The sequence below is a fragment of the Salmo salar genome, chromosome 28, assembly GCF_965601325.2.
Source record: "Salmo salar chromosome 28, fSalSal1, whole genome shotgun sequence".
NCBI lineage: Eukaryota > Metazoa > Chordata > Actinopteri > Salmoniformes > Salmonidae > Salmo > Salmo salar.
In genome coordinates, this window is record NC_138318.1 from 43,168,780 (window position 1) to 43,240,868 (window position 72,089).

The 72,089-nt window shown below is 46.6% G+C and overlaps 1 protein-coding gene across 5 annotated transcripts; it reads left to right on the forward strand.

Annotated features, from left to right (window-relative positions):
* Positions 1-12,612: 12,612 nt before the first annotated feature.
* Positions 12,613-59,823, forward strand: tsnax (translin-associated factor X). Of its 5 annotated transcripts, none has more exons than XM_082970345.1 (8): positions 12,613-12,636; positions 23,943-24,038; positions 28,850-28,964; positions 35,937-36,067; positions 50,453-50,562; positions 58,237-58,395; positions 58,763-58,828; positions 59,168-59,823. In XM_082970345.1, the coding sequence occupies exons 2-8, from the start codon at positions 23,963-23,965 to the stop codon at positions 59,324-59,326; spliced, it is 816 nt and encodes a 271-aa protein (XP_082826471.1). In that variant the 5' UTR covers positions 12,613-12,636; positions 23,943-23,962; the 3' UTR covers positions 59,327-59,823.
* The last annotated feature ends 12,266 nt before the right edge of the window (positions 59,824-72,089 follow it).

The window sequence follows — 72,089 nt, forward strand, 5'->3', positions numbered from 1 at the left end:
GACCGAGGCGTGGACCGGGTGGTGGGCCGAGGCGTGGACCGGGTGGTGGACCGAGGCGTGGACCGGGTGGTGGATCGTGGCGTGGACCGGGTGGTGGGCCGAGGCGTGGACCGGGTGGTGGACCGAGGCGTGGACCGGGTGGTAGACCGAGGCGTGGACCGGGTGGTGGACCGGGTGGTGGACCGAGGCGTGGACCGGGTGGTGGAGCGAGGTGTGGACCGGGTGGTGGATCGAGGCGTGGACCGGGTGGTGGATCGAGGCGTGGACCGGGTGGTGGACCGAGGCGTGGACCGGGCGGTGGACCGAGCCGTGGACCGGGTGGTGGACCGAGGCGTGGACCGGGTGGTAGACCGAGGCGTGGACCGGGTGGTGGATCGAGGCGTGGACCGGGTGGTGGATCGAGGCGTGGACCGGGTGGTGGACCGAGGCGTGGACCGGGTGGTAGACCGAGGCTTGGACTGGGTGGTGGACCGGGTGGTGGACCGAGGCGTGGACCGGTGGTGGAGCGAGGTGTGGACCGGGTTGTGGACCGAGGTGTGGACCGGGTTGTGGACCGAGGCGTGGACGGGGTGGTGGACCGAGGCGTGGACCGAGGCGTGGACTGAGGCGTGGACCGGGTGGTGGACCGAGGCGGTGGACCGAGGCGTGGACCGGGTGGTGGACCGGGTGGTGGACCGAGGCGTGGACCGGGTGGTGGACCGAGGCGTGGACCGAGGCGGTGGACCGAGGCGTGGACCGGGTGGTGAACCGGGTGGTGGACCGAGGCGTGGACCGAGGCGTGGACCGGGTGGTGGACCGAGGCGTGGACCGAGGCGGTGGACCGAGGCGTGGACCGGGTGGTGGACCGAGGCGTGGACCGAGGCGGTGGACCGAGGCGTGGACCGGGTGGTGGACCGAGGCGTGGACCGAGGCGGTGGACCGAGGCGTGGACCGGGTGGTGGACCGGGTGGTGGACCGAGGCGTGGACCGGGTGGTGGACCGAGGCGTGGACCGAGGCGTGGACCGAGGCGTGGACCGAGGCGTGGACCGGGCGGTGGACCGGGCGGTGGACCGGGCGGTGGACCGAGGCGTGGACCGGGTGGTGTACCGAGGCGTGGACCGAGGCGTGGACCGAGGCGTGGACCGGGTGGTGCACCGGGTGGTGGACCGGGTGGTGCACCGAGGCGTGGACCGGGTGGTGGACCTGGTGGTGGACCGAGGCGTGGACCGGGTGGTGGAGCGAGGTGTGGACCGGGTGGTGTACCGAGGCGTGGACCGGGTGGTGTACCGAGGCGTGGACCGAGGCGTGGACCGAGGCGTGGACTGAGGCGTGGACCGAGGCGGTGGACCGAGGCGTGGACCGGGTGGTGGACCGGGTGGTGGACCGAGGCGTGGACCGGGTGGTGGACCGAGGCGTGGACCGAGGCGGTGGACCGAGGCGTGGACCGGGTGGTGAACCGGGTGGTGGACCGAGGCGTGGACCGAGGCGTGGACCGGGTGGTGGACCGAGGCGTGGACCGAGGCGGTGGACCGAGGCGTGGACCGGGTGGTGGACCGAGGGGTGGACCGAGGCGTGGACCGAGGCGTGGACCGAGGCGTGGACCGGGTGGTGCACCGGGTGGTGGACCGGGTGGTGGACCGAGGCGTGGACCGGGTGGTGGACCTGGTGGTGGACCGAGGCGTGGACCGGGTGGTGGAGCGAGGTGTGGACCGGGTTGTGGACCGAGGCGTGGACGGGGTGGTGGAACGAGGCGTGGACCGGATGGTAAACCGAGGCGTGGACCGGGTGGTGGACCAGGTGGTGGATCGAGGCGTGGACCGGGTGGTGGACCGGGTGGTGGACCGAGGCGTGGATCGAGGCATGGACCAGGTGGTGGACCGGGCGGTGGACCGGGTGGTGGACCGAGGCGTGGACCGAGGCGTGGACCGGGTGGTGGACCGAGGCGTGGACCGCGTGGTGGACCGGGTGGTGCACCGAGGCATGGACCGGGTGGTGGACCGAGGCGTGGACCGGGTGGTGGACCGAGGCGTGGACCGGGTGGTAGACCGAGGCGTGGACCGGGTGGTGGACTGGGTGGTGGACCGAGGCGTGGACGGGGTGGTGGACCGGGTGGTAGACCGAGGCGTGGACCGGGTGGTAGACCGAGGCGTGGACCGGGTGGTAGACCGAGGCGTGGACCGGGTGGTAAACCGAGGCGTGGACCGGGTGGTAGACCGAGTCGTGGACCGAGGCGTGGACCGGGTGGTAGACCGAGGCGTGGACCGGGTGGTGGGCCGAGGCGTGGACCGGGTGGTGGACCGAGGCGTGGACCGGGTGGTGGATCGTGGCGTGGACCGGGTGGTAGACCGAGGCGTGGACCGGGTGGTGGATCAAGGCGTGGACCGGATGGTGGACCGAGGCGTGGACCGGGTGGTAGACCGAGGCGTGGACCGGGTGGTGGACCAGGTGGTGGACCGAGGCGTGGACCGGGTGGTAGACCGAGGCATGGACCGGGTGGTAAACCGAGGCGTGGACCGGGTGGTAGACCGAGGCGTGGACCGAGGCGTGGACCGGGTGGTAGACCGAGGCGTGGACCGGGTGGTGGACCGAGGCGTGGACCGGGTGGTAGACCGAGGCGTGGACCGGGTGGTGGGCCGAGGCGTGGACCGGGTGGTGGACCGAGGCGTGGACCGGGTGGTGGATCGTGGCGTGGACCGGGTGGTGGGCCGAGGCGTGGACCGGGTGGTGGATCGAGGCGTGGACCGGGTGGTAGACCGAGGCGTGGACCGGGTGGTGGACCGGGTGGTGGACCGAGGCGTGGACCGGGTGGTGGAGCGAGGTGTGGACCGGGTGGTGGATCGAGGCGTGGACCGGGTGGTGGATCGAGGCGTGGACCGGGTGGTGGACCGAGGCGTGGACCGGGCGGTGGACCGAGCCGTGGACCGGGTGGTGGACCGAGGCGTGGACCGGGTGGTAGACCGAGGCGTGGACCGGGTGGTGGATCGAGGCGTGGACCGGGTGGTGGATCGAGGCGTGGACCGGGTGGTGGACCGAGGCGTGGACCGGGTGGTAGACCGAGGCTTGGACTGGGTGGTGGACCGGGTGGTGGACCGAGGCGTGGACCGGTGGTGGAGCGAGGTGTGGACCGGGTTGTGGACCGAGGTGTGGACCGGGTTGTGGACCGAGGCGTGGACGGGGTGGTGGACCGAGGCATGGACCGGGTGGTAAACCGAGGCGTGGACCGGGTGGTGGACCGGGTGGTGGATCGAGGCGTGGACTGGGTGGTGGACCGGGTGGTGGACCGAGGCGTGGATCGAGGCATGGACCGGGTGGTGGACCGGGCGGTGGACCGGGTGGTGGACCGAGGCGTGGACCGAGGCGTGGACCGGGTGGTGGACCGAGGCGTGGACCGGGTGGTGGACCGGGTAGTAGACCGAGGCATGGACCGGGTGGTAGACTGAGGCATGGACCGGGTGGTGGACCGAGGCGTGGACCGGGTGGTGGACCGAGGCGTGGACCGGGTGGTGGACTGGGTGGTGGACCGAGGCGTGGACGGGGTGGTGGACCGGGTGGTAGGCCGAGGCGTGGACCGGTTGGTAGACCGAGGCGTGGACCGGGTGGTAGACCGAGGCGTGGACCGGGTGGTAAACCGAGGCGTGGACCGGGTGGTAGACCGAGGCGTGGACCGAGGCGTGGACCGGGTGGTAGACCGAGGCGTGGACCGGGTGGTGGACCGAGGCGTGGACCGGGTGGTGGACCGAGGCGTGGACCGGGTGGTGGATCGAGGCGTGGACCGGGTGGTCGACCGAGGCGTGGACCGGGTGGTGGACCGAGGCGTGGACCCGGTGGTGGACCGAGGTGTGGACCGGGTGGTAGACCGAAGCGTGGACCGGGTGGTGGACCGAGGCGTGGACCGGATGGTGGATCGAGGCGTGGACCGGGTGGTGGATCGAGGCGTGGACCGGGTGGTGGACCGAGGCGTGGACCGGGTGGTAGACCGAGGCGTGGACCGGGTGGTGGACCGAGGCGTGGACCGGGTGGTAGACCGAGGCGTGGACCGGGTGGTAGACCGAGGCGTGGACCGGGTGGTGGACCGAGGCGTGGACCGAGGCGTGGACCGGGTGGTGGACCGAGGCGTGGACCGGGTGGTGGACCGAGGCGTGGACCGGGTGGTGGACCGAGGCGTGGACCGGGTGGTAGACCGAGGCGTGGACCGGGTGGTGGACCGAGGCGTGGACCGGGTGGTGGACCGAGGCGTGGACCGGGTGGTAGACCGAGGCGTGGACCGGGTGGTGGACCGAGGCGTGGACCGGGTGGTAGACCGAGGCGTGGACCGGGTGGTGGACCGAGGCGTGGACCGGGTGGTAGACCGAGGCATGGACCGGGTGGTGGACCGGGCGGTGGACCGGGTGGTGGACCGAGGCGTGGACCGAGGCGTGGACCGGGTGGTGAACCGAGGCGTGGACCGGGTGGTGGACCGAGGCGTGGACCGGGTGGTGGACCGAGGCGTGGACCGGGTGGTGGACCGAGGCGTGGACCGGGTGGTAGACCGAGGCGTGGACCGGGTGGTAAACCGAGGCGTTGACCGGGTGGTGGACCGAGGCGTGGACCGGGTGGTGGATCGAGGCGTGGACCGGGTGGTATATCGAGGCGTGGACCGGGTGGTGGACCGAGGCGTGGACCGGGTGGTTGGCCGAGGCGTTGACCGGGTGGTGGACCGAGGCGTGGACCGGGTGGTGGATCGAGGCGTGGACCGGGTGGTGGACCGAGGCGTGGACCGGGTGGTGGATCGAAGCGTGGACCGGGTGGTGGATCGAGGCGTGGACCGGGTGGTGGTCTGTCCGCTGGGTTTGGTATGGTTATTCGACCAGCCTGGCTTATCGACTGAGGACACCGCTCACTCTGCCTTTGTTATGAACCCTTTCATTATAGCCTCTCCACTCCGAGATGCAGCGCTGGTCTTTCGTTGCTGTGTCTGTCCTTTCACCCCCAGACGGTTCCTGAAGTTCAGCAGGCTTCTGTTTGGAAACCTTCACCTCAGATTCTTTACAAATGAGTTTGTGCTGCTTCTGGTGCTCCTTGCTGCAGTAAAACGAGTTTCGACACCGGCCGCACTTGAGGAGATTCTCCATTTTCCCACAAAGTTCACAATACTCTCTTTCTCTTTCTAAGTCCTGAGCAGTCTGGGCTGCAGTCTTATGTTTAGTCTCCATGTGTGCAGTTGGCTAATGTTAACATGTTACGGTCTTAAAGTCCAATCCTTTACACGCGTCCTTCTACTGATCCATTTTGGATGTGATGCTCCAGCCCAGCCTACAACGACATAAGACCCGATCATTTCATCACAGGTATCCGGTTGTTTACTTCATATGACACTTTAATAGGAAAAGTCGAGCCCAACATATCGGTAAATCCAGTGTTTGGGGCGCTAGCCATCTGTTTCTCATGGACCCTTCCCGGCGCCGTCTGTGTTCTCCGCCAATGACTGTATATTCAGTTCTACTCCGTCCCTCTCTCTGGGGCTTATCCATGACGCCAATTCCGTAGCGAAATGTTTCTTCAACGGAAGACAGCGGGGCGAGACCTTCCTGAATGTGTCCAGTAGAAACTCTCGTTTTAGTCGCAAAACGTTGGGCTTTTCAAATATTCTGGATATACTGAGAAGATACCGGTCCCTCCAAAGCGACAGGGAGTCTGTCCTTTCTGTGAATTGGTGGATACATCTCATTATTGTAATCTATATTTGATTCGGGTTGTTGACGTTAACCGCCTGTATTCAATGTAGAGAGATATTATGCTACTAGTCTCATGTCATGAATATGCATAGCAATCTCGAGACAACATATATATATATTTTAAACCTTTATTTAACTAGGCGAGTCAGTTAAGAACAAATTCTTATTTACAATGACGGCCAAACCCGGTCAAACCCGGACGACGCTGGGCCAATTGTGCGCCGCCCTATGGGACTCCCGGTCACGGCTGGGATAACCCTAACCCTAATAACCCTAACCCTAATAACCCTAACCCTAATAACCCTAACCCTATGGGACTCCCGGTCACGGCTGGGATAACCCTAACCCTAATAACCCTAACCCTAATAACCCTAACCCTAATAACCCTAACCCTATGGGACTCCCGGCCGGTTGGGATAACCCTAACCCTAATAACCCTAACCCTAATAACCCTAACCCTAATAACCCTAACCCTATGGGACTCCCGGTCACGGCTGGGATAACCCTAACCCTAATAACCCTAACCCTAATAACCCTAACCCTAATAACCCTAACCCTATGGGACTCCCGGTCACGGCTGGGATAACCCTAACCCTAATAACCCTAACCCTAATAACCCTAACCCTAATAACCCTAACCCTAATAACCCTAACCCTAATAACCCTAACCCTATGGGACTCCCGGCCGGTTGTGAAACAGGAACTAAGTGGGTTTTTGCCGTGATGTCACGTGTCCTACTTATAGCAGTAACAACTGAAGCAATAAGAAACCTCTAATCGATAAAATAAACCTCACGTAGCAAATAAGCTATTCGTTTCTTTGTTGACGAAATTCGAAACTCTCATTGACATCCATTTAAAATCTCCTTGCTTGGTGGGTGAAACAACAACAAAACGCCACCTGCTGGAGGGAGGACACATTTTCTCCTGGAGTTGGGTCTCCCTCTTCCTCTCTGGACTAAGCCCGAGAATACAAAGTTGTCATGTATGTACATGTACTTCCCTGGAGTGCCTGAGGGTGTTGCTACATGTGATCATCTGTACTTGCACTTGACCCATGACCTCTGATAAATGTGGTTCTTCTCCCCGCATCCCTGCCTCAGTGTGCTAATATATTACAAAAACAACCTTATTATGTCCTCAAAATCTCCTCCATGTTTTTATAGGCATATGCCTACATTCGCTATTAAAATGTGTATAACATAATTTGACGTTTTGAAAGCTTACTGTGTATAGACAAAATAAAGCCTCCTGTGCACCATGTTAAATTAAAGTTAATGCATTTAATGCATTGCTATAACGGCTCAGTGCAACTTAGCTGGCATCTACTCTGCATCCATATTCACTGTTCAGTGCAGCCCACAAGGAGGCAGCAGGCGGGTGGCACGTACACAGTTGGCCGGGTTTCCTCGGGACAAAACTGCACTTCCTAACCTGCCAAATGTATAACCATATTAGAGACACACATTTCCCTCACATTACACAGACCCACAAAGAATTAGAAAACAACAAATGCTGCAGGTTTAATCTGGGGTTTTTATAGATTCATTTTAGATTACAGTATGATAAACTTTACAGAACTATGAAATTAAATACCAAATGATTGAATGAAATTATCAACATTGGTGTAAGCACACAGCAATGAAATAAGCAGGGTCAACTAACAGAGACGTTAAAACTAAGTGGTATTTCCAGATAAGGCTAGTTAGTGTGAAGGTCTGTGCTCCCACTCCTCCTGTCCTGTAGGGGGCAACACAAAGACTCTGCAGCAGTGGAGGAATGGGAGGACCATCCTCCTCAGTGAATTTCATACAACTAAAAAAAGTAAAACACTTAAAAAGTTATCCTTTTTACATAAAACTATACTAAATATATTCACATGACCAAATAATTTATTAAAATACATTTTCACAGTGAAGGTCTACAGTAGCCTGAACAGCCCTGTTTAGGGTAGCACCATGGTGTAGCCGGAGGACAGCTAGCTTCCGTCCTCCTCTGGGTACATTGACTTCAATACAAAACCTAGGAGGCTCATGGTTCTCACCCCCCTTCCATAGTAATTGGAAGGTCTATGTGACAGGCTATGTGCACATTGCCCACAAAATGAGGTGGAAACTGAGCTGAACTTTTAACCTACTGCCAAATGTATGACCATATTAGAGACACATATTTCCCTCAGATTACACAGACCCACAAAGAATTAGAAAACAAATCCAGTTTTGATAAACTCCCATATCTACTGGGTGAAATACCACAGTGTGTCACGTCCTGGCCAGTATATAAGGTTAATTGTTTTGTAGTTTGGTCAGGGCGTGGCAGGGGGTATTTGTTTTATGTGGTTCGGGGTGTTGTGTTTGTGTAAAGGGTGTTTGATTTAGTATTTCCGGGTTTTGGTTTATGTTTAGTTAATTCTAGGGTTAGTCTAGTGTGTGTGTTTCTATGTTTGGTTGATTGGGGTTGGGACTCTCAGTTGAAGGCAGGTGTTGTCTATCTGCCTTTGATTGAGAGTCCCATATATTAGGGTGTGTTTGTATGTGTTATTTGTGGGTGATTATTCTGTGTATAGCCTTGTGCCTTACCAGACTGTTTTTGTTGATCGTTCGTGTTTTGTTATTTTGTATGTTCGTTTTGAAGATAATTAAAAAGCAAGATGAGCATTCACGTACCTGCTGCGTTTTGGTCCTCATTCACCGACAACAACTGTGACAGAATCACCCACCACCAAAGGACCAAGCAGCAGAGGAAGGAGCAGACGGAGTTCGAGTTGGACTGGCGGGAGAAGTGGACTTGGGAGGAAGTTCTGGACGGGGCCGGACCTTGGCACCAGGCTGGGGATTATCGACGCCCGCAGTGGGAAATTGAGGCAGCCAAGGCAGAGAGGCGGTGGTACGAGGCCAAGTACGCGCTGAAGGAGAAGCACGAGAGGCACCCCCAAGAAAATTTTGGGGGGGGGCACACGGGTAGTTTGGCTAGGCGTAAGAAGAGCCGGAAGCCAGCTACTCGTGGTTATATGGAGGAGCGTATGGGGTGGAGAGCGCTATGTTTCGCTGAGGAGCGCACTATCTCACCCATACGCACGCACAGTCCGGTGCGCGTTATTCCAGCCCCTCGCAGGTGCCGTGCTAGAGCGGGCATCCAGCCTGGTAGGAGGATGCCTGCGCAGCGCATCTGGTCGCCGGTACGCCTCCGAGGACCAGGCTACCCAACTCCCGCTCTACGCACGGCTACCATCAGGGCCCTGCACAGCCCAGTCTGCCCTGTACGAGCACCCCGCTCGTACAGGGCTACTAGTTCCATCCAGCCAAGGCGGGTTGTGCAGGAGGTAAGATCTAGACCGGCTGTGCGCCTCCATAGCCCTGGGTTTCCAGCTCCTGTCTCTCGTGCGGACCCGGAAGTGCGTCAACCCAGTCCGACTCGTCCTGTTCCCGCTCCCCGCACTAGCCTGGAGGTGCGTGTACATAATCTGGTAAGCCCAGTACCAGCACCACGCACCAGGCTACAAGTGCGTCAACCCAGCCTCGCCAGTCAACAGTCTTCATCAGAGCTGCCCGCCAGTCAACAGTCTTCATCAGAGCTGCCCGCCAGTCAACAGTCATCATCAGAGCTGCCCGCCAGTCAACAGTCATCATCAGAGCTGCCCGCCAGTCAACAGTCATCATCAGAGCTGCCCGCCAGTCAACAGTCATCATCAGAGCTGTCCGCCAGTCAACAGTCATCGTCAGAGCTGCCCGCCAGTCAGTCATCGTCAGAGCTGCCCGCCAGTCAACAGTCATCGTCAGAGCTGCCCGCCAGTCAACAGTCATCGTCAGAGCTGCCCGCCAGTCAACAGTCATCGTCAGAGCTGCCCGCCAGTCAACAGTCATCGTCAGAGCTGCCCGCCAGTCAACAGTCATCGTCAGAGCTGCCCGCCAGTCAACAGTCATCGTCAGAGCTGCCCGCCAGTCAACAGTCATCGTCAGAGCTGCCCGCCAGTCAACAGTCATCGTCAGAGCTGCCCGCCAGTCAACAGTCATCGTCAGAGCTGCCCGCCAGTCAACAGTCGTCAGAGCTGCCCGCCTGTCAACAGTCGCCAGAGAGGTCAGACTGCGCTGAACTGCCGGAGTGGTCAGACTGCCCTGAACTGCCGGAGTGGCCAGACTGCGCTGAACTGCCGGAGTGGCCAGACTGCGCTGAACTGCCGGAGTGGCCAGACTGCGCTGAACTGCCGGAGTGGCCAGACTGCGCTGAACTGCCGGAGTGGCCAGACTGCCCTGAATTGCCGGAGTGGCCAGACTGCCCTGAATTGCCGGAGTGGCCAGACTGTCCCGAATTGCCAGACTGCCCAGACTGTCCCGAATTGCCAGACTGCCCAGACTGTCCCGAATTGCCAGACTGCCCAGACTGTCCCGAATTGCCAGACTGCCCAGACTGTCCCGAATTGCCAGACTGTCCCGAATTGCCAGACTGTCCCGAATTGCCAGACTGTCCCGAATTGCCAGACTGTCCCGAATTGCCAGACTGTCCCGAATTGCCAGACTGTCCCGAATTGCCAGACTGTCCCGAATTGCCAGACTGTCCCGAATTGCCAGACTGTCCCGAATTGCCAGACTGCCCAGACTGTCCCGAATTGCCAGACTGCCCAGACTGTCCCGAATTGCCAGACTGCCCAGACTGTCCCGAATTGCCAGACTGCCCAGACTGTCCCGAATTGCCAGACTGCCCAGACTGTCCCGAATTGCCAGACTGCCCAGACTGTCCCGAATTGCCAGACTGCCCAGACTCTCCCGAATTGCCAGACTGGCCCGACTGCCCCCCGGCGATGCCAGACTGGCCCGACTGCCCCCCGGCGATGCCAGAGTGGCCCGACAGCCTGGAACGGCCGGAACCAGAGCCCCCTCCAGAAATAGGTGGGTTGGGGAGGGGGGGTGTAGCACAGTGCCGTCGTTGACGGCAGCCACCCTCCCTTCCCTCCCTTTAGAAAAGGGGACTTTTTGTTGGTGTTGCTTGGGGTTATTTTTTGTTAAGGTGCTTCTGGGGTAGCACCTTTAAGGGGGGGGTACTGTCACGTCCTGGCCAGTATATAAGGTTAATTGTTTTGTAGTTTGGTCAGGGCGTGGCAGGGGGTATTTGTTTTATGTGGTTCGGGGTGTTGTGTTTGTGTAAAGGGTGTTTGATTTAGTATTTCCGGGTTTTGGTTTATGTTTAGTTAATTCTAGGGTTAGTCTAGTGTGTGTGTTTCTATGTTTGGTTGATTGGGGTTGGGACTCTCAGTTGAAGGCAGGTGTTGTCTATCTGCCTTTGATTGAGAGTCCCATATATTAGGGTGTGTTTGTATGTGTTATTTGTGGGTGATTGTTCTGTGTTTCGCCTTGTGCCTTACCAGACTGTTTTTGTTGATCGTTCGTGTTTTGTTATTTTGTATGTTCGTTTTGAAGATAATTAAAAAGCAAGATGAGCATTCACGTACCTGCTGCGTTTTGGTCCTCATTCACCGACAACAACTGTGACACAGTGTGACATCACAGCAGCAAGATGTGTGACCTGTTGCCACAAGAAAAGGTCAACCAGTGAAGAACAAACACCATTGTAAATACAACCCATATTTATGTTTATTTATTTTCCCTTTTGTACTTTAACTATTTGCTCATCGTTCCAACACTGTATAAAGACATAATATGACATTTGACACGTCTTTATTATTTTGGAAATGTTGTGAGTGTAATGTTTACTGTTCATTTTTATTGTTTATTTCACTTTTGTTTATTACCTATTTAACTTGCTTTTTCAATGTAATTATATGTTTCCCATGCCAATAAAGCCCTTAAATTGAATTGAGAGAGAATCTGATCTGTCCAATTATAGAGGTTACAAAGTCCCAGCTTTGTTATGTAACTATACTAACTATTTAACAGACATGTAGACTAAAATAGATCTGTAAATAAAATAAAAACACAAATAAGGGATTATTCTATACTGTTCTATAGTCTGAACCTTTTATTTTATTTAACCTTATTTAACCAGGTATTTATATATTATATATATAACCCTTTATTTAACCAGGTATTTATATATTATATATATAACCCTTTATTTAACCAGGTAGGCTAGTTGAGAACAAGTCCTTTATTTAACCAGGTAGGCTAGTAGAGAACAAGTCCTTTATTTAACCAGGTAGGCTAGTAGAGAACAAGTCCTTTATTTAACCAGGTAGGCCAGTTGAGAACAAGTTTACAACTGCGACCTGGCCAAGATAAAGCAAAGCAGTGAGACACAAACAACAACACAGAGTTACACATGGAATAAACAAGCTTACAGTCAATAATACAATAGAACAAAAAAATAAAGCTTATATACAGTGTGTGCAAATGGCATGAGGATGTATAGCAATAAATAGGCCATAGTAGCGAAGTAATTACAATTTAGCAGATTAACACTGGAGTGATAGATGAGCAGATGATGGTGTGTAAGTAGAAATACTGGTGTGCAAAAGAGCAGCAAAGTAAATAAAAACAATATGGGGATGAGGTAGGTAGATTGGGTGGGCTATTTACAGATGGATTATGTACAGTTGCAGCGATCGGTTAGCTGCTCAGACAGCTGATGTTTAAAGTTGGTGAGGGAAATATAAGTCTCCAGCTTCAGCGATTTTTGCAATTCGTTCCAGTCACTGGCAGCAGAGAACTGGAAGGCAGCCAAAGGAGGTGTTGGCTTTGTAACCTAAGTATTACAAAGCCGGGGAATCTTGTTAGTATAGGCTGATTTATTACATAGGCTACATAAGCATCATTGCCATTTGCCTATAGCCCATCTATTTTGAACAAAAGTTGACAAATACATTTTTATTAAAAAACCTGATCATAACGGACACCACGTCTCTTCACCCAGAAACTACATTTCCCAAAATGCATCGCTCCAAAAGAATGGGGTGCCCCTAAGAATGCCGGAAAATTGGAATACACCAAAGGTTTGTGTTTACTATTCTACATTATATAAAATAATGCAAACATTGTATAAGGTTTTTCAGTATTCTTCTCGTATCCTTCTGTTTTTCTGAAAATATATTTTATGACTCAAAATAACTATAATGGTTAAGGCGATTTACATGTGTATCATGCTTCTTCAACTTGCACACAATCACAAATAAACAGGCAGTTCAGGTTGTAATCAAATGCTGCTAGCTAGGTAACTGTAAAACAAGAACATTCCTGTACGATAATACGATTATATAGAAGTTATGAGCAAGCGGGAAGGTAATCAAATTCATTATTAACATTATGTATGATGTGTAAAGTCGCTATGCTCTGGATTTGATACGGGGCAGAAACTGCAGACGAGTCCTAATTTCTCATCAATGCAGCTCCACATAGCTAGCTAGCTAATCACGTTTGTTCTATAAAGCCTACACTCGCTATATTTATGCACTCAGCCCCAATGGGGTTTGGTAGATGAACAATATACCTCGGCTAATGGCTGTTCTTAGCCCTAACGCAACGCGTAGTGCCTGGATACATCCCTTACCGAGGTGCCTTATTGCTATTATAAACTGGTTACCAATTTAATTAGAGCAGTAAAAATACATGTTTTGTCATACCGTTTATAATGTAAATTATAAACCTAGTGGTTTGAACCCTGAATGCTGATTGGCTAAAAGCTGTGGTGTATTTAAGTAATACGGCCCAAGGAGGTGTGGTATATGGCCAATGTTCCGCGACGCGGAGTGCCTGGATACAGCCCAAGCCCTTAGCTGTGGTATATTGGCCATATACCACAAACCCACAAGGTGCCTTATTGATATCATAAACTGGTTACCAATGTAATTAGAGCAGTAAAAATACATGTTTTGTCATACCTAGGGTCCTTTATTTAACCAGGTAGGCCAGTTGAGAACAAGTCCTTTATTTAACCAGGTAGGCTAGTTGAGAACAAGTCCTTTATTTAACCAGGTAGGCTAGTTGAGAACAAGTACTTTATTTAACCAGGTAGGCCAGTTGAGAACAAGTCCTTTATTTAACCAGGTAGGCTAGTTGAGAACAAGTCCTTTATTTAACCAGGTAGGCTAGTTGAGAACAAGTCCTTTATTTAACCAGGTAGGGAAGTTGAGAACAAGTTCTCATTTACAACTGCGACCTGGCCAAGATTAAGCATGGCAGTGTGACACTAACCACAGCACATAGTTAAACATGGAATGGAATGAACAAAAAATACAGTCAATGACACAATAGAAAAAGTCTATGTACAGTGTGTGCAAATGAGGTAAGATTAGGGAGGTAAGGCAATAAATGGGCCATAGTGGCGAAATAATTACAATTACCGTAATTTCCGGACTATAAGCCGCAACTTTTTTCCCAGGCTTTGAACCTCGCGGCTTAAACAATGACGCGGCTAATATATGGATTTTTCCCGCTTTCAATTTTTTTTGAAAGGAGATGACTTCAGTGGTTTGTTTCAGTGCACAGGAGGAGGAAGATAGTGACCAATGACTTTCTTGGTAGGCTACTGTTTACTGCAAATTTGTAATTTTTTGTTACAAGCCGTGTTTCGTTAAAGCCTGTGTAAAGTTCATTTGTTTCAATGTACCGGTAGGCACCTGCGGCTTATAGACATGCGGCTTATTTATGTTAAAAAAATAAATAAAAAAATATTCAGTGGGTGCGGCTTATATTCAGGTGCGCTTAACAGTCCGGAAATTATGTTATGTCATAATTATGTACAATTCTGGCAAATTAATTACGGTCTTTGTTAGGAATAAATGGACTTCACACAGTTTGCAACGAGCCAGGCGACCCAAACTGCTGCATATACCCTAACTGCTTGCACGGAATGTAAGAGAAGTGACACAATTTCCCTAGTTATAAGAAATTCATGTTAGCAGGCAATATTAACTAAATATGCAGGTTTAAAAATATATACTTGTGTATTGATTTTAAAGAAAGGCATTGATGTTTATGGTTAGGTACATTGGTGCAACGACAGTGCTTTTTTTGCAAATGCGCTTGTTAAATCATCACCCGTTTGTCAAAGTAGGCTGTGATTCGATGAGAAATTAATAGGCATCGATTATATGCAACGCAGGACACGTTAGATAAACTAGTAATATCATCAACCATGTGTAGTTAACTACTGATTATGTTAAGATTGATAGTTTTTTATAAGATAAGTTTAATGCTAGCTAACAACTTACCTTGGCTTCTTGCTGCCCTCGCGTAACAGGTAGTCAGCCTGCCATGCAGGCTCCTCGTGGAGTGCAATGTAAGGCAGGTGGTTAGAGCGTTGGACTAGTAACCGGAAGGTTGCAAAAACGAATCCCCGAGCTGACAAGGTAAAAATCTGTCGTTCTGCCACTGAACAAGGCAGTTAACCCACCGTTCCTAGGCCGTCATTGAAAATAAGAATGTGTTCTTAACTGACTTGCCTAGTTAAATAAAAAAAATAAAAAATAGGCAAATCGGTGTCCAAAAATACCGATTATGAAAACTTGAAATCGACCTCTAGACTAGACAACAGGATAGATAATAGACAGTAGCAGCAGTATACTGTAGGTAGGGGTAAAGGATAGATAATAGACAGTAACAGCAGTATACTGTAGGTAGGGGTAAAGGATAGGTAATAGACAGTAACAGCAGTATACTGTAGGTAGGGGTAAAGGATAGATAATAGACAGTAACAGCAGTATACAGTAGGTAGGGGTAAAGGATAGATAATAGACAGTAACAGCAGTATACAGTAGGTAGGGATAAAGGATAGATAATAGACAGTAACAGCAGTATACTGTAGGTAGGGATAAAGGATAGATAATAGACAGTAACAGCAGTATACTGTAGGTAGGGGTAAAGGATAGGTAATAGACAGTAACAGCAGTATACTGTAGGTAGGGGTAAAGGATAGATAATAGACAGTAGCAGCAGTATACTGTAGGTAGGGGTAAAGGATAGATAATAGACAGTAACAGCAGTATACTGTAGGTAGGGGTAAAGGATAGATAATAGACAGTAACAGCAGTATACTGTAGGTAGGGGTAAAGGATAGATAATAGACAGTAGCAGCAGTATACTGTAGGTAGGGGTAAAGGATAGGTAATAGACAGTAGCAGCAGTATACTGTAGGTAGGGGTAAAGGATAGATAATAGACAGTAACAGCAGTATACTGTAGGTAGGGGTAAAGGATAGATAATAGACTGTAACAGCAGTATACTGTAGGTAGGGGTAAAGGATAGATAATAGACAGTAACAGCAGTATACTGTAGGTAGGGGTAAAGGATAGATAATAGACAGTAACAGCAGTATACTGTAGGTAGGGGTAAAGGATAGATAATAGACAGTAACAGCAGTATACTGTAGGTAGGGGTAAAGGATAGATAATAGACAGTAACAGCAGTATACTGTAGGTAGGGGTAAAGGATAGATAATAGACAGTAACAACTTATATTCAGGTGCGCTCAATAGTCCGGAAATTACGGTAAGCAATTAAGCACTGGAATGATAGAGACTGGAGTGATAGATGTGCAGAAGATGAATGTGCAAGTAGAGATACTGGGGTGCAAAAAACAAAACAGTAGGGGATGAGGTAGTTGGATGGGCTATTTACAGATGGGCTATGTACAGGTGCAGTGACCTGTGAGCTGCTCTGACAGCTGGTGCTTATTAAAGCTAGTGAGGGAGATATGAGTCTCCAGCTTCAGTGATTTTTGCAGTTCGTTCCAGTCATTGGCAGCAGAAGGAAGGAAAGGCAGCCAAACGAGGAATTGGCTTTGGGGGAGACCAGTGAGATATACCTGCTGGAGCGCGTGCTACAGGTGGGTGCTGCTATGGTGACCAGTGAGCTGAGATAAGGCGGGGCTTTACCTAGCAGAGACTTATAGATGACCTGGTGCCAGTGGGTTTGGTGAGGAATATGTAGCGAGGTCCAGCCAACGAGAGCATACAGGTTACAGTGGTGGGTAGTATATATGGGGCTTTGGTGACAAAACGGATGGCACTGTGATAGACTGCATCCAGTTTGCTGAGTAGAGTGTTGGAGGCTATTTTGTAAATGACATTGCCGAAGTCAAGGATCGGTAGGATAGTCAGTTTTACGAGGGTATGTTTGGCAGCATGAGTGAAGTGTGCTTTGTTTGCGAAATAGGGAGCCGATTCTAGATTTAATTTTGGATTGGAGATGTTTAATGTGAGTCTGGAAGGAGAGTTTACAGTCTAACTAGACACCTAGGTATTTGTAGTTGTCCACATGGTTCTGACACAAGTCAGAACCATCCAGAGTAGTGATGCTAGGTATTTGTAGATGTCAGAACTGATAAACTTTGTCCTCTGGTTTTTGCCAGCCATATCAGTTCTGTTATACTCACAGACATTATTTTAACAGTTTTGGAAACCTTAGAGTGTTTTCTATCGAATACTACCAATATATAGCTTCTGGGCCTGAGTAACAGGCAGTTTACTTTGGGCACCTCATTTATCCAAACTTCCGAATACTGCCCCCTAGCCCGAAGAAGTTAACACAGTGTCCAAAGAAGGGCCAGATGTATACAGAATGGTATCGTCTGCGTAGAGGTGGATCAGGGAATCACCAGCAGCAAGAGTGACATCGTTGATATATACAGAGAAAAGAGTTGGCTCGTGAATTGAACCCTGTGGCACCCCCATAGAGACTGCCAGAGATCCAGACAACAGGCCCTCCGATTTGACACACTGAACTCTGTCTGAGAAGTAGTTGGTGAACCAGGCGAGGCAGTTGTTTGAGAAACCAAGGCTGTTGAGTCTGCCGATAAGAATGTGGTGATTGACAGAGTCGAAAGTCTTGGCCAGGTCGATGAATAGAGCTGCACAGTATTGTCTCTTATCGATGGCGGTTATGATATCGTTTAGGACCTTGAGCGTGGCTGAGGTGCACCCATGACCAGCTCTGAAACCAGATTGCATAGCGGAGAAGGTACGGTGGGATTCGAAATGGTCGGTGATCTGTTTGTTTACTTGGCTTTCGAAGACTTTAGAAAGGCAGGGTAGGATAGATATAGGTCTGTAACAGTTTGGGTCTAGAGTGTCTCCCCCTTTGATGAGGGGTATGACCGCGGCAGCTTTCCAATCTTTGGGGATCTCAAACGATACGAAAGAGAGGTTGAACAGGCTAGTAATAGGGGTTGCAACAATTTCGGCTGATCATTTTAGGAAGAGAGGGTCCAGATTGACTGGTCCTTGTTGGACTATTAACCGAAAGGTTGCAAGATCGAATCCCCGAGCTGACAAGGTACAAAATCTGTCGTTGTACCCCTGAACAAGGCAGTTAACTGCAGTTACCTATCGGTTACTAGTCCAACGCTCCAACCACTAGGCTACGCTGCCACCTCCAATAGAAGTAGAGGGACTTTAGTCAGACGTTGCTTGTTGTGAGCGCTGAGGGAACTTTATGCACTTGGCCAGATGATTCTGCATCTATGTTGCATTCTTCACATATGATTTGGCCCAGTATTAGCACATGTACACAGCTTTTCCTTCTATATTAGCTGCAGTGAAATGTCTCCACACATCAGATAGTGCCCATGGCATTTTCCTGTAAAGATTAGGGAAAAATGTGTAAAAATAAATAAATACAATTCAATGTACAGAAAAATTGTTAAGCAGTTAGATTAAACAACTCCTTTGTTAAAATGAAACATGTATGGAAACAGGTGAATTAACACTCCTTTAGTTAGCAGGCTCAAGCAAGCTAAAACCCACATAGTAGCAAAAACTAAGTAGCAGAAATTGTTAACAAGTTAGAAATTATTTAAAACACACTTTGCTGTAGGCTACTATTTACTATTTAACAAAAAAATCATGTATGTCATATAAAAAATATTCACTGTAATCAAACCTTACCAGAAAGCATGTAGTCCGTGGCTCAGACAGTGTAGTAGTGTGGGCTCAATAGCGTCTCATTAGTGTGCAAGATCTTGAGAATCAGCTGTACATGTGATGGAAGAATGCACTGTGCATGCAGAGGGTTGCAATTCCATTGAATTGGGGATAGTTTAACCAAAATATGCCAAAAGACCTAGAATTACATTGTGTGTATCCCACAAAAAGGTTCTCTGTTATAAGCTATTTATTTTGATGAATTTAAACAAAATCCCCAGCCTTAAGTTTCCGACCTTTTGCAACCCTAGTCATACATGTGGTATAGGGTCTGATATACCACGTCTGTCAGCCAATCAGCATTCAGGGCTTGAGCCACCCAGTTTATAACAGACCATATAACATGGGTATTAAGTCTTTTAATTATGTTGGTAACCAGTTTATAATAGCATTAAGGCACCTCGGGGGTTTGTGGTATATGGCCAATACACCACAGCTAAGGGCTGTATCCAGGCACTCCACGTTGTGTTGTGCCTAAGAACATTACTTCGCCGTGGTATATTGGCCATATACCACAAACCCCCGAGGTGCTGTATTACTTAAATATAATATGAATCTTTCATCTGTAATCTCTGTAATATTTCTCGTCAGGTGAAGGGTATTTTATTGAACCTTTATTTAACTGGGCAAGTCATTTAAGAACAAATTCTTATTTACAATGACGACCTACCAAAAGGCAATAGGCCTCCTGCGGGGACGGGAGCTGGGATTAAAAATATAAATAAATAAAATAAAAATATAGGACAAAACACACATCACGACAAGAGAGACAACACAACACGACATAAAGAGAGACATAAGACAACAACACAGCATGGCAGCAACACATGACAACACAGCATGATAACAACACAACATGACAACAACATGGTAGCAACACAACATGACAACACAGCATGGCAGCAACACAACATGACAACACAACATGGCAGCAACACATGACAACACAGCATGGTAGCAACACAACATGACAACACAACATGGCAGCAACACATGACAACACAGCATGGCAGCAACACATGACAACACAGCATGGCAGCAACACATGACAACACAGCATGGCAGCAACACAACATGACAACAGCATGGCAGCAACACATGACAACACAGCATGGCAGCAACACATGACAACACAGCATGGCAGCAACACAACATGACAACAGCATGGCAGCAACACAACATGACAACACAGCATGGCAGCAACACAACATGACAACACAGCATGGCAGCAACACAACATGACAACACAGCATGGCAGCAACACAACATGACAACACAGCATGGCAGCAACACAGCATGACAACACAGCATGGTAGCAACACAACATGACAACACAGCATGGCAGCAACACAGCATGGTAGCAACACATGACAACACAGCATGGCAGCAACACATGACAACACAGCATGGCAGCAACACATGACAACACAGCATGGCAGCAACACATGACAACACAGCATGGCAGCAACACATGACAACACAGCATGGCAGCAACACATGACAACACAGCATGGCAGCAACACATGACAACACAGCATGGCAGCAACACATGACGACACAGCATGGCAGCAACACATGACAACACAGCATGGTAGCAACACAAGACAACAACATGGTAGCAACACAAGACAACACAGCATGGCAGCAACACATGACAACAACATGGTAGCAACACAAGACAACACAGCATGGCAGCAACACAACATGACAACACAGCATGGCAGCAACACAACATGACAACACAGCATGGCAGCAACACATGACAACACAGCATGGTAGCAACACATGACAACACAGCATGGCAGCAACACATGACAACACAGCATGGCAGCAACACAAGACAACACAGCATGGCAGCAACACAAGACAACACAGCATGGCAGCAACACAAGACAACACAGCATGGCAGCAACACATGACAACACAGCATGGCAGCAACACATGACAACACAGCATGGCAGCAACACATGACAACACAGCATGGCAGCAACACATGACAACACAGCATGGCAGCAACACAAGACAACACAGCATGGCAGCAACACAACATGACAACACAGCATGGCAGCAACACAACATGACAACACAGCATGGCAGCAACACAACATGACAACACAGCATGGTAGCAACACAAGACAACACAGCATGGTAGCAACACAAGACAACACAGCATGGCAGCAACACATGACAACACAGCATGGCAGCAACACAACATGACAACACAGCATGGCAGCAACACATGACAACACAGCATGGCAGCAACACAACATGACAACACAACATGGCAGCAACACATGACAACACAGCATGGTAGCAACACAACATGACAACACAACATGGCAGCAACACATGATAACACAGCATGGCAGCAACACATGACAACACAGCATGGCAGCAACACATGACAACACAGCATGGCAGCAACACAACATGACAACAGCATGGCAGCAACACATGACAACACAGCATGGCAGCAACACAACATGACAACACAGCATGGCAGCAACACAACATGACAACACAGCATGGCAGCAACACAACATGACAACACAGCATGGCAGCAACACAAGACAACACAGCATGGCAGCAACACATGACAACACAGCATGGTAGCAACACATGACAACACAGCATGGCAGCAACACAACATGACAACACAGCATGGCAGCAACACATGACAACACAGCATGGCAGCAACACAACATGACAACACAGCATGGCAGCAACACAAGACAACACAGCATGGTAGCAACACATGACAACACAGCATGGTAGCAACACATGACAACACAGCATGGCAGCAACACAACATGACAACACAGCATGGTAGCAACACAAGACAACACAGCATGGTAGCAACACAAGACAACACAGCATGGCAGCAACACATGACAACACAGCATGGCAGCAACACAACATGACAACACAGCATGGCAGCAACACATGACAACACAGCATGGCAGCAACACAACATGACAACACAACATGGCAGCAACACATGACAACACAGCATGGTAGCAACACAACATGACAACACAACATGGCAGCAACACATGACAACACAGCATGGCAGCAACACATGACAACACAGCATGGCAGCAACACATGACAACACAGCATGGCAGCAACACAACATGACAACAGCATGGCAGCAACACATGACAACACAGCATGGCAGCAACACAACATGACAACAACATGGCAGCAACACAACATGACAACACAGCATGGCAGCAACACAACATGACAACACAGCATGGCAGCAACACAAGACAACACAGCATGGCAGCAACACATGACAACACAGCATGGTAGCAACACATGACAACACAGCATGGCAGCAACACAACATGACAACACAGCATGGCAGCAACACATGACAACACAGCATGGCAGCAACACAACATGACAACACAGCATGGCAGCAACACAAGACAACACAGCATGGTAGCAACACATGACAACACAGCATGGCAGCAACACATGACAACACAGCATGGTAGCAACACATGACAACACAGCATGGTAGCAACACATGACAACACAGCAAGGCAGCAACACATGACAACACAGCATGGTAGCAACACAACATGACAACAACATGGTAGCAACACAACATGACAACAACATGGTAGCAACACATGACAACACAGCATAGTAGCAACACATGACAACACAGCATGGCAGCAACACATGACAACACAGCATGGCAGCAACACATGACAACACAGCATGGCAGCAACACAACATGACAACAACATGGTAGCAACACAACATGACAACACAGCATGGTAGCAACACATGACAACACAGCATGGCAGCAACACAACATGACAACACAGCATGGTAGCAACACATGACAACACAGCATGGTAGCAACACATGACAACACAGCATGGCAGCAACACAGCATGACAACAACATGGTAGCAACACAACATGGCAGCAGCACAGGGTACAACCATTATTGGGCACAGACAACAGCACAAAGGGCAAGAAGGTAGAGACAACAATACATCACTCGAAGCAGCCACAACTGTCAGTAAGTTTCCATGATTGAGTCTTTGAATGAAGAGATGGAGATAAAACTGTGCAGTTTGAGTGTTTGTTGCAGCTCGTTCCAGTCGCTAGCTGCATCGAACTGAAAAGACGAGCGACCCAGGGATGTGTGTACTTTGGGGACCTTTAACAGAATGTGACTGGCAGAACGGGTGTTGTATGTGGAGGATGAGGGCTGAAGTAGATATCTCAGATAGGGGGGAGTGAACGGGTGCTGTATGTGGAGGATGAGGGCTGCAGTAGATATCTCAGATAGGGGGGAGTGAACGGGTGCTGTATGTGGAGGATGAGGGCTGCAGTAGATATCTCAGATAGTGGGGAGTGAACGGGTGCTGTATGTGGAGGATGAGGGCTGCAGTAGATATCTCAGGGATGTCCTCATCTGTAATCTCCCTGTCTCTCCTCAGGTAAAGGATGTCCTCATCTGTAATCTCCCTGTCTCTCCTCAGGTAAAGGATGTCCTCATCTGTAATCTCCCTGTCTCTCCTCAGGTAAAGGATGTCCTCATCTGTAATCTCCCTGTCTCTCCTCAGGTAAAGGATGTCCTCATCTGTAATCTCCCTGTCTCTCCTCAGGTAAAGGAGATCCTCATCTGTAATCTCCCTGTCTCTCCTCAGGTAAAGGATGTCCTCATCTGTAATCTCCCTGTCTCTCTCCTCAGGTAAAGGATGTCCTCATCTGTAATCTCCCTGTCCTCAGGTAAAGGATGTCCTCATCTGTAATCTCCCTGTCTCTCCTCAGGTAAAGGATGTCCTCATCTGTAATCTCCCTGTCCTCAGGTAAAGGATGTCCTCATCTGTAATCTCCCTGTCTCTCCTCAGGTAAAGGATGTCCTCATCTGTAATCTCCCTGTCTCTCTCCTCAGGTAAAGGATGTCCTCATCTGTAATCTCCCTGTCTCTCTCCTCAGGTAAAGGATGTCCTCATCTGTAATCTCCCTGTCTCTCCTCAGGTAAAGGATATCCTCATCTGTAATCTCCCTGTCTCTCTCCTCAGGTAAAGGATGTCCTCATCTGTAATCTCCCTGTCTCTCCTCAGGTAAAGGATGTCCTCATCTGTAATCTCCCTGTCTCTCCTCAGGTAAAGGATGTCCTCATCTGTAATCTCCCTGTCTCTCTGCTTTTTTTAAACATTTTACCTTTATTTAACTGGGCAAGTCAGTTAAAAACTAATTCTTATTTTCAATGAGGGCCTAGGAACAGTGTGTTAACTGCCTTATTCAGGGTCAGAACGACAGATTTGTACCTTGTCAGCTCGGGGATTCGATCCAGCAGCCTTTCTAGTCCAACGCTCTAACCACGAGGCTACCTGCCGCCCCTCCTCAGGTGAAGGGTATCCTCGGAGGATGAAGACCAGTCAGAAAACAGATGACCGCGACACAGGAGATAACTTGACATCACCTGTGATGTCTGCATTCAAAGGTATCCACTAGATCATTTCCTGTGGTACCTGAATGTACATTCAGCCCAGAGTACACTCCTCCTTCCACCTCCCCCTCTTCACCACCTCCTCTCCCTTTACTCCCCCTTCTCCCTACCCCTCTTCACCTCCTCCTCTCCCTCCCCCTCTTCACCACCTCCTCTCTCTTCACTACTAATCATACCATTATAGTTGTGGTAGAATGAGATGCAGCTGTTAGCAGTTTCTGTTATTCTTCAATAACACAACCCCCCAAAGCAAATCAGGGGGAGAAAAATAGGTTTATTCAGAGAGGACAGCCTGTCCTCAGCTAGCTGGTCCCAGTGTAATGTTAATACCCAGCAGGTAGATGTCCAGCCTGTCCTCAGCTTGCTGGTCCCAGTGTAATGTTAATACCCAGCGGGTAGATGTCCAGCCTGTCCTCAGCTAGCTGGTCCCAGTGTAATGTTAATACCCAGCGGGTAGATGTCCAGCCTGTCCTCAGCTAGCTGGTCCCAGTGTAATGTTAATACCCAGCAGGTAGATGTCCAGCCTGTCCTCAGCTAGCTGGTCCCAGTGTAATGTTAATACCCAGCAGGTAGATGTCCAGCCTGTCCTCAGCTAGCTGGTCCCAGTGTAATGTTAATACCCAGCAGGTAGATGCCAGCCTGTCCTCAGCTAGCTGGTCCCAGTGTAATGTTAATACCCAGCAGGTAGATGTCCAGCCTGTCCTCAGCTTGCTGGTCCCAGTGTAATGTTAATACCCAGCGGGTAGATGTCCAGCCTGTCCTCAGCTAGCTGGTCCCAGTGTAATGTTAATACCCAGCGGGTAGATGTCCAGCCTGTCCTCAGCTAGCTGGTCCCAGTGTAATGTTAATACCCAGCAGGTAGATGTCCAGCCTGTCCTCAGCTAGCTGGTCCCAGTGTAATGTTAATACCCAGCAGGTAGATGTCCAGCCTGTCCTCAGCTAGCTGGTCCCAGTGTAATGTTAATACCCAGCAGGTAGATGTCCAGCCTGTCCTCAGCTAGCTGGTCCCAGTGTAATGTTAATACCCAGCAGGTAGATGTCCAGCCTGTCCTCAGCTAGCTGGTCCCAGTGTAATGTTAATACCCAGCGGGTAGATGTCCAGCCTGTCCTCAGCTAGCTGGTCCCAGTGTAATGTTAATACCCAGCAGGTAGATGTCCAGCCTGTCCTCAGCTAGCTGGTCCCAGTGTAATGTTAATACCCAGCAGGTAGATGTCCAGCCTGTCCTCAGCTAGCTGGTCCCAGTGTAATGTTAATACCCAGCAGGTAGATGTCCAGCCTGTCCTCAGCTAGCTGGTCCCAGTGTAATGTTAATACCCAGCAGGTAGATGTCCAGCCTGTCCTCAGCTAGCTGGTCCCAGTGTAATGTTAATACCCAGCAGGTAGATGTCCAGCCTGTCCTCAGCTAGCTGGTCCCAGTGTAATGTTAATACCCAGCAGGTAGATGTCCAGCCTGTCCTCAGCTAGCTGGTCCCAGTGTAATGTTAATACCCAGCAGGTAGATGTCCAGCCTGTCCTCAGCTAGCTGGTCCCAGTGTAATGTTAATACCCAGCGGGTAGATGTCCAGCCTGTCCTCAGCTAGCTGGTCCCAGTGTAATGTTAATACCCAGCAGGTAGATGTCCAGCCTGTCCTCAGCTAGCTGGTCCCAGTGTAATGTTAATACCCAGCAGGTAGATGTCCAGCCTGTCCTCAGCTAGCTGGTCCCAGTGTAATGTTAATACCCAGCGGGTAGATGTCCAGCCTGTCCTCGGCTAGCTGGTCCCAGTGTAATGTTAATACCCAGCGGGTAGATGTCCAGCCTGTCCTCGGCTAGCTGGTCCCAGTGTAATGTTAATACCCAGCGGGTAGATGTCCAGCCTGTCCTCGGCTAGCTGGTCCCAGTGTAATGTTAATACCCAGCGGGTAGATGTCCAGCCTGTCCTCGGCTAGCTGGTCCCAGTGTAATGTTAATACCCAGCGGGTAGATGTCCAGCCTGTCCTCGGCTAGCTGGTCCCAGTGTAATGTTAATACCCAGCGGGTAGATGTCCAGCCTGTCCTCGGCTAGCTGGTCCCAGTGTAATGTTAATACCCAGCTGGTAGATGTCCAGCCTGTCCTCAGCTAGCTGGTCCCAGTGTAATGTTAATACCCAGCAGGTAGATGTCCAGCCTGTCCTCAGCTAGCTGGTCCCAGTGTAATGTTAATACCCAGCAGGTAGCTGTCCAGCCTGTCCTCAGCTAGCTGGTCCCAGTGTAATGTTAATACCCAGCAGGTAGATGTCCAGCCTGTCCTCAGCTAGCTGGTCCCAGTGTAATGTTAATACCCAGCAGGTAGCTGTCCAGCCTGTCCTCAGCTAGCTGGTCCCAGTGTAATGTTAATACCCAGCAGGTAGATGTCCAGCCTGTCCTCAGCTAGCTGGTCCCAGTGTAATGTTAATACCCAGCAGGTAGATGTCCAGCCTGTCCTCAGCTAGCTGGTCCCAGTGTAATGTTAATACCCAGCAGGTAGATGTCCAGCCTGTCCTCAGCTAGCTGGTCCCAGTGTAATGTTAATACCCAGCAGGTAGATGTCCAGCCTGTCCTCAGCTTGCTGGTCCCAGTGTAATGTTAATACCCAGCAGGTAGATGTCCAGCCTGTCCTCAGCTAGCTGGTCCCAGTGTAATGTTAATACCCAGCAGGTAGATGTCCAGCCTGTCCTCAGCTAGCTGGTCCCAGTGTAATGTTAATACCCAGCAGGTAGATGTCCAGCCTGTCCTCAACTAGCTGGTCCCAGTGTAATGTTAATACCCAGCAGGTAGATGTCCAGCCTGTCCTCAGCTAGCTGGTCCCAGTGTAATGTTAATACCCAGCAGGTAGATGTCCAGCCTGTCCTCAGCTAGCTGGTCCCAGTGTAATGTTAATACCCAGCAGGTAGCTGTCCAGCCTGTCCTCAGCTAGCTGGTCCCAGTGTAATGTTAATACCCAGCAGGTAGATGTCCAGCCTGTCCTCAGCTAGCTGGTCCCAGTGTAATGTTAATACCCAGCAGGTAGATGTCCAGCCTGTCCTCAGCTAGCTGGTCCCAGTGTAATGTTAATACCCAGCAGGTAGCTGTCCAGCCTGTCCTCAGCTAGCTGGTCCCAGTGTAATGTTAATACCCAGCAGGTAGATGTCCAGCCTGTCCTCAGCTAGCTGGTCCCAGTGTAATGTTAATACCCAGCAGGTAGATGTCCAGCCTGTCCTCAGCTAGCTGGTCCCAGTGTAATGTTAATACCCAGCAGGTAGATGTCCAGCCTGTCCTCAGCTAGCTGGTCCCAGTGTAATGTTAATACCCAGCAGGTAGATGTCCAGCCTGTCCTCAGCTTGCTGGTCCCAGTGTAATGTTAATACCCAGCGGGTAGATGTCCAGCCTGTCCTCAGCTAGCTGGTCCCAGTGTAATGTTAATACCCAGCGGGTAGATGTCCAGCCTGTCCTCAGCTAGCTGGTCCCAGTGTAATGTTAATACCCAGCAGGTAGATGTCCAGCCTGTCCTCAGCTAGCTGGTCCCAGTGTAATGTTAATACCCAGCAGGTAGATGTCCAGCCTGTCCTCAGCTAGCTGGTCCCAGTGTAATGTTAATACCCAGCAGGTAGATGTCCAGCCTGTCCTCAGCTAGCTGGTCCCAGTGTAATGTTAATACCCAGCAGGTAGATGTCCAGCCTGTCCTCAGCTAGCTGGTCCCAGTGTAATGTTAATACCCAGCGGGTAGATGTCCAGCCTGTCCTCAGCTAGCTGGTCCCAGTGTAATGTTAATACCCAGCGGGTAGATGTCCAGCCTGTCCTCAGCTAGCTGGTCCCAGTGTAATGTTAATACCCAGCAGGTAGATGTCCAGCCTGTCCTCAGCTAGCTGGTCCCAGTGTAATGTTAATACCCAGCAGGTAGATGTCCAGCCTGTCCTCAGCTAGCTGGTCCCAGTGTAATGTTAATACCCAGCAGGTAGATGTCCAGCCTGTCCTCAGCTAGCTGGTCCCAGTGTAATGTTAATACCCAGCAGGTAGATGTCCAGCCTGTCCTCAGCTAGCTGGTCCCAGTGTAATGTTAATACCCAGCAGGTAGATGTCCAGCCTGTCCTCAGCTAGCTGGTCCCAGTGTAATGTTAATACCCAGCAGGTAGATGTCCAGCCTGTCCTCAGCTAGCTGGTCCCAGTGTAATGTTAATACCCAGCAGGTAGATGTCCAGCCTGTCCTCAGCTAGCTGGTCCCAGTGTAATGTTAATACCCAGCAGGTAGATGTCCAGCCTGTCCTCAGCTAGCTGGTCCCAGTGTAATGTTAATACCCAGCAGGTAGATGTCCAGCCTGTCCTCAGCTAGCTGGTCCCAGTGTAATGTTAATACCCAGCAGGTAGATGTCCAGCCTGTCCTCAGCTAGCTGGTCCCAGTGTAATGTTAATACCCAGCAGGTAGATGTCCAGCCTGTCCTCAGCTAGCTGGTCCCAGTGTAATGTTAATACCCAGCAGGTAGATGTCCAGCCTGTCCTCAGCTAGCTGGTCCCAGTGTAATGTTAATACCCAGCAGGTAGATGTCCAGCCTGTCCTCAGCTAGCTGGTCCCAGTGTAGCCTTAACCAATCAGAAGTCCCCTGTCCTCAGCTATTCTCCACTGAACTAATGAACAGGAAGCCATTTATAACCCCTCCACCCCCTTGCCTGGGGTTAACCAATCAGAAGTCCTTGCAGTACAACTGGGCCAATGGCCAATCCCTATTGACCGTTAGTACTCTAGTTTTTAGTCCTCTCATCCTCCGCGTTGTGTATTTATCTTCAAACTGTTCTTATATAGCCTACTAATCCGATATTTCTACCTTGCCAGTGTTCCAGCAGGAGCTCGACACCAAGCATGACAAGCATGAGCGCCTGGTCAAACTCAGCAGAGACATCACCATTGAAAGCAAGAGGACAATATTTCTACTGCACAGAGTCACCAGGTAAATTGTCTGAACTACAAAATGGAGTCTTCCAGGGTCCTTAGGAGGTCCTCAGCGGCCACGTTTGAAAGAAAAAAACTGTATAGGAAAAATGTTAACCTCATATATATTTGGCCACTTCTTATGGTTTCAAATCAAATGCAGTGTTTAATATCATCTAGGTTAGCCAAATGCAGTGTTTAATATCATCTAGGTTAGCCAAATGCAGTGTTAAATATCATCTAGGTTAGCCAAATGCAGTGTTAAATAGCATCTAGGTTAGCCAAATGCAGTGTTTAATAGCATCTAGGTTAGCCAAATGCAGTGTTAAATATCATCTAGGTTAGCCAAATGCAGTGTTTAATATCATCTAGGTTAGCCAAATGCAGTGTTTAATAGCATCTAGGTTAGCCAAATGCAGTGTTTAATAGCATCTAGGTTAGCCAAATGCAGTGTTTAATATCATCTAGGTTAGCCAAATGCAGTGTTTAATATCATCTAGGTTAGCCAAATGCAGTGTTTAATATCATCTAGGTTAGCCAAATGCAGTGTTTAATAGCATCTAAGTTAGCCAAATGCAGTGTTAAATATCATCTAGGTTAGCCAAATGCAGTGTTTAATATCATCTAGGTTAGCCAAATGCAGTGTTTAATATCATCTAGGTTAGCCAAATGCAGTGTTTAATAGCATCTAGGTTAGCCAAATGCAGTGTTTAATAGCATCTAGGTTAGCCAAATGCAGTGTTAAATATCATCTAGGTTAGCCAAATGCAGTGTTTAATATCATCTAGGTTAGCCAAATGCAGTGTTAAATATCATCTAGGTTAGCCAAATGCAGTGTTTAATATCATCTAGGTTAGCCAAATGCAGTGTTTAATAGCATCTAGGTTAGCCAAATGCAGTGTTAAATATCATCTAGGTTAGCCAAATGCAGTGTTAAATATCATCTAGGTTAGCCAAATGCAGTGTTTAATAGCATCTAAGTTAGCCAAATGCAGTGTTTAATATCATCTAGGTTAGCCAAATGCAGTGTTTAATATCATCTAGGTTAGCCAAATGCAGTGTTTAATATCAGATTTACTATAAGAAAAATTGGATTACCTTTGCTCTTCTTCGTCAGAATGCACTCCCAGGACTTCTACTTCAACAACAAATGTTGTTTTGGGTCGAAATAATCCATAGTTATATCCAAATAGCTCCGTTTTGTTCGTGCGTTCAAGTCACTAACCGAAGGGTGACGCGCCGGCGCATTTCGTGACAAAGAATTTCAAAATATTCCATTACCGTACCTTGAAGCATGTCAAACGCTGTTTAAAATACATTTTTATGCTATTTTTCTCGTAAAATAGCGATATAATTCCAACCGGGCGACGTTGTGTTCATTCAAACACTGAAAGAAAAACATGGAGTCGTCTCGTGCACGCGCGCCTCAGTGTCATTGTTCTCAGCAGGACCACTCACAAAAAACCCTGCTGTTTTTCGCCCAGAGACTGGAGAGCTCTCATTCCACTTTCTGGCGCCTTCCTAGAGCCAATGGAAGCCTTAGAAAATGTCACGTTACAGCAGAGATGCTGTATATTTGACATAGATGCCCTAGAAGGAGAACAAATTGTCAGACAGGGCACTTCCTGTATAAAATCTTCTCAGGTTTTTGCCTGCCATATGGGTTCTGTTATACTCACAGACACCATTCAAACAGTTTTAGAAACTTTAGGGTGGTTTCTATCCAAATCTACTAATTATATGCATATTCTAGTTTCTGGGCAGGAGTAGTAACCAGATTAAATTGGGTACGGTTTTTATCCGGCCGTGAAAATACTGCCCCCTATCCCAAACAGGTTTTAAGGTCATTGATTAGTTAGGATTTGATTTGATTTGGTAGATATGTGCTATCACTATCAAACAGCTGAAAATACAATCTTTTTCCTTTTGGAATATACACTGCTCCAAAAAATTAAGGGAACACTTAAACAACACAATGTAACTCCAAGTCAATCACACTTCTGTGAAATCAAACTGTCCACTTAGGAAGCAACACTGATTGACAATAAATTTCACATTCTGTTGTACAAATGAAATAGACGACAGGTGGAAATTATAGGCAATTAGCAAGACACCCCCAATAAAGGAGTGGTTCTGCAGGTGGGGACCACAGACCACTTCTCAGTTCCTATGCTTCCTGGCTGATGTTTTGGTCACTTTTGAATGCTGGCGGTGCTTTCACTCTAGTGGTAGCATGAGACGGAGTCTACAACCCACACAAGTGGCTCAGGTAGTGCAGCTCATCCAGGATGGCACATCAATGCGAGCTGTGGCAAGAAGATTTGCTGTGTCTGTCAGCGTAGTGTCCAGAGCATGGAGGCGCTACCAGGAGACAGGCCAGTACATCAGGAGACGTGGAGGAGGCTGTAGGAGGGCAACAACCCAGCAGCAGGACCGCTACCTCCGCCTTTGTGCAAGGAGGAGCAGGAGGAGCACTGCCAGAGCCCTGCAAAATGACCTTCAGCAGGCCACAAATGTGCATGTGTCTGCTCAAACGGTCAGAAACAGACTCCATGAGGGTGGTATGAGGGCCCGACGTCCACAGGTGGGGGTTGTGCTTACAGCCCAGCACCGTGCAGGACGTTTGGCATTTGCCAGAGAACACCAAGATTGGCAAATTCGCCACTGGCGTCCTGTGCTCTTCACAGATGAAGGCAGGTTCACACTGAGCACATGTGACAGACGTGACAGAGTCTGGAGACGCCGTGGAGAACGTTCTGCTGCCTGCAACATCCTCCAGCATGACCGGTTTCGCGGTGGGTCAGTCATGGTGTGGGGTGGCATTTCTTTGGGGGGCCGCACAGCCCTCCATGTGCTCGCCAGAGGTAGCCTGACTGCCATTGGGTACCGAGATGAGATCCTCAGATCCCTTGTGAGACCATATGCTGGTGCGGTTGGCCCTGGGTTCCTCCTAGTGCAAAACAATGCTAGACCTCATGTGGCTGGAGTGTGTCAGCAGTTCCTGCAAGAGGAAGGCATTGATGCTATGGACTGGCCCGCCCGTTCCCCAGACCTGAATCCAATTGAGCACATTTGGGACATCATGTCTCGCTCCATCCACCAACGCCACGTTGCACCACAGACTGTCCAGGAGTTGGCGGATGCTTTAGTCCAGGTCTGGGAGGAGATCCCTCAGGAGACCATCCGCCACCTCATCAGGAGCATGCCCAGGCGTTGTAGGGAGGTCATACAGGCACGTGGAGGCCACACACACTACTGAGCCTCATTTTGACTTGTTTTAAGGACATTACATCAAAGTTGGATCAGCCTGTAGTGTGTTTTCCACTTTAATTTTGAGTGTGACTCCAAATCCAGACCTCCATGGGTTGATAAATTGGATTTCCATTGATTATTTTTGTGTGATTTTGTTGTCAGCACATTCAACTATGTAAAGAAAAAAGTATTTAATAAGATTATTTCATTCATTCAGATCTAGGATGTGTTATTTTAGTGTTCCCTTTATTTTTTTGAGCAGTGTATATTTCACAGCGGTTTAGATGGTACAATGATTCTCTACACTATACTTGCTTGTTTTGTCACAACCTGAAATTAGGCTAGCTATTAGAATTTTAGCAAGCAGGAAATGGCAGAGTGATTTCTGCAAGGTACACCTTTAAATGTCATGTCCATCCTATAAGAACCTTCCAGTATATCAACTAGCCTGATGTGAATGGTATTGTCCCTGCAGTGTCCTAACAGTATACCAACTAGCCTGATGTGAATGGTATTGTCCCTGCAGTGTCCTAACAGTATACCAACTAGCCTGATGTGAATGCTATTGTCCCTGCAGTGTCCTAACAGTATACCAACTAGCCTGATGTGAATGGTATTGTCCCTGCAGTGTCCTAACAGTATACCAACTAGCCTGATGTGAATGGTATTGTCCCTGCAGTGTCCTAACAGTATACCAACTAGCCTGATGTGAATGGTATTGTCCCTGCAGTGTCCTAACAGTATACCAACTAGCCTGATGTGAATGGTATTGTCCCTGCAGTGTCCTAACAGTATACCAACTAGCCTGATGTGAATGGTATTGTCCCTGCAGTGTCCTAACAGTATACCAACTAGCCTGATGTGAATGGTATTGTCCCTGCAGTGTCCTAACAGTATACCAACTAGCCTGATGTGAATGGTATTGTCCCTGCAGTGTCCTAACAGTATACCAACTAGCCTGATGTGAATGGTATTGTCCCTGCAGTGTCCTAACAGTATACCAACTAGCCTGATGTGAATGGTATTGTCCCTGCAGTGTCCTAACAGTATACCAACTAGCCTGATGTGAATGGTATTGTCCCTGCAGTGTCCTAACAGTATACCAACTAGCCTGATGTGAATGGTATTGTCCCTGCAGTGTCCTAACAGTATACCAACTAGCCTGATGTGAATGGTATTGTCCCTGCAGTGTCCTAACAGTATACCAACTAGCCTGATGTGAATGGTATTGTCCCTGCAGTGTCCTAACAGTATACCAACTAGCCTGATGTGAATGGTATTGTCCCTGCAGTGTCCTAACAGTATACCAACTAGCCTGATGTGAATGGTATTGTCCCTGCAGTGTCCTAACAGTATACCAACTAGCCTGATGTGAATGGTATTGTCCCTGCAGTGTCCTAACAGTATACCAACTAGCCTGATGTGAATGGTATTGTCCCTGCAGTGTCCTAACAGTATACCAACTAGCCTGATGTGAATGGTATTGTCCCTGCAGTGTCCTAACAGTATACCAACTAGCCTGATGTGAATGGTATTGTCCCTGCAGTGTCCTAACAGTATACCAACTAGCCTGATGTGAATGGTATTGTCCCTGCAGTGTCCTAACAGTATACCAACTAGCCTGATGTGAATGGTATTGTCCCTGCAGTGTCCTAACAGTATACCAACTAGCCTGATGTGAATGGTATTGTCCCTGCAGTGTCCTAACAGTATACCAACTAGCCTGATGTGAATGGTATTGTCCCTGCAGTGTCCTAACAGTATACCAACTAGCCTGATGTGAATGGTATTGTCCCTGCAGTGTCCTAACAGTATACCAACTAGCCTGATGTGAATGGTATTGTCCCTGCAGTGTCCTAACAGTATACCAACTAGCCTGATGTGAATGGTATTGTCCCTGCAGTGTCCTAACAGTATACCAACTAGCCTGATGTGAATGGTATTGTCCCTGCAGTGTCCTAACAGTATACCAACTAGCCTGATGTGAATGGTATTGTCCCTGCAGTGTCCTAACAGTATACCAACTAGCCTGATGTGAATGGTATTGTCCCTGCAGTGTCCTAACAGTATATCAACTAGCCTGATGTGAATGGTATTGTCCCTGCAGTGTCCTAACAGTATACCAACTAGCCTGATGTGAATGGTATTGTCCCTGCAGTGTCCTAACAGTATACCAACTAGCCTGATGTGAATGGTATTGTCCCTGCAGTGTCCTAACAGTATACCAACTAGCCTGATGTGAATGGTATTGTCCCTGCAGTGTCCTAACAGTATACCAACTAGCCTGATGTGAATGGTATTGTCCCTGCAGTGTCCTAACAGTATACCAACTAGCCTGATGTGAATGGTATTGTCCCTGCAGTGTCCTAACAGTATACCAACTAGCCTGATGTGAATGGTATTGTCCCTGCAGTGTCCTAACAGTATACCAACTAGCCTGATGTGAATGGTATTGTCCCTGCAGTGTCCTAACAGTATACCAACTAGCCTGATGTGAATGGTATTGTCCCTGCAGTGTCCTAACAGTATACCAACTAGCCTGATGTGAATGGTATTGTCCCTGCAGTGTCCTAACAGTATACCAACTAGCCTGATGTGAATGGTATTGTCCCTGCAGTGTCCTAACAGTATACCAACTAGCCTGATGTGAATGGTATTGTCCCTGCAGTGTCCTAACAGTATACCAACTAGCCTGATGTGAATGGTATTGTCCCTGCAGTGTCCTAACAGTATATCAACTAGCCTGATGTGAATGGTATTGTCCCTGCAGTGTCCTAACAGTATACCAACTAGCCTGATGTGAATGGTATTGTCCCTGCAGTGTCCTAACAGTATACCAACTAGCCTGATGTGAATGGTATTGTCCCTGCAGTGTCCTAACAGTATACCAACTAGCCTGATGTGAATGGTATTGTCCCTGCAGTGTCCTAACAGTATACCAACTAGCCTGATGTGAATGGTATTGTCCCTGCAGTGTCCTAACAGTATACCAACTAGCCTGATGTGAATGGTATTGTCCCTGCAGTGTCCTAACAGTATACCAACTAGCCTGATGTGAATGGTATTGTCCCTGCAGTGTCCTAACAGTATACCAACTAGCCTGATGTGAATGGTATTGTCCCTGCAGTGTCCTAACAGTATACCAACTAGCCTGATGTGAATGGTATTGTCCCTGCAGTGTCCTAACAGTATACCAACTAGCCTGATGTGAATGGTATTGTCCCTGCAGTGTCCTAACAGTATACCAACTAGCCTGATGTGAATGGTATTGTCCCTGCAGTGTCCTAACAGTATACCAACTAGCCTGATGTGAATGGTATTGTCCCTGCAGTGTCCTAACAGTATACCAACTAGCCTGATGTGAATGGTATTGTCCCTGCAGTGTCCTAACAGTATACCAACTAGCCTGATGTGAATGGTATTGTCCCTGCAGTGTCCTAACAGTATACCAACTAGCCTGATGTGAATGGTATTGTCCCTGCAGTGTCCTAACAGTATACCAACTAGCCTGATGTGAATGGTATTGTCCCTGCAGTGTCCTAACAGTATACCAACTAGCCTGATGTGAATGGTATTGTCCCTGCAGTGTCCTAACAGTATACCAACTAGCCTGATGTGAATGGTATTGTCCCTGCAGTGTCCTAACAGTATACCAACTAGCCTGATGTGAATGGTATTGTCCCTGCAGTGTCCTAACAGTATACCAACTAGCCTGATGTGAATGCTATTGTCCCTGCAGTGTCCCAGACGTGGAGGAGGTCCTCACAGAAGCTGATCTGAAGCTGGATGGAGTGAGACTGAACATCAGAATGATTGCTGAGGAACTCAGAGGAGAGGACCTGAACCAGTTCCATAGAGCCTTCACACCAGGTACGGACAGGCGGACGGACAGACAGGCAGACAGACAGGCGGACGGACAGACAGGCGGACGGACAGACAGGCGGACGGACGGACAGGCGGACAGACGGACAGGCGGACAGACGGACAGGCGGACAGACGGACAGGCAGACAGACAGGCAGACAGACGGACAGGCAGACAGGCGGACAGGCAGACAGGCGGACAGGCAGGCAGGCAGACAGACAGACAGACAGACAGACAGACAGACAGACAGACAGACAGACAGACAGACAGACAGGCAGGCAGGCAGGCAGGCAGGCGGACAGACAAACTCCTGATTTTGTGAAGGAAGACCAGACTCAATATGATATAGACACACCCACTATAATATGATATAGACACACCCACTATAATATGATATAGACACACCCACTACAATATGATATAGACACACCCACAATAATCACTAAAATATGTTTGACCGGTAGCATATTTAATAATTTATGAAACCAACAAGCAATACAATACTCTATTATTATGGTGGGAGATTAAAATGCGGTTTTAAATAACTTAATGGACTGTGAAGGAAATCACACTACAAACTATCACCCTCATGCACTTAAGGAAATCACAAATGTCATGGATACATTGGATCTAGTGGATAAATGGAGGCTTAGTATTCTGACCTAGTGAGATATACATGGTGGAGGCTCATTCAAGCTAGTCATCTTGACTACTTTCTTATGTCATTCTCGCTGTCAAAAGTTTAAAAAGTATTGATAGGGGACAGAATGCGGTCGGACAGTCAAATAAGTGGCATATATATTACTCTTACAGAATTTCCACTTGGGCAAGTATATTGGAAATTTAATCAAAGCCTATTGGATGATAACTTGTTTTTAATTTGGACAGAAGAATTTACAACATACTTTTTCCGACATAACACAGGTACAGCAGATCCCCTTATGGCATGGGATACTTTTAAATGTGCCCTCCGAGGCCATGCAATTCAGTACTCATCTCTAAAACAAAAGCAATTTAGATCAAAAGAGTTTCCTCAAAAGAGAGGAAATGAAAGGACTTTTATTCATCCTAATCAGACAGGTTTTTTACATGGACGATACATTAGAGATAATATAAGACACGTACTGGAAACAATAGAACACAATGAAAATCTGTGAAACCAGGTCTGCTATTCATAGCTGACTTTGAAAAGGCTTTTGATAAAGTACGACTGGAGTTTATATATAAATACCTGGAATATTTCAATTTTATAGAATCTCTTATAAAATGGGTTAAAGTTATGTATAGTAACCCTAGGTGTAAAATAGTAAATAATGGCTACACCTCAGAAAGTTTTAAACTGTCTAGAGGAGTAAAACAAGGTTGTCCACTATCGGCATATTTATTTATTATTGCCATCGAAATGTTAGCTGTTAAAATTAGATCCAACAATAATATTAAGGGATTAGAAATCCAGGGCTTAAAAACAAAGGTGTCATTGTACGCTGATGATTCATGTTTTCTTTTAAATCCACAACTTGGATCCACAGCCTCATAGAGGATCTAGATACTTTCTGGATCTAACCTTTGTGGATTAAAACCAAATTATGATAAGTGTACTGTATTACGCATTGGATCACAAAAAAATGCTACTTTTACATTACCGTGTAGTTTACCAATAAAATGGTCTGACGGGGATGTGGACATACTCGGTATGCATGTATAATGTTTTTTTTTGTTGAAAGTTAGCAAAAATAGATAAGATCTTGCTACCATGGAAAGGAAAATACCTGTCTATTTGTGTCAAAATCACCCTGATTAACTCTTTGGTCATATCCCAGTTTACCTGTTTGCTTAAGGCCTTGCCTACACCAAGTGACCTGCTTTTTAAAATTATATGAGCAAAGAATATTCCATTTTATTTGGAATGGCAAGGCAGACAAAATTAAATGGGCCTATTTATATAATGAATACGAATTCAGAGGGCAGAAATTATTACATGTTAAAGCATTAGACCTCTCACCAAAGCTTCACTCATACAAAAGTTATACTTAAATCCAAACTGGTTCTCTAGCAGTAAAATATCTCACCCATGTTTAAGAATGGCCTTTTTTCAGATTACAACCTATTTTTAAAACAAGCGGTAGAAAGTTAGTGGCAATTTCAGTTTAATCCACCAGAAAAGACAGAACAAATAATATAACAAATATTGTGGTTAAACTCAAATATACTAATTGTTTAAAAAAGGTATAATCTTTGTAAATTCTATCATAAATAGGACTGATGGAGTTATGTCACACATGCCGATATTACAACCAACTAATTGCAGCATTACCACAAAAATAGAAGACGCAAGTGGAAGGGGGAATAAGAAAGGAACTAGTCTCTCGGCATTAAAGACCAAAATTGGTTAAAGAAAATGATATTCCAGTTGCATTAAAGGACAAAAAAATTGACAGCTGTTCCATATAGATTGCAAAATAGTTGGGAAGAGATTTTCGATGTACCGATTCCATGGCACATGGTTGATACGGAAAACAACGCTGGATTCAAAATCTTCGAATGTTTTCAATTTAAATTATTATATAAAATTCTTGCAACCAATAGTCTGTTATGCCATATGTATGGGGGATACAACCATCCCAGCTCTGCAGATTTTTCTGTTAAGAGACCAAATAATTAGCAAAACAATGTTGGTACTGTCCATATGTAGCTTGTTTTTGGTCGCAGGTATACAGTGCCTTGCATAACGCTGCACATACAGTGCCTTGCATAACGCTGCACATACAGTGCCTTGCATAACGCTGCACATACAGTGCCTTGCATAACGCTGCACATACAGTGCCTTGCATAACGCTGCACATACAGTGCCTTGCATAACGCTGCACATACAGTGCCTTGCATAACGCTGCACATACAGTGCCTTGCATAACGCTGCAGATACAGTGCCTTGCATAACGCTGCACATACAGTGCCTTGCATAACGCTGCACATACGGTGCCATCAGACTGATAAACAGCTTCTATCTCCAGGCCATCAGACTGATAAACAGCTTCTATCTCCAGGCCATCAGACTGTTAAACAGCTTCTATCTCCAGACCATCAGACTGTTAAACAGCTTCTATCTCCAGGCCATCAGACTGTTAAACAGCTTCTATCTCCAGGCCATCAGACTGTTAAACAGCTTCTATCTCCAGGCCATCAGACTGATAAACAGCTTCTATCTCCAGGCCATCAGACTGATAAACAGCTTCTATCTCCAGGCCATCAGACTGTTAAACAGCTTCTATCTCCAGGCCATCAGACTGTTAAACAGCTTCTATCTCCAGACCATCAGACTGGTAAACAGCTTCTATCTCCAGGCCATCAGACTGTTAAACAGCTTCTATCTCCAGGCCATCAGACTGTTAAACAGCTTCTATCTCCAGGCCATCAGACTGTTAAACAGCTTCTATCTCAAGGCCATCAGACTGATAAACAGCTTCTATCTCCAGGCCATCAGACTGTTAAACAGCTTCTATCTCCAGGCCATCAGACTGTTAAACAGCTTCTATCTCCAGGCCATCAGACTGTTAAACAGCTTCTATCTCCAGGCCATCAGACTGATAAACAGCTTCTATCTCCAGGCCATCAGACTGATAAACAGCTTCTATCTCCAGGCCATCAGACTGTTAAACAGCTTCTATCTCCAGGCCATCAGACTGGTAAACAGCTTCTATCTCCAGGCCATCAGACTGATAAACAGCTTCTATCTCCAGGCCATCAGACTGTTAAACAGCTTCTATCTCCAGGCCATCAGACTGATAAACAGCTTCTATCTCCAGGCCATCAGACTGATAAACAGCTTCTATCTCCAGGCCATCAGACTGATAAACAGCTTCTATCTCCAGGCCATCAGACTGATAAACAGCTTCTATCTCCAGGCCATCAGACTGATAAACAGCTTCTATCTCCAGGCCATCAGACTGATAAACAGCTTCTATCTCCAGGCCATCAGACTGTTAAACAGCTTCTATCTCCAGGCCATCAGACTGGTAAACAGCTTCTATCTCCAGGCCATCAGACTGTTAAACAGCTTCTATCTCCAGACCATCAGACTGATAAACAGCTTCTATCTCCAGGCCATCAGACTGATAAACAGCTTCTATCTCCAGGCCATCAGACTGTTAAACAGCTTCTATCTCCAGACCATCAGACTGATAAACAGCTTCTATCTCCAGGCCATCAGACTGATAAACAGCTTCTATCTCCAGGCCATCAGACTGGTAAACAGCTTCTATCTCCAGGCCATCAGACTGATAAACAGCTTCTATCTCCAGACCATCAGACTGTTAAACAGCTTCTATCTCAAGGCCATCAGACTGATAAACAGCTTCTATCTCCAGGCCATCAGACTGTTAAACAGCTTCTATCTCCAGACCATCAGACTGTTAAACAGCTTCTATCTCAAGGCCATCGGACTGTTAAACAGCTTCTATCTCCAGACCATCAGACTGTTAAACAGCTTCTATCTCCAGGCCATCAGACTGTTAAACAGCTTCTATCTCCAGGCCATCAGACTGTTAAACAGCTTCTATCTCCAGGCCATCAGACTGGTAAACAGCTTCTATCTCCAGGCCATCAGACTGATAAACAGCTTCTATCTCCAGGCCATCAGACTGTTAAACAGCTTCTATCTCCAGGCCATCAGACTGTTAAACAGCTTCTATCTCCAGGCCATCAGACTGTTAAACAGCTTCTATCTCCAGGCCATCAGACTGATAAACAGCTTCTATCTCTTCTAGCTTCTATCTCTCATACAGTGCCTTGCATAACGCTGCACATACGGTGCCATCAGACTGTTAAACAGCTTCTATCTCCAGACCATCAGACTGGTAAACAGCTTCTATCTCCAGACCATCAGACTGGTAAACAGCTTCTATCTCCAGACCATCAGACTGTTAAACAGCTTCTATCTCCAGGCCATCAGACTGTTAAACAGCTTCTATCTCCAGACCATCAGACTGGTAAACAGCTTCTATCTCCAGACCATCAGACTGTTAAACAGCTTCTATCTCCAGACCATCAGACTGTTAAACAGCTTCTATCTCCAGACCATCAGACTGTTAAACAGCTTCTATCTCCAGGCCATCAGACTGATAAACAGCTTCTATCTCCAGACCATCAGACTGTTAAACAGCTTCTATCTCCAGACCATCAGACTGGTAAACAGCTTCTATCTCCAGACCATCAGACTGGTAAACAGCTTCTATCTCCAGACCATCAGACTGTTAAACAGCTTCTATCTCCAGGCCATCAGACTGTTAAACAGCTTCTATCTCCAGGCCATCAGACTGATAAACAGCTTCTATCTCCAGGCCATCAGACTGTTAAACAGCTTCTATCTCCAGGCCATCAGACTGATAAACAGCTTCTATCTCCAGGCCATCAGACTGATAAACAGCTTCTATCTCCAGGCCATCAGACTGATAAACAGCTTCTATCTCCAGGCCATCAGACTGTTAAACAGCTTCTATCTCCAGACCATCAGACTGATAAACAGCTTCTATCTCCAGGCCATCAGACTGATAAACAGCTTCTATCTCCAGGCCATCAGACTGATAAACAGCTTCTATCTCCAGGCCATCAGACTGATAAACAGCTTCTATCTCCAGGCCATCAGACTGATAAACAGCTTCTATCTCCAGGCCATCAGACTGATAAACAGCTTCTATCTCCAGGCCATCAGACTGTTAAACAGCTTCTATCTCCAGGCCATCAGACTGGTAAACAGCTTCTATCTCCAGGCCATCAGACTGGTAAACAGCTTCTATCTCCAGGCCATCAGACTGATAAACAGCTTCTATCTCCAGGCCATCAGACTGTTAAACAGCTTCTATCTCCAGACCATCAGACTGATAAACAGCTTCTATCTCCAGGCCATCAGACTGATAAACAGCTTCTATCTCCAGGCCATCAGACTGTTAAACAGCTTCTATCTCCAGACCATCAGACTGATAAACAGCTTCTATCTCCAGGCCATCAGACTGATAAACAGCTTCTATCTCCAGGCCATCAGACTGGTAAACAGCTTCTATCTCCAGGCCATCAGACTGATAAACAGCTTCTATCTCCAGACCATCAGACTGATAAACAGCTTCTATCTCCAGGCCATCAGACTGGTAAACAGCTTCTATCTCCAGGCCATCAGACTGTTAAACAGCTTCTATCTCCAGACCATCAGACTGTTAAACAGCTTCTATCTCAAGGCCATCAGACTGATAAACAGCTTCTATCTCCAGGCCATCAGACTGTTAAACAGCTTCTATCTCCAGACCATCAGACTGTTAAACAGCTTCTATCTCAAGGCCATCGGACTGTTAAACAGCTTCTATCTCCAGACCATCAGACTGTTAAACAGCTTCTATCTCCAGGCCATCAGACTGTTAAACAGCTTCTATCTCCAGGCCATCAGACTGTTAAACAGCTTCTATCTCCAGGCCATCAGACTGGTAAACAGCTTCTATCTCCAGGCCATCAGACTGATAAACAGCTTCTATCTCCAGGCCATCAGACTGTTAAACAGCTTCTATCTCCAGGCCATCAGACTGTTAAACAGCTTCTATCTCCAGGCCATCAGACTGTTAAACAGCTTCTATCTCCAGGCCATCAGACTGATAAACAGCTTCTATCTCTTCTAGCTTCTATCTCTCATACAGTGCCTTGCATAACGCTGCACATACGGTGCCATCAGACTGTTAAACAGCTTCTATCTCCAGACCATCAGACTGGTAAACAGCTTCTATCTCCAGACCATCAGACTGGTAAACAGCTTCTATCTCCAGACCATCAGACTGTTAAACAGCTTCTATCTCCAGGCCATCAGACTGTTAAACAGCTTCTATCTCCAGACCATCAGACTGGTAAACAGCTTCTATCTCCAGACCATCAGACTGTTAAACAGCTTCTATCTCCAGACCATCAGACTGTTAAACAGCTTCTATCTCCAGACCATCAGACTGATAAACAGCTTCTATCTCCAGGCCATCAGACTGTTAAACAGCTTCTATCTCCAGGCCATCAGACTGTTAAACAGCTTCTATCTCAAGGCCATCAGACTGTTAAACAGCTTCTATCTCCAGGCCATCAGACTGTTAAACAGCTTCTATCTCCAGGCCATCAGACTGTTAAACAGCTTCTATCTCCAGACCATCAGACTGATAAACAGCTTCTATCTCCAGGCCATCAGACTGTTAAACAGCTTCTATCTCCAGACCATCAGACTGTTAAACAGCTTCTATCTCCAGGCCATCAGACTGATAAACAGCTTCTATCTCCAGACCATCAGACTGTTAAACAGCTTCTATCTCCAGACCATCAGACTGGTAAACAGCTTCTATCTCCAGACCATCAGACTGGTAAACAGCTTCTATCTCCAGACCATCAGACTGTTAAACAGCTTCTATCTCCAGGCCATCAGACTGTTAAACAGCTTCTATCTCCAGGCCATCAGACTGTTAAACAGCTTCTATCTCCAGACCATCAGACTGTTAAACAGCTTCTATCTCCAGACCATCAGACTGGTAAACAGCTTCTATCTCCAGACCATCAGACTGGTAAACAGCTTCTATCTCCAGACCATCAGACTGTTAAACAGCTTCTATCTCCAGGCCATCAGACTGTTAAACAGCTTCTATCTCCAGACCATCAGACTGGTAAACAGCTTCTATCTCCAGACCATCAGACTGTTAAACAGCTTCTATCTCCAGACCATCAGACTGTTAAACAGCTTCTATCTCCAGACCATCAGACTGATAAACAGCTTCTATCTCCAGGCCATCAGACTGATAAACAGCTTCTATCTCCAGACCATAACGCTGCACATACGGTGCCATCAGACTGATAAACAGCTTCTATCTCCAGGCCATCAGACTGATAAACAGCTTCTATCTCCAGGCCATCAGACTGATAAACAGCTTCTATCTCCAGGCCATCAGACTGGTAAACAGCTTCTATCTCCAGGCCATCAGACTGTTAAACAGCTTCTATCTCCAGGCCATCAGACTGGTAAACAGCTTCTATCTCCAGGCCATCAGACTGGTAAACAGCTTCTATCTCCAGGCCATCAGACTGTTAAACAGCTTCTATCTCCAGGCCATCAGACTGGTAAACAGCTTCTATCTCCAGGCCATCAGACTGTTAAACAGCTTCTATCTCCAGACCATCAGACTGTTAAACAGCTTCTATCTCCAGACCATCAGACTGGTAAACAGCTTCTATCTCCAGACCATCAGACTGGTAAACAGCTTCTATCTCCAGACCATCAGACTGTTAAACAGCTTCTATCTCCAGGCCATCAGACTGTTAAACAGCTTCTATCTCCAGACCATCAGACTGTTAAACAGCTTCTATCTCCAGACCATCAGACTGGTAAACAGCTTCTATCTCCAGACCATCAGACTGGTAAACAGCTTCTATCTCCAGACCATCAGACTGTTAAACAGCTTCTATCTCCAGGCCATCAGACTGTTAAACAGCTTCTATCTCCAGACCATCAGACTGGTAAACAGCTTCTATCTCCAGACCATCAGACTGTTAAACAGCTTCTATCTCCAGACCATCAGACTGTTAAACAGCTTCTATCTCCAGACCATCAGACTGATAAACAGCTTCTATCTCCAGGCCATCAGACTGATAAACAGCTTCTATCTCCAGACCATAACGCTGCACATACGGTGCCATCAGACTGATAAACAGCTTCTATCTCCAGGCCATCAGACTGATAAACAGCTTCTATCTCCAGGCCATCAGACTGATAAACAGCTTCTATCTCCAGGCCATCAGACTGGTAAACAGCTTCTATCTCCAGGCCATCAGACTGTTAAACAGCTTCTATCTCCAGGCCATCAGACTGGTAAACAGCTTCTATCTCCAGGCCATCAGACTGGTAAACAGCTTCTATCTCCAGGCCATCAGACTGTTAAACAGCTTCTATCTCCAGGCCATCAGACTGGTAAACAGCTTCTATCTCCAGGCCATCAGACTGTTAAACAGCTTCTATCTCCAGGCCATCAGACTGTTAAACAGCTTCTATCTCCAGGCCATCAGACTGATAAACAGCTTCTATCTCCAGACCATCAGACTGTTAAACAGCTTCTATCTCCAGGCCATCAGACTGATAAACAGCTTCTATCTCCAGGCCATCAGACTGTTAAACAGCTTCTATCTCCAGACCATCAGACTGATAAACAGCTTCTATCTCCAGACCATCAGACTGATAAACAGCTTCTATCTCCAGACCATCAGACTGTTAAACAGCTTCTATCTCCAGGCCATCAGACTGATAAACAGCTTCTATCTCTAGACCATCAGACTGATAAACAGCCACCACTAACTGCTGCTACCTACATTGAGACCCAATCACTTTAATAAATGGATCACTAGTCACTTTAAACAATGTCACTTTAAACAATGCCACTTTAAATAATGCCACTTTAATAATGTTTACACATTTTACATTACTCATATCATACGGTGCCTTGCTAAAGTATTCATCCCCCTTGGCATTTTTCCTATTTTGTTGCGTTACAACCTGTCATTTAAATAGATTTTTATTTGGATTTCGTGTAATGGACAAACACTACCCTATTTCCTGTCATTCCTACCCTACTCTGTCAGCCTTTACCTACCCTACTCTGTCAGCCTTTTCCTACCCTACTCTGTCAGCCCCACACTACCCTACTCTGTGAGCCCTACCCTACCCTACTCTGTCAGCCTTTACCTAGCCTACTCTGTCAGCCCTACCCTACCCTACTCTGTGAGCCCTACCCTACCCTACTCTGTCAGCCTTTACCTACCCTACTCTGTCAGCCCTACCCTACCCTACTCTGTCAGCCTTTTACTACCCTACTGTCAGCCTTTTCCTATCCTACTCTGTCAGCCTTTTCCTACCCTACTCTGTCAGCCTTTTCCTACCCTACTCTGTCAGTCATACCCTACTCTGTCAGCCCCACTCTACCCTACTCTGTCAGCCTTTTACTACCCTACTGTCAGCCCTACCCTACCCTACTCTGTCAGCCCTACCCTACCCTACTCTGTCAGCCCTACCCTACCCTACTCTGTCAGCCCTACCCTACCCTACTCTGTCAGCCTTTTACTACCCTACTGTCAGCCTTTTCCTACCCTACTCTGTCAGCCTTTTCCTACCCTACTCTGTCAGTCATACCCTACTCTGTCAGCCTACCCCCTACCCTACCATCTAACCCTACCCTATACTCTGTCAGCCTTTTCCTACCCTACTCTGTCAGTCATACCCTACTCTGTCAGCCTACCCCCTACCCTACCATCTAACCCTACCCTATACTCTGTCAGCCTTTACCTACCCTACTCTGTCAGCCTTTACCTACCCTACCCTATACCCTGTCAGCTTTTCCCTACCCTATCATTCCTACTCTACCCTATACCCTGTCAGCCTTTCCCTACCCTATCATTCCTACTCTACACTCTACCCTGTCAGCCTTGTCCTACCCTACATCTAACCCTACCCTATACCCTGTCAGCTTTCCCCTACCCTATAATTCCTACTCTACGCTATACCCTGTCAGCCTTGCCCTACCCTATAATTCCTACTCTACGCTATACCCTGTCAGCCTTTCCCTACCCTATCATTCCTACTCTACACTCTACCCTGTCAGCCTTGCCCTACCCTACATCTAACCCTACCCTATACCCTGTCAGCCTTTCCCTACCCTATCATTCCTACTCTACACTCTACCCTGTCAGCCTTGCCCTACCCTACATCTAACCCTACCCTATACCCTGTCAGCCTTGCCCTACCCTATCATTCCTACTCTAACCTATACCATATCAGCCTTGCCCTACCCTATCATTCCTACTCTATGCTATACCCTGTCAGCCTTGCCCTACCCTATCATTCCTACTCTAACCTATACCATATCAGCCTTGCCCTACCCTATCATTCCTACTCTACGCTATACCCTGTCAGCCTTGCCCTACCCTATCATTCCTACTCTACGCTATACCCTGTCAGCCTTGCCCTACCCTATCATTCCTACTCTAACCTATACCATGTCAGGCAGACTCAATGGCTTCAAGTGGTTCCTCTCATCAACACGAATTTGACAATGGAGCATCCATTACCTACAGTGCCTTCAGAAAGTATTCAGACCACTTTACTTTTTCCACATTTTGTTACGTTACAGCCTTTTTCTAAAATGGATTAAATAAATAAAAATTGTCAGCAATCTACACACAATACCACATAATTACAAAGCGAAAAAAGGTTTTTAGAAATTTTTGCACATTTATTAACTTAAGTATTCAGACCCTTTGCTATGAGGCATCCTTGAGATGTTTCTACAACTTGTTTGGAGTCCAGCTGTGATAAATTCAATTGATTGGACATGATTTGGAAAGGCACACACCTGTCTATATAAGGTCCCACAGTTGACAGTGGATGTCAGAGCAAAAACCAAGCCATGAGGTCGAAGGAATTGTCCGTAGAGCTACGAGACAAGATTTTGTTGAGGCACAGATCTGGGGAAGGGTACCAAAACATGTATGCATCATTGGAGGAAACCTGGCACCATCCCTACGGTGAAGCATGGTGGTGGCAGCATCATGCTGTGGGGATGTTTTTCAACAGCAGGGACTGGGAGACTAGTTAGGATCGAGGCAAAGATGAACGGAGCAAAGTACAGAGATCCTTGATGAAAACCTGCTCCAGAGCGCTCTGGACCTCAGACTTGGGCGAGGGAGGAGTTTAGTCCCTGTGTCCTTAGCTTAGTGATGCGCTTTGTGGGCACTGTGGTGTTGAACGCTGAGCTGTAGTCAATGAACAGCATTCTGACATAGTGGTTCCTTTTGTCCAGTCTGGAAAGGGCAGTGTGGAGTGCAATAGAGATTGCGTCATCTGTGGATACCTTGGGGCGGTATGCGAATTGGAGTGTGTCTAGGGTTTCTGGGATGATGGTGTTGATGTGAGCCATGACCAGCCTTTCAAAGCACTTCATGGCAACTGGTAGTCGTTTAGGCAGGTTACCTTTGCGCACAGGCACTATGGTGGTCTGCTTGAAACACGTTGATATTACAGACTCGGTCAGGGAGAGGTTGAAAATGTCAGTGAAGACACTTCAGTTGGTCCATGCATGCTCTGAGTACATGTCCTGGTAATCCGTCTGGCCCAGTGGCCTTGTGAATATTGACCTGTTTAAAGGTCTTGCTCACATCGTTCCAATGGGCTTCCCTCAACGTTTCCTTCAGGTTAATTTCCCCTCTCAGCTCGTTCCAATGGGCTTCCCTCAACGTTTCCTTCAGGTTAATTTCCCCTCTCACATCGTTCCAATGGGCTTCCCTCAACGTTTCCTTCAGGTTAATTTCCCCTCTCAGCTCGTTCCAATGGGCTTCCCTCAACGTTTCCTTCAGGTTAATTTCCCCTCTCAGCTCATTCCAATGGGCTTCCCTCAACGTTTCCTTCAGGTTAATTTCCCCTCTCAGCTCGTTCCAATGGGCTTCCCTCAATGTTTCCTTCAGGTTAATTTCCCCTCTCAGCTCGTTCCAATGGGCTTCCCTCAACGTTTCCTTCAGGTTAATTTCCCCTCTCAGCTCGTTCCAATGGGCTTCCCTCAACGTTTCCTTCAGGTTAATTTCCCCTCTCAGCTCGTTCCAATGGGCTTCCCTCAACGTTTCCTTCAGGTTAATTTTCCCTCTCAGCTCGTTCCAATGGGCTTCCCTCAACGTTTCCTTCAGGTTAATTTTCCCTCTCAGCTCGTTCCAATGGGCTTCCCTCAACGTTTCCTTCAGGTTAATTTCCCCTCTCAGCTTGTTCCAATGGGCTTCCCTCAACGTTTCCTTCAGGTTAATTTCCCCTCTCAGCTCGTTCCAATGGGCTTCCCTCAACGTTTCCTTCAGGTTAATTTCCCCTCTCAGCTCGTTCCAATGGGCTTCCCTCAACGTTTCCTTCAGGTTAATTTCCCCTCTCAGCTCGTTCCAATGGGCTTCCCTCAACGTTTCCTTCAGGTTAATTTCCCCTCTCAGCTCGTTCCAATGGGCTTCCCTCAACGTTTCCTTCAGGTTAATTTCCCCTCTCAGCTCGTTCCAATGGGCTTCCCTCAACGTTTCCTTCAGGTATTGTTTGATCTTATTCATCATGTCATTCCTCTGTGGTTCTGGTAGTGGTTCTGTTCCAAGGTTAATGATTGTGTTGTAGTTCCTGTTTAGTAGGGACTGGAGGGCTGCTGGCTTTAGACTCTAGAACCTGGAGGGCTGCTGGCTTTAGACTCTAGGACCTGGAGGGCTGCTGGCTTTAGACTCTAGGACCTGGAGGGCTGCTGGCTTTAGACTCTAGAACCTGGAGGGCTGCTGGCTTTAGACTCTAGAACCTGGAGGGCTGCTGGCTTTAGACTCTAGGACCTGGAGGGCTGCTGGCTTTAGACTCTAGAACCTGGAGGGCTGCTGGCTTTAGACTCTAGGACCTGGAGGGCTGCTGGCTTTAGACTCTAGGACCTGGAGGGCTGCTGGCTTTAGACTCTAGGACCTGGAGGGCTGCTGGCTTTAGACTCTAGAACCTGGAGGGCTGCTGGCTTTAGACTCTAGGACCTGGAGGGCTGCTGGCTTTAGACTCTAGAATCTGGAGGGCTGCTGGCTTTAGACTCTAGGACCTGGAGGGCTGCTGGCTTTAGACTCTAGGACCTGGAGGGCTGCTGGCTTTAGACTCTAGAACCTGGAGGGCTGCTGGCTTTAGACTCTAGGACCTGGAGGGCTGCTGGCTTTAGACTCTAGAACCTGGAGGGCTGCTGGCTTTAGACTCTAGAACCTGGAGGGCTGCTGGCTTTAGACTCTAGGACCTGGAGGGCTGCTGGCTTTAGACTCTAGGACCTGGAGGGCTGCTGGCTTTAGACTCTAGAACCTGGAGGGCTGCTGGCTTTAGACTCTAGAACCTGGAGGGCTGCTGGCTTTAGACTCTAGAACCTGGAGGGCTGCTGGCTTTAGACTCTAGAACCTGGAGGGCTGCTGGCTTTAGACTCTAGAACCTGGAGGGCTGCTGGCTTTAGACTCTAGAACCTGGAGGGCTGCTGGCTTTAGACTCTAGGACCTGGAGGGCTGCTGGCTTTAGACTCTAGAACCTGGAGGGCTGCTGGCTTTAGACTCTAGAACCTGGAGGGCTGCTGGCTTTAGACTCTAGAACCTGGAGGGCTGCTGGCTTTAGACTCTAGAACCTGGAGGGCTGCTGGCTTTAGACTCTAGAACCTGGAGGGCTGCTGGCTTTAGACTCTAGAACCTGGAGGGCTGCTGGCTTTAGACTGTAGAACCTTTTGATGTCCTATTGTGTTTAGTTTAGCCAGGGATGGACAGTCAGTGGGCGCGTTCCAGTGGATACATTTTATGTAGTCAATGATCATTGTTCCCTCCCTCAGGTATCCAGGAGTATGTGGAGGCTGTGTCGTTCCATCACTTCATCAGACATCGTACTCTCATCAGCCTGGAGGAGATTAACACCAAGCTGGTCTTCATCAAGGAGCCTGAGGTATGAACATGTTACAATAAAGGTGGATTGGATCATATCACAATTCTTGATATTAGCTGACCCTTATGTCAGAGAGAAGAACATTGAGTAACATTGCACTGAGTGAATAGACATGGAAGAACCATGATGATGAATCATAGAATGCTAGCTGCATACCAATAGCCTGATATAGTGTCTGGATATGGTTGGCCATGCACATTACTTCCAACGGTTATCCCGGATTTAGCTACTACTGGTGCTGGTCCTGTGTGGCTCGCTTGGTAGAGCATGGCACTTGCAATGCCAGGGGTTCGATTCCCATGGGGGACCAGTATGAAAAATGTATGCATTCACTACTGTAAGTCGCTCTGGATAAGAGCGTCTGCTAAATGACTAAAAATGTAACTGTATAACTCATGTCCTTCTGGTGGAGGTACATTCCCGGTTAATAGTTTTACATCACCTACTCATTCAAGTGGTTTTCTTGAAAAAAAATAAAAAATTCAAACAGTTTATTTATATTTTCCAACGAGGCTATACATTTGGGTGAGTTTTCTTTCTTGTCCGAGTCGCCTCGTTTCACTGCCAAAAAATAAAATTAAAACATCTAGTGTTCAGTGAAATATGTCACATACAGGTAACCTAGTGAAATAATTAACATCCAATCACATTAAGCGTTACTCTCTCGTGGGAAAACTTCACTCTTTTTTGAGCAAGACGACTTTCGAGACGTAAGACGTTATAAAAGCAGCAGATATCATTAATCAGAAGGGGCTCGAAGCGTCTTCTATGGTGAGCTACCGAGTGGCGAGGACAGGCAAGTCCCGTACTATTGTGGAGGACTTAATTCTTCCTGCTGCCGCGGATACGGCTGGGACAATGCTGGGGGGAAAAGGCCCCAAAACAACTATACAGACAATGTCTTCATCAAACAACACTGTTTCACGACGCATCAGTGACATGGCAGGAGATGTTTTGAAACAATTACTGCTTTGCATACAAGCCAGTGAATTCTATGCGTTATAGCTGGATGAGTCAACAGACGTGGCGGGCCTGGCACAGCTCCTGGTATATGTCTGTTACGTTAATGGGGGGTCAATTAAGGAAGACATCCTCTTCTGCAAACCACTGGAAACCAGGACAACATGAGAGGATATTTTTTTTAAGTACTGGACAGCTTTGTGACATCAAATGGTCTTTGGTGGTCAAGATGTGTTGGTATCTGTACTGATGGTGTAAAAGCCATGACTGGGAGACATATTGGGGTGGTAACGCGCCTGCAAGCAGTTGCTCCTGACACCACTTGGGTACACTGCAGCATCCACCGAGAGGCTCTTGCTGCCAAGGGAATGCCTGACAGCTTGAAAGACGTTTTGGACACTACAGTGAACTTTGTTAAAGCAAGCCTCCTGAACTCTCGTGTATTTATTGCATTATGCAATGATATGGGGCAGCGACCATGCAATGCTTTTACAACATACAGAAGTGCGCTGGTTATCAAGGGGCAAAGTATTGACACGTTTTTTTTAAATTTAGAGACAAGCTTAAAGTTTTCTTTACTGACCATCATTTTCACTTGTCTGACCGCTTGCATGATGACGAGTTTCTCACACGACTGGCCTATCCGGGGGATGTTTCTTCTCACCTGAATGATCTGAATCTAGGATTACAGGGACTCCTCAACTATATTCAATGTGTGGGACAAAATTGAGGCTATGATTAAGTTGGAGCTCTTCTCTGTCTGCATTAACAAGGACAACACACAGGTCTTTCCATCATTGTATGATTTTTTTGTGCAAATGAACTCAAGCTTACGGGAACATTGTCAAAGCGAAGCACCTGAGTGAGCTGGGTGTACAGTTACGCAGGTACTTTCCCCAAACGGACGACACAAACAACTGGATTTGTTCTCCCTTTCATGCCCTGCCTCCAGTCCACTTACCGATATCTGAACAAGAGAGCCTCATCGAAATTGCAACAAGTGGTCCTGTGAAAATTGAATTTAATCAGAAGCCACTGCCAGATTTCTGGATAGGGCTGCACTCAGAGTATCCCGCCTTGGCTTATAATGATGGCAAAAAACAACATTTGAGAGTGCGCTGACCCTGGTGTTAGAGGGGGTACAGCTGGAGGTTGAATGTTTGAAGGGGTATGGGACTATAAAAACTTTGGGAACCACTGGTGTAGAGAATTGACTATATGAGGTGCGACAGTTGGGAGGGTGAAGGTTATCGCTGTGTTGTGTTATATAGATGGATTTCAGAATTAACCTGGAAGAATCCATTGAAGGGTTTAGGTCAACTGTCTGGGACCTGGAAGAATTTGATAATTAAAAGACAGGAGTCTTTTCATTCTCTTCTCTTTATTTTGCTTTCCAAACAGTTTTTCCTTGATTGTATTATTAAATATTGCGATATACCTGGCTGGGTCTCTCTGCTTTTCACTGAAAGCCACAACTCAACAATCATCAATTTGTATTTGCTGCACAAATCCATAGGTTGTTGTTTTTTTAGCTAATGATCCTCTGTGGCCAAATCAGGCTTTCTGGTGTAGCCTATTTTGAATGATTTTGATTTATTTATGTATAGAAAGGAGTAAGCTATTCGATGTACTTTAGGGAAAGCTTCCCCTGGACACGCTGCTAACATCTTCAAAATGCTCATCGGAATTCGGATAGGCCTCTCAGTGGCGTGTTCTGTTAAGATGAATTACCATAAACTAGATGTGATTTCTGTCATTCTGAACACCGTTGGTGGACGACCTAATCAGGTTACTCTACCAATACATGTGGTTCAGGTAGATGGATTAAATGTCCACACAATACACCATAATGACAATCACATTTACATAAGTATTCAGACCCTTTACTCAGTACTTTGTTGAAGCACCTTGGGCAGCGATTACAGCCTTGATTCTTCTTGGGTATGACGCTACAAGCTTGGCACACCTGTATTTGGGGAGTTTCTCCTATTCTTCTCTGCAGATCCTCTCAAGCTCTGTCAGGTTGGATGGGGAGCGTCGCTGCACAGTTATTTTCAGGTCTCTCCAGACTTTCGATCGGGTTCAAGTCCGGGCCCTGGCTGGGCCACTCAAGGACATTGAGAGACTTGTCCTGAAGCCACTCCTGCGTTGTCTTGGCTGTGTGCTTAGGGTCGTTGTCCTGTTGGAAGGTGAAGGTGAATGTTCACCCTAGTCTGAGGTCCTGAGCGCTCTGGAGCAGGTTTTCATCAAGGATCTCTTCGTACATTGCTCTATTAATCTTTCCCTCAATCCTGACTAGTTTCCCAGTCCCTGCCTCTGGAAAAAATCCCCACAGCAAGATGCTGCCACCACCATGCTTCACCGTAGGGATGGTGCCAGGTTTCCTCCAGACGTGACGCTTGGCATTCAGGCCAAAGAGTTCCATCTTGGTTTCATCAGACCAGAGAGTCTTGTTTATCATGGTCTGAGAGTCCTTTAGGTGCCTTTTGGCAAACTCCAAGCTCCCTATTGAATGAGGGGGGGGGGGGGGGATTATTTAATCCATTTTAGAATAAGTCTGTAACGTAACAAAATGTGGAAAAAGTCAAGGGGTCTGAATACTTTCAGAAGGCACTGTATCTACCTCAATTACCTCCTGCCCTGCACAACGACTCAGTACGGGTACCCCATGTATATAACCAAGTTTATAGGCGCTGCCTACTCCTGGTGATTCGTTTTTCAACAAAATATTTTGCTTTATCTGGGACGCTAAACCAGACAAAATAAAATGTGCCTATCTAGGTTTTTTTTAATTTAATTACATTTTATTTAACCAGGTATTTATATATTATATATATAACCCTTTATTTAACCAGGTATTTATATATTATATATATAACCCTTTATTTAACCAGGTATTTATATATTATATATATATAACCCTTTATTTAACCAGGTATTTATATATTATATATATAACCCTTTATTTAACCAGGTATTTATATATATATTATATATATAACCCTTTATTTAACCAGGTATTTATATATTATATATATAACCCTTTATTTAACCAGGTATTTATATATTTTATATATAACCCTTTATTTAACCAGGTATTTATATATATATATATATATAACCCTAACCTATATATATATATACATTTATTTTTATTTCACCCTTATTTAACCAGGTAGGCAAGTTGAGAACAAGTTCTCATTTACAACTGCGACCTGGCCAAGATAAAGCATGGCAGTGCGACACAAACAACAACACAGAGTTACACATGGAGTAAAACAAACATACAGTCAATAATACAGTAGAACAAAAAGAAAGTCTATATACAGTGCAAATGGCATGCGGTAATGAATATGAACTGGGTGGGTTGAGATTATTAAATATAAATGCACTAAACCACTAAACTAAATCTCTAAAAGCTTCATTTATTCAAAGTTTTACTTGAACCCCAAATGGTTCTCAGATTACTAAGAAAAGCTCATCCATTGTTTAATGACCTTTTTGCCTTTGCAGATTGCCTCATTTTCTATTAATTGAAAATGATACTTTTTTTCAAAGTCTGTCTTTTTCAAACAAGCATTGCAGAGCCGGCTACAATTTCAATTTCATCCCCCTGAAAAGATAGAACAAATATTATGGCTGAACTCTATTCTCTGTATATATCAATGATGTCACAAATTAGATGTAGTCTATCACAGTGCCATCCGTTTTGTCACCAAAGCCCCATTTACTATCCACCACTGCGACCTGTACGCTCTCGTTGGCTGGCCCTCGCTTCATACTCGTCGCCAAACCCACTGGCTCCAGGTCATCTACAAGTCTCTGCTAGGTAAAGCTCCGCCTTATCTCAGCTCACTGGTCACCATAGCAGCACCCACCTGTAGCACGCTCTCCAGCAGGTATATCTCTCTGGTCACCCCCAAAGCCAATTCCTCCTTTGGCCGTCTCACCTTCCAGTTCTCTGCTGCCAATGGCTGGAACGAATTGCAAAAATCACTGAAGCTGGAGACTCATATTTCCCTCTCTAACTTTAAGCACCAGCTGTCAGAGCAGCATACCGATCACTATACCTGTACACAGCCCATCTGGAAATAGCCCACCCAACTACCTCATTACTAACCGTCTTGCTATTTTGCACCCCAGTATCTCTACTTGCACATCATCATCTGCACATCTATCACTCCAGTATTAATGCTAAATTGTAATTATTTCGCCTCAATGGCCTATTTATTGCCTTACCTCCCTACATTTGCACACACTGTATATACATTTTTCTATAGTATTATTGACTGTACGTTTGTTTATTTGTAACTCTGTGTTGTTGTTTCTGTCGCACTGCTTTGCTTTATCTTGGCCAGGTCGCAGTTGTAAACGAGAACTTGTTCTCAACTGGCCTACCTGGTTAAATAAAGGACTTGTTCTCAACTGGCCTACCTGGTTAAATAAAGGACTTGTTCTCAACTGGCCTACCTGGTTAAATAAAGGTGAAAAAATAATAATAATAATTCAAATGAACACATACAAGAACACACACATACATGTAATAGTGCCAGACATGCACACAAACATATACAGTTGGCATTGCTGTTATGATTTCAGTTGTCCTTGATGTCCTTTGTTTTAAATGTATTTTTTTCATTTTTTTTGTGTTTTGCTGTTTTCTTCTGTCTCTCTTCAGTTCATTCTCTTGGTTGTTGGTGCATTGTGGGGGGGATCTTGGAGGGTTGAGGGAGCAGCTATTGGGGAACTGTGGGGGGATCTTGGAGGGTTGAGGGAGCAGCTATTGGGGAACTGTGGGGGGGATCTTGGAGGGTTGAGGGAGCAGCTATTGGGGAACTGTGGGGGGATCTTGGAGGGTTGAGGGAGCAGCTATTGGGGAACTGTGGGGGGGATCTTGGAGGGTTGAGGGAGCAGCTATTGGGGAACTGTGGGGGGATCTTGGAGGGTTGAGGGAGCAGCTATTGGGGAACTGTGGGGGGGATCTTGGAGGGTTGAGGGAGCAGCTATTGGGGAACTGTGGGGGGATCTTGGAGGGTTGAGGGAGCAGCTATTGGGGAACTGTGGGGGGGATCCTGTAGGGTTCAGGGTTCACGTTTTTTGGCCTGGTGGGAGATCTGTCAACGTGCCCTTGAGCAGAGCATTGACCCTGGATGCTTCTGTGAGTCGCTCTGAATGGGAATCTGTTGGATGACTGGTAGGATGTAGTTATTAACCCTGGATGCTTCTGGGTGTCTCTCTGAATGGGAATCTGTTGGATGACTGGTAGGATGTAGTTATTAACCCTGGATGCTTCTGGGTGTCTCTCTGAATGGGAATCTGTTGGATGACTGGTAGGATGTAGTTATTAACCCTGGATGCTTCTGTGTGTCTCTCTGAATGGGAATCTGTTGGATGACTGGTAGGATGTAGTTATTAACCCTGGATGCTTCTGTGTGTCTCTCTGAATGGGAATCTGTTGGATGACTGGTAGGATGTAGTTGTTGAGCGGCTTCACAGCAAGTATATTGTATGTTTAGAAAATTCTATATATTTTTTAAATTTAAAAATCATTATTGTGTATATAGCTAAGTTATTGCGTATATTAAAAAAAATGTGTGTGTATATATATATATATATATATATATATATATATATATATATATATATATATATATATATATATATATATATATATATATATATATATATATATATTTTTTTTTTATATATATATATATATATATATATTTTACCTTTGTTTAACTAAGCAAGTCTGTTAAGAACAAATTCTTATTTGCAATGACGGCCTACACTGGCCAAACCCGGACGACGTTGGGTCAATTGTGCGCCGCCCAATGGGACTCCTAATCAAGGCCGGTTGTGATACAGCCTGGAATCGAACCAGGGTGTCTGTAGTGACGACTCAAGCACTGAGATGCAGTGCCTTAGACCGCTGCGCCACTTGGGAGCCCAAATGATTTTGTATCTAGCCAAGTTATTGTATATTTAGCCAAGTTATTGTGTATCTAGCAAAGTTATGGTGTATCTAGACCAAGTTATTGTATATTTAGCCAAGTTATTGTATATTTAGCCAAGTTATTGTATATTTAGCCAAGTTATTGTGTATCTAGCCAAGTTATTGTATATTTAGCCAAGTTATTGTGTATCTAGCCAAGTTATTGTGTATCTAGCCAAGTTATTGTATATTTAGCCAAGTTATTGTGTATCTAGTCAAGTTATTGTATATTTAGCCAATTTATTGTGTATCTAGCCAAGTTATTGTGTATCTAGCCAAGTTATTGTATATTTAGCCAAGTTATTGTGTATCTAGCCAAGTTATTGTGTATCTAGCCAAGTTATTGTATATTTAGCCAAGTTATTGTGTATCTAGCCAAGTTATTGTATATTTAGCCAAGTTATTGTGTATCTAGCCAAGTTATTGTGTATCTAGACCAAGTTATTGTGTATCTAGACCAAGTTATTGTGTATCTAGACCAAGTTATTGTGTATCTAGACCAAGTTATTGTGTATCTAGACCAAGTTATTGTGTATCTAGCCAAGTTATTGTTACTCAATATCAAGATGATCTGCTGCTTGCTCTTTCCTCTCTACAGTCAGTCAGTGTATCATAGTGTTCCTCAGGGACACCAGACTGCATGGTACTACTGACAGAATAATGATAAGGAACGTGAAAGTATAGTCACTAACTAACCGTGGCTCACCTCTGACCTATAGGACACCCCAGAGGGCCAGCAGCCAATGGGAACCCCCCAAGTGCTGACCTTTCAGGTGACCCCTACAGACTACCTGTTGGGCGTGGCCGACCTGACAGGTGAGCTGATGAGGATGTGCATCAGCAGCGTGGGGAACGGGGACATGGACACGCCCTTCCAGGTTAGCATCTTCCTGCATCTCTGTTAGGGTTGCAAAATATTTTTTTCCCAGAAATTCCAGTTAGAGCATTCCCGGACTCAGGAGGGAATAAGCGGGAAATCCGGGAATAATCCAAGAAGGATTTCTGGGAATTTTGGTAAAGTTACCAGACTTTTGTAAAAACACTGTGACAACTACTGAGGTAAAAACACTGTGACAACTACTGAGGTAAAAACACTGTGACAACTACTGAGGTAAAAACACTTAATTAATGAATTGGACTGACAGACAGACAGACTGGATCTAGATAATGTTGTCGCTGTAAAACACTGTGACAACTCCTCATGTAGAAAGTGCTTTATAAATCCATCTGATTGCTTTATCCCAGGTGTCCATGTTCCTGCGTCAGATCCACGATGGTTTCTCCTACATCGGTAACACTGGTCCTTATGAGGTCAGTGAGAAGCTGCTCACTCTGTGTGTGGGTGGCTGGGGCTGGGGCAGTACATTTTGTGATTGATTTATTGATTGATTGACTGACTGACTGACTTGATTGATTGGCTGATTGATTGATTGGCTGATTGACTGATTGACTGACTGATTGATTGAATGATTTAATGAATTGCTCTATCCCAGGTCAGTGAGAAGCTGCTCTTTGTGTGGGTGGCTGGGGCTGGGGCAGCACATTTTGTGATTGATTTATTGATTGATTGACTGACTGATTGGCTGACTGACTGACTGATTGATTGATTGGCTGACTGACTGACTGATTTAATGAATTGATCTATCCCAGGTCAGTAAGAAGCTGCACACGCTGAGACAGAGTCTGTCCAAGGTGGAGGATGCCTGCTATACCCTGAAGGTGCGGGGGTCAGAGATCCCCAAACACATGCTGGCTGACGTGTTCTCCAGCAGGACAGCCATGATGGACCAGGACGAGGGAGTGGCCTAGCGATGGGGGTGGGGTGTAATGATCTGGAAAGGGCTAGGGTTAAATGATGGGCGTGGTCTGTAGCTAGGGGAAACCCCTGTTATGCAGTCAGGGCCATGTTCACTAGGCAAAATGTTGTGGAACTTTGCAGATAGAAATGTATAAAGATGAGATGATTCCTTTTTTTAGATGTTCAAGAGGCATGTTTTTTCTTCTACAAAGTACATTTCTATCTGAACGTTCCACAACGTTATACCCTGGTTTGTTATTGTTCTGTGGTTATTGTTCTGTGGTGACATCTGATGTTGTTCTGGATAATGCGTTTGGTATTTGCTGTCACCTGTTGTCTCATCCCAAACGTTCATTGCTGTTTGTTGTTTGTTCTGAATCTGATCAGCGTCGTCACAATCTCCGCTGTGCCGGTCAATCCCAATCTGAAGTTCGTCAAGTTACAGCATGCAAAATGTCACTCTTAATTTAGTATTTTTCAATAAAGTTCAAAAAGTGTTGTGAAGGCATTATTGTGTGTGTGAGGCTGGGTCTTTCCTCTATCACTATCTACAGTAGACTTTACACCTGTCTGGTAATCTAAAGTAGACTTTACACCTGTCTGGTAATCTAAAGTAGACTTTACACCTCTCTGGTAATCTAAAGTAGACTTTACACCTGTCTGGTAATCTAAAGTAGACTTTACACCTCTCTGGTAATCTAAAGTAGACTTTACACCTGTCTGGTAATCTAAAGTAGACTTTACACCTGTCTGGTAATCTAAAGTAGACTTTACACCTGTCTGGTAATCTAAAGTAGACTTTACACCTCTCTGGTAATCTAAAGTAGACTTTACACCTCTCTGGTAATCTACAGTAGACTTTACACCTGTCTGGTAATCTAAAGTAGACTTTACACCTCTCTGGTAATCTAAAGTAGACTTTACACCTCTCTGGTAATCTACAGTAGACTTTACACCTGTCTGATTTATTACGTCCCAAATGCCACCCTATTCCCTCCATAGTGCACTACTTTTGACCAGGGCGATAGTCCTTACATAGTACACTACTTTTTACCAAAAGCAGAGCACTCTGTAGGGAATAGAGTGGCATTTGGGACGTATTGGTTGACTCGGCTGGCTGCCTAACTCAGGTAGACGTGACCCATGTCACCTGTATGTGCCTATCCCTCGCTGGGCCTCCTGGCACACACTCACACACCCACCCCCACTCTCATCCACCTCACCTCTCTCCCCCTCAGGCGATCCTCACCAGGATGGAATAAATGCAAACGTCAAATAAGGATTGGTAAAGTGTTTGGTGTCTCTCACTATGCTGTGTGTGTCTTTTTCTGGTGGGCCTCACAACTACCCCCTAGTGTTATAACATGGTCATTACCACCCCCTAGTGTTATAACATGGTCATTACCACCCCCTAGTGTTATAACATGGTCATTACCACCCCCTAGTGTTGTAACATGGTTATTACCACCCCCTAGTGTTATAACATGGTCATTACCACTGCCTAGTGTTATAACATGGTTATTACCACCCCCTAGTGTTGTAACATGGTTATTACCACCCCCTAGTATTATAACATGGTCATTACCACCCCCTAGTGTTGTAACATGGTCATTACCACCCCCTAGTGTTATAACATGGTCATTACCACTGCCTAGTGTTATAACATGGTCATTACCACCACCTAGTGTTGTAACATGGTTATTACCACCCCCTAGTGTTGTAACATGGTTATTACCACCCCCTAGTGTTATAACATGGTCATTACCACCCCCTAGTGTTATAACATGGTCATTACCACCCCCTAGTGTTATAACATGGTCATTACCACCCCCTAGTGTTATAACATGGTCATTACCACCGCCTAGTGTTATAACATGGTCATTAGCACCCCCTAGTGTTGTAACATGGTCATTACCACCCCCTAGTGTTGTAACATGGTCATTACCACCCCCTAGTGTTATAACATGGTTATTACCACCCCCTAGTGTTATAACATGGTTATTACCACCCCCTAGTGTTGTAACATGGTCATTACCACCCCCTAGTGTTATAACATGGTCATTACCATCCCCTAGTGTTGTAACATGGTCATTACCACCCCCTAGTGTTATAACATGGTCATTACCACCACCTAGTGTTATAACATGGTCATTACCACCCCCTAGTGTTGTAACATGGTCATTACCACCACCTAGTGTTATAACATGGTCATTACCACCACCTAGTGTTATAACATGGTCATTACCACCCCCTAGTGTTATAACATGGTCATTACCAGCCCCTAGTGTTATAACATGGTCATTACCAGCCCCTAGTGTTATAACATGGTCATTACCAGCCCCTAGTGTTATAACATGGTCATTACCACCCCCTAGTGTTGTAACATGGTCATTACCACCCCCTAGTGTTGTAACATGGTCATTACCACCCCCTAGTGTTATAACATGGTCATTACCACCCCCTAGTGTTATAACATGGTCATTACCACCACCTAGTGTTATAACATGGTCATTACCACCCCCTAGTGTTGTAACATGGTCATTACCACCCCCTAGTGTTATAACATGGTCATTACCACCACCTAGTGTTGTAACATGGTCATTACCACCCCCTAGTGTTGTAACATGGTCATTACCACCCCCTAGTGTTATAACATGGTCATTACCACCCCCTAGTGTTATAACATGGTCATTACCACCCCCTAGTGTTATAACATGGTCATTACCACCCCCTAGTGTTGTAACATGGTTATTACCACCCCCTAGTGTTATAACATGGTCATTACCACCCCCTAGTGTTGTAACATGGTCATTACCATCCCCTAGTGTTATAACATGGTCATTACCAGCCCCTAGTGTTATAACATGGTCATTACCACCCCCTAGTGTTATAACATGGTCATTACCACCCCCTAGTGTTATAACATGGTCATTACCACCCCCTAGTGTTGTAACATGGTCATTACCACCCCCTAGTGTTGTAACATGGTCATTACCACCCCCTAGTGTTGTAACATGGTCATTACCATCCCCTAGTGTTATAACATGGTCATTACCAGCCCCTAGTGTTATAACATGGTCATTACCACCCCCTAGTGTTATAACATGGTCATTACCACCCCCTAGTGTTATAACATGGTCATTACCACCCCCTAGTGTTGTAACATGGTCATTACCACCCCCTAGTGTTGTAACATGGTCATTACCACCCCCTAGTTTTGTAACATGGTCATTACCACCACCTAGTGTTGTAACATGGTCATTACCACCACCTAGTGTTATAACATGGTCATTACCACCACATTTAACATTACCACCACCTAGTGTTATAACATGGTCATTACCATCCCCTAGTGTTATAACATGGTCATTACCACCCCCTAGTGTTATAACATGGTCATTACCACCCCCTAGTGTTATAACATGGTCATTACCACCCCCTAGTGTTGTAACATGGTCATTACCACCACATTTAACAATTTTATTCGTATTTACAGATGATGTACAAGTTTGACATTAAGGCACATGAAAGTTCACATGTTCGAGAAGGCATTTCTGCCAAAAAAACGCATTTTGATAAAAAAAAAAAAATTAGGTTCAAAAGGCTCTCCTGTGAAGTCATGACTTGCGACATATGCCTAGTTTCCTGAACCGTGTCACATATAAGGTCTTGACACACATGACAGTGCATGTCAGAGCAAAAACCAAGCCATGAGGACGAAGGAATTGTCCGTAGAGCTCCAGACAGGATTGTGTCGAGGCACAGATCTGGAGAAGCGTACCAAAACATTTCTGCAGCATTGAAGGTCCCCAAGAACACAGTGACCTCCATGAATCTGAAATGGAAGAAGTTTGGAACCACCAAGACTCTTCCTAGAGCTGGCCGCCCGGCCAAACTGAGCAATCGGGGGAGAAGGGCCTTGGTTAGGAAGGTGACCAAGAACCCAATGGTCACGCTGACAGAGCTCTAGAGGTCCTCTGTGGAGATGGGAGAACCTTCCAGAAGGACAAACATCTCTGCAGCACTCCACCAATCAGGCCTTCATGATAAAGTAGCCAGACAGAAGCCACTCCTCAGTAAAACGCACATGACAGCTCGCTTAAATGACTCTCACACCATAATAAAGAAGATTCTCTGGTCTGATGAAACCAAGATTGAACTCTTTGGCCTGAATGCCAAGTGTCACATCTGGAGGAAACCTGGCACCATCCCTACGGTGAAGCATGGTGGTGGCAGCATCATGCTGTGGGGATGTCTTCAGGGGCAGGGACCGGGAGACTAGTCAAGTGTGAGGGAAAGCAAAGTACAGATAGCACTCAGGACCTCAGACTGGGGAGAAGGTTCACCTTCCAACAGGACAACGAACCTAAGCACACAGCCAAGACAACGCAGGAGTGGCTTTGGGACAAGTCTCTCAATGTCCTTGAGTGGCCCAGCCAGAGCCCGGACTTAAACCAGATCGAACATCTCTGGAGAGACCTGAAAATAGCTGGGCAGTGACACTCCCCATCCAACCTGACAGAGCTTGAGAGGATCTGCAGAGAAGAATAGGAGAAACTCCCAAAATACAGGTGTGCCAAGCTTATAGCTTCATACCCAAGAAGACTCAAGGCTGTAATTGCTGCCAAAGGTTCTTCAACAAAGTACTGAGAAAAGGGTCTGAATACTTATGTAAATGAGATTTCCAAATTTGCTAAAATGTCTAAACTTGTTTTTGCTTTGTCATTATGGGGTATTGTGTGTAGATTGTTGAGGGAAAAAAACAATTCAATCCATTTTAGAACAATGTTGTAACGTAACCAAATGTGGAAAAAGCTGAGGGGTCTGAATACTTTCCGAATGCACTGTATAGTTAAGAAAACGTTACTATGCTTGTTGTCAACCAGCACATCAAGTACATGAAGTCGGTAAGTAAGAAGTGGTTTCCATTTCCTGTGTAACATCAATAAGAGTAACATTAATATTGCTACACAAAAAACAACAGATAAAATACATAAACATTCCACTCCTTAGGTCACAGTCCAATCAAAAACTAATCCCTACACAGGCTCAGCCACCTGGGAGGGGGGACATTTTCATTCAGTATTCCCTGCAATGTTTCGGCTGTTAAAACAACACATTTCACTGCACCTATGTGGTGTATCTGACAATAAAAAACTCTATTCATTCCTGCAGACCCAAAAACCTTTCAGACGTACCTACAATTCTGTCCAGTTTCTTAGACTTTTTGTTTGTTTGGGCAGTACAATTAATCCTCTGCGCAATAAATGCCACAAAATCCACCTTCTTTACAATCAATGTAGAGTATTAGTATCCCTCAACTGTTGAGCGACATTCTGAATCAGTTGCGGGTCATCCACTGCCATAGCTTCCTCAGCTCCTGTTGCAGGTCATCCACTGCCATAGCTTCCTCAGCTCCTGTTGCAGGTGATCCACTGCCATAGCTTCCTCAGCTCCTCTTCCAGGTCATCCACTGCCATAGCTTCCTCAGCTCCTCTTCCAGGTCATCCACTGCCATAGCTTCCTCAGCTCCTCTTCCGGGTCATCCACTGCCATAGCTTCCTCAGCTCCTCTTCCAGGTCATCCACTGCCATAGCTTCCTCAGCTCCTCTTGCGGGTCATCCACTGCCATAGCTTCCTCAGCTCCTCTTCCAGGTCATCCACTGCCATAGCTTCCTCAGCTCCTGTTGCGGGTCATCCACTGCCATAGCTTCCTCAGCTCCTGTTGCGCGTCATCCACTGCCATAGCTTCCTCAGCTCCTCTTCCAGGTCATCCACTGCCATAGCTTCCTCAGCTCCTGTTGCGGGTCATCCACTGCCATAGCTTCCTCAGCTCCTCTTCCAGGTCATCCACTGCCATAGCTTCCTCAGCTCCTCTGGCAGGTCATCCACTGCCATAGCTTCCTCAGCTCCTCTTCCAGGTCATCCACTGCCATAGCTTCCTCAGCTCCTCTTCCAGGTCATCCACTGCCATAGCTTCCTCAGCTCCTCTTGCGGGTCATCCACTCCCATAGCTTCCTCAGCTCCTGTTGCTGGTCATCCACTGCCATAGCTTCCTCAGCTCCTGTTGCTGGTCATCCACTGCCATAGCTTCCTCAGCTCCTCTTCCAGGTCATCCACTGCCATAGCTTCCTCAGCTCCTCTTGTGGGTCATCCACTGCCATAGCTTCCTCAGCTCCTCTTCCGGGTCATCCACTGCCATAGCTTCCTCAGCTCCTCTTCCAGGTCATCCACTGCCATAGCTTCCTCAGCTCCTCTTGCGGGTCATCCACTGCCATTGCTTCCTCAGCTCCTGTTGCGGGTCATCCACTGCCATAGCTTTCTCAGCTCCTGTTGCGGGTCATCCACTGCCATAGCTTCCTCAGCTCCTGTTGCAGATCATCCACTGCCATAGCTTCCTCAGCTCCTCTTCCGGGTCATCCACTGCCATAGCTTCCTCAGCTCCTGTTGCGGGTCATCCACTGCCATAGCTTCCTCAGCTCCTGCTGCAGGTCATCCACTGCCATAGCTTCCTCAGCTCCTCTGGCAGGTCATCCACTGCCATAGCTTCCTCAGCTCCTCTTGCGGGTCATCCACTCCCATAGCTTCCTCAGCTCCTGTTGCTGGTCATCCACTGCCATAGCTTCCTCAGCTCCTGTTGCTGGTCATCCACTGCCATAGCTTCCTCAGCTCCTCTTCCAGGTCATCCACTGCCATAGCTTCCTCAGCTCCTCTTGTGGGTCATCCACTGCCATAGCTTCCTCAGCTCCTCTTCCAGGTCATCCACTGCCATAGCTTCCTCAGCTCCTCTTCCAGGTCATCCACTGCCATAGCTTCCTCAGCTCCTCTTGCGGGTCATCCACTGCCATTGCTTCCTCAGCTCCTCTGGCAGGTCATCCACTGCCATAGCTTCCTCAGCTCCTGTTGCGGGTCATCCACTGCCATAGCTTCCTCAGCTCCTGTTGTGGGTCATCCACTGCCATAGCTTCCTCAGCTCCTCTTCCAGGTCATCCACTGCCATAGCTTCCTCAGCTCCTCTGGCAGGTCATCCACTGCCATAGTTTCCTCAGCTCCTCTTCCAGGTTATCCACTGCCATAGCTTCCTCAGCTCCTCTTCCAGGTCATCCACTGCCATAGCTTCCTCAGCTCCTGTTGCAGGTCATCCACTGCCATAGCTTCCTCAGCTCCTCTTCCAGGTCATCCATTGCCATAGCTTCCTCAGCTCCTCTGGCAGGTCATCCACTCCCATAGCTTCCTCAGCTCCTCTGGCAGGTCATCCACTGCCATAGCTTCCTCAGCTCCTCTTCCAGGTCATCCACTGCCATAGCTTCCTCAGCTCCTCTTCCAGGTCATCCACTGCCATAGCTTCCTCAGCTCCTCTTCCAGGTCATCCACTGCCATAGCTTCCTCAGCTCCTGTTGCGGGTCATCCACTGCCATAGCTTCCTCAGCTCCTCTTCCAGGTCATCCACTGCCATAGCTTCCTCAGCTCCTCTTGCAGGTCATCCACTGCCATAGCTTTCTCAGCTCCTGTTGCGGGTCATCCACTGCCATAGCTTCCTCAGCTCCTGTTGTGGATCATCCACTGCCATAGCTTCCTCAGCTCCTGTTGCGGGTCATCCACTGCCATAGCTTCCTCAGCTCCTGCTGCAGGTCATCCACTGCCATAGCTTCCTCAGCTCCTCTGGCAGGTCATCCACTGCCATAGCTTCCTCAGCTCCTCTTCCAGGTCATCCACTGCCATAGCTTCCTCAGCTCCTGTTGCGGGTCATCCACTGCCATAGCTTCCTCAGCTCCTGTTGCGCGTCATCCACTGCCATAGCTTCCTCAGCTCCTCTTCCAGGTCATCCACTGCCATAGCTTCCTCAGCTCCTGTTGCGGGTCATCCACTGCCATAGCTTCCTCAGCTCCTGTTGTGGGTCATCCACTGCCATAGCTTCCTCAGCTCCTCTTCCAGGTCATCCACTGCCATAGCTTCCTCAGCTCCTCTGGCAGGTCATCCACTGCCATAGCTTCCTCAGCTCCTCTTCCAGGTCATCCACTGCCATAGCTTCCTCAGCTCCTCTTCCAGGTCATCCACTGCCATAGCTTCCTCAGCTCCTGTTGCGGGTCATCCACTGCCATAGCTTCCTCAGCTCCTCTTCCAGGTCATCCACTGCCATAGCTTCCTCAGCTCCTCTTCCAGGTCATCCACTGCCATAGCTTCCTCAGCTCCTCTGGCAGGTCATCCACTGCCATAGCTTCCTCAGCTCCTCTTGCAGGTCATCCACAGCCATAGCTTCCTCAGCTCCTGTTGCAGGTCATCCACTGCCATAGCTTCCTCAGCTCCACTTGCTCCATCAACTATTTACTGCACCTCTGTAGGAGACCTGTTGTACATCTGGAACTGGCTCTCATGAGGACCGCCACAGGAAAGGAAGACCCAGAGTTACTTTTGCTGCAGAGGATGAGTTCATTAGAGTCACCAGCCTTAGAAATTGCAGCCCAAATAAATGCTTCACAGAGTTCTGTGAAGAGGTCTGATGAATCCAAATGTAAGATTTTCGGTTCCAACTGCCTTGTCTTTATGAGATGGGTAGGTGAACGGATGATCTCCGCATGTGTAGTTCCCACCATAAAGCATGGAGGAAGAGTTGTGATGATGTGGGTTGTATTGCTGGTGAAACTCTCGGTGATTTACTTAGAATTCAAGGCACACTTAACCAGTATAGCTACCACAGCATTCTGCAGCAATACATCATCTGGTTTGCGCTTAGTGGGACTATAATTTGTTTTTATGCAGGACAATGACCCAACACAACTCCAGGCTGCGTAAGGGCTATTTGACCAAGAAGGAGAGTGCATCAGATGACCTGGCCTCCACAATCACCCGACCCCAACCATATTAAGATGGTTTGGGATGAGTTGGACCGCAGAGTGAAGGGAAATCAGCCAACAAGTGCTCAGCATATGTGGGAACTCCTTCAAGACTGTTAGAAAAGCATTCCAGGTGAAGCTAGTTGAGAGAATTCCAAGAGTGTGCAAATCTGTCATCAAGTGTGGCTACTTTGAAGAATCTAAAATATATTTTGATTTGTTTAACACTTTTTTGGTTACTACATGATTCCATATGTGTTATTTCATAGTTTTGATGACTTCACTATTATTCTACTATGTAGAAAATAGTAAAAATATAGATAAACCCTTGAATGAGTAGGTATGTCCAAACTTTTGACTGGTACTGTATATTCTGATAAAACTGGACAACATTCTTTTGGATTTTCATTGGGAGTATTATTGATCATTAATTTACATATGGATGTAATTTCACTTGCCCATTTCTCTAAATTAAATAAATATTTTGTATTTTTCTCTCCTTCTTCCATTCATTTTCGTGTTGATCTTCCTAATGCTCCTCGGGCCTTTTCCTTGTAGATACAGTCTAACTGCATTTGCAGTGATGATCACTCCAGTAATTCCTGATTAGGTAGATCAGATAATCCATTATTCCCTTTATGATGTCATATTCTTTCTCTCTCTTGGCACAAGCAATTTCTTTTGCTATTGAAATAGACAAAAGCCTTATATCAAATTTCATCAGTTCCCAGTAACTTCCAGAAGTATTCATAACACGGGCACAGTATCTAATATTTATCAATAATTCCTGCTACTTCCACCTAAAAAAAATTATTCAGCTTCCAGTAAACTTTATTAACTATTGTTGTTGACAAACCATGCATATTTATCTTGATTTAAATACCTTTATTGTCTGTTCAAATCCATGGTTCAATTTAGACTATCAATATTGTCAGCTATGTCTTCAGATATCAGACAGAAATCAATATGTGATTGTATAGATAAATCTTTAGTACTCCATGTAAACATAATCTAATCTGGGTTCTTATGTCTCCAAATATCTAGAACACCTAACGTTAGACGTATATTCCTTATCTCACAGAGTTGCTATCCTTAGGAGGCCATCTATCTAGATCATCATGTAATACTGTATTACAATCGACATCTTCTGATTTTCCTCTCAATGTCTCTAAATAAAATACAATTACTTGACTTGTCATTGTTGGTAGAATAAGTATTCCCAACAATGAATTGAATGTGGTTGACATCTACCAATAGCATAATCAATCTCCCTGCATTATCTGCTTCATGTCTCATGTCTCACTGCTCACTGATTGGTACCAAATGAAAGCCAAATATCATTCCCCCATTGACACTTCCATAACACAGTATCTGTGGAACAGGCATGAGTTTCTTGAATGAAGTAAAAGTTAGCATTTTTATTCTTACAATACAACAATACAGATTTTCTTTCCAAAATATTACAGATTCCCCTGGCATTAATAGAAAACACCTGAAATGTACATTTACTATCACAGTGACCATATGAAACGTGTATGAGTTCACATGAAATGGGTTCTCACAAAATCAAACATTCTTGCTAGTTGCAAATAAAAACAGTTATTTGCACCTCGCAGTTGTTAGATCTAAAGTGAAAATGTTATTTCTTTCTCCATTTGCAAATAAAATCTGATATTTGTACCATGCATTGATAACACCAATAGCCATCAAGCTACGTTAATGTTCAGTGTTAATGTTAAGTGTCAGTGTTAATGTTAAGTGTCAGTGTTAATGTTAATGTCAGTGTTAATGTTCAGTGTTAATGTTCAGTGTTAATGTTAAGTGTCAGTGTTAATGTTAATGTCAGTGTTAATGTTCAGTGTCAGTGTTAATGTTAATGTTAAGTGTCAGTGTTAATGTTAATGTCAGTGTTAATGTTCAGTGTCAGTGTTAATGTTAAGTGTCAGTGTTAATGTTCAGTGTCAGTGTTAATGTTAATGTTAAGTGTCAGTGTTAATGTTAATGTCAGTGTTAATGTTAAGTGTTAATGTTCAGTGTTAATGTTAATGTCAGTGTTAATGTTCAGTGTCAGTGTTAATGTTCAGTGTCAGTGTTCAGTGTTAATGTTCAGTGTTAATGTTCAGTGTCAGTGTTAATGTTCAGTGTCAGTGTTAATGTTCAGTGTCAGTGTTAATGTTAAGTGTCAGTGTTAATGTTAATGTCAGTGTTAATGTTAATGTCAGTGTTAATGTTAAGTGTCAGTGTTAATGTTAATGTCAGTGTTAATGTTAATGTCAGTGTTAATGTTAAGTGTCAGTGTTAATGTTCCATAAAAAAATGGCTCAAACAAAGAATGCACTTTACTCACAAAATAAAATGTTTTACCAGTTGCAAATAAAATCAGTCCTGCACCTCACTTGGTAAATCCAGTAAATTTCAAGCTAGGCATCAGAGTAAATTTCCCTGCCAAGAACAAAAGCCTTGACTCCCGCCAAGTATGCACTTTTCCCCTCCTTCCTTGCTCTCTCAATCATCAGTCACAGATGATTCCGAGCTTCTTTATCAAATTCTGTCAGGTCCTCCTTGAACCTCAGGTTGTTGTGTTTAGATAGTCATTCTGTCACTTCTTTGCCTACCCAGGTGGTTCACCACATCCAGGGAACCTGCAACAACACTCCGCTCGGCCTCTGGGACTATTGCCCTGCAAATGTCCTTCACCTTTGCTTTGATGTTCTCGTTGGATCTTTTGGCGATTCCATAAATTAGAAGATTCCAACTGTACCGATCAGTCTCGTTAACATTGGACTCCATTTTCAGAGAGTTTCTTCTCCTCCTTCCTGAGGGGTATGACGGCTGCGTGGTCACATGGTGTTCATACTTGCGTACTATTGTTTGTACAGATGAACGTGGTACCTTCAGGCGTTTGGAAATTGCTCTCAAGCATGAACCCGACTTGTGGAGGTCTACATTTTTTTCTGAGGTCTTGGCTGATTTCTTTCGATTTTCCCATGATGTCAAGCAAAGAGGCAGTGAGTTTGAAGGTAGGCCTTTTAATACATCCACAGGTACACCTCCAATTGACTCAAATTATGTCAATTAGCCTATCAGAAGCTTCTAAAGCCATGACATCATTTTCTGGAATTTTCCAAGCTGTTTAAAGGCACAGTCAACTTAGTGTATGTAAACTTCTGACCCACTGGAATTGTGATACAGTGAATTATAAGTGAAATAATCTGTCTGTAAACAATTAATGGAAAAATTACTTGTGTCATGCACAAAGTAGATGTCCTAACCGACTTGCCAAAACTATAGTTTGTTAACAACAAATTTGTGGAGTGGTTGAAAAGCGAGTTTTAATGACTCCAACCTAAGTGTATGTAAACTTCCAACTTGTCACGGTTGTCGTAGGAACGGGACCAAGGTGCAGCGTGATTGGAGTTCCACATCTTTATTTAGTGAAACTTAAAACAAACCAAGAAACAAACAACGACTGCGCAGTACTGAGGTGCAACACGCACTCCCTCAAAAACATATCCCACAAAGCACGTGGGAAAAGGGAACCCTTAAGTATGATCCCCAATTAGAGACAACAAACATCAGCTGCCTCTAATTGGGAACCATACCAAGAGCACCAACATAGAAATATATAACCTAGAACACCCCCTAGTCACGCCCCGACCTACTACACCATAGAGAACCAAGGGCTCTCTATGGTCAGGGTGTGACACAACTTCAACTGTAAGTCATGTCAAGCCTTATTCATACAGTTTTGTTGAATAGGAAAAACATTATATAAAATATTTCATATTTTTATCATATTTGTACTGTGTACTTAAACTTGTGTCTTTAAAAGTGACTACACATTTACATTTACATTACATTTAAGTCATTTAGCAGACGCTCTTATCCAGAGCGACTTACAAAATGGTGCATTCACCTTATGATATCCAGTGGAACAACC

Excerpts from the sequence above, each read along its gene's own strand:
- tsnax (XM_082970342.1), top strand. The coding sequence starts at position 22,499 with ATGGCAGCAGCACAGGGTACAACCATTATTGGGCACAGACAACAGCAC. Across the intron at positions 28,965-35,936 it reads CTACTGCACAGAGTCACCAG|TGTCCCAGACGTGGAGGAGG; the intron begins GTAAATTGTCTG and ends TTGTCCCTGCAG. Across the intron at positions 58,396-58,762 it reads ACATGGACACGCCCTTCCAG|GTGTCCATGTTCCTGCGTCA; the intron begins GTTAGCATCTTC and ends GCTTTATCCCAG.